The following is a 72,089-nucleotide window of genomic DNA, read 5'->3' as shown; positions in this document are numbered from 1 at the left end:
GGAGGAGAAGTACATCTGTTGCCATGTCTAAGGTTTCCCCAATTACATCTTGGTTAAATAGTCAGTCATTCAGCAAGTATTAATCTAGCATTCATCCGATATCAGGGGAAGAAGAACGGGCTGGCCTGCGTCCAGCTCTTTCGCAGGGGCTCACTCCGTGAATTCCCTCGCATTGTCAGTCACTGCATTTCCCTCAAGATGGCCAGGTGAGCAATGCTGTCCGGCCAGCCAGCTGCTGCCCTTCCCATGGCCCAGTCTGCTCTGGTTCCTCTAGGTCCAAGTCACAGGACTGTGAAACAAAGGAATCTGCATCCCCCCCAGCATGCAGATGGATTTCCAATGTCGTCGTAGGCTGCAGCAGTAGAACAATTCACCCTCGTGCGAATCTGTGGGTTTGCTTGGGTGTTCTCTAGGTTCGAAACCTCTTGGGTGGTTTACGTTAGTCTCAATGATATGATTTAGAGATCTGTAGTTTTGACTACTTCATATAAATAATATGAATATAATATCATCAAATCAGAAAGAACAGAGAAATGATTGGATATGTTGTTGCTAAGAGATAAAAAACCAGTTAATATTTTAATGCAGGTATTTTTAGGTATTCCCATTCCATAAGAAATGCTTTTGTGAAATACAAGTATATAGAACAGTTGTTCTATATATTCCATTTATATTTCACAAAATATGATGACTCATAATATCTGTATCTGCATAATTTGTCTCTTGTCATCTTCTTAATACTTTCAAATATTATATTCTGTAAAATTAGTTTGTTCTTTAGTTTGTACACTCAGACTTTGGTAATTTACAATCCTGCTTCTGAATTAATACAATATGCTAAGTTTTACTTGTTAGCCATGAAGCTGAATTCTTCTGTTACCATTGGGATAAGAAGTTCTCAAATTCTGTTTTATATGTTTGGCACATATATACAATTTTTACATTAAATATCTTTAGTGTATTTCTTCTTTAGATATCAAAGTATAGACCTGAATTTTCTTTTGAAATTTCCCTTCCTTCCTTCCTTCCTTCCTTCCTTCCTTCCTTCCTTCCTTCCTTCCTTCCTTCCTCCCTTCCTCCCTTTCTTTCTTTCTTTCTTCCTTCCTTTCTTTCTTTCTTTCTTTCTTTCTTTCTTTCTTTCTTTCTTTCTTTCTTTCTTTCTTTCTTTCTTTCTTCTCTCTCTCTCTCTCTCTTTCTCTCTCTCTCTCTCATTAGTATCTAGGGGCTGTGTCTACAATGCAAGTGAAATGTTCCATCTCAGCTTCCCCTTGTGCAAAGTAGTGCCTGCCCCAGGAGGCAGGCAGGATTTTCAGAGTAGCTCTCTTCTGTTGAGATTTCATGTGAAGCAGGTTCACATTGCCCTGGGCTTACGGTTTCTTTTTAATCAGTAGTGAGCATAATAGCTATTCTTTTGCTTTTTAATAAGGCACATTTGTGTTAAATGGGCATGCAATTTAACCTTCACTAACGCCAGTCAGTTCCCAAGGCACTCTCTGCTACAGGACTGAGTAGAAAGTGAGAGAACACATTTTATTTGATCCTAAGGAGCTATTCATATTGAGAGAGTAGACATTCACATTATGGAATTTACCTTTGCTTGTACTAGGATTGGCAAAAACTTTACATAAATAGGAAGGTTTCCCGAACCCAACCTCTGAATCTTCAGATAAATGACAATTCATGTCTTGTTATTGAAAACAATGTGTCATTCCAGTTGTGCTTTTGGCTGAAGTCTACTACTGGCTTTATTTGTTTATTTATTTTTATTCTAGATGTTCCTGGACTCAAATGACATGTAGTAATTACCTTTTAGCAGATATTGTGATGTAAAATTAATCTACAGATAAATCTTTTCATATTTTTGAATGATAAGCATATAATTAAGACCACACTCTTACTATATTAGACATTGTTTGAGGAATTTTGCATACGTGATCCTAATTTGAAATGCATTCATATCCCAATTAGAACACAAAATCCAAGCCCCATAACGGATCATATCATCAAAGCCCAGTAGGATCTGACTTCTGCCTACTTCATTGGTCTAAATTTCTGTCACTCTTTTTGGCTCTTTCCTATTATTATTCCTTTGTTGCAAAAGCTTTCTTTCAGCAATGCTTTAAGTTTTATATGGAATCAAATTTGTGGTACTCAAACATAGAGGCTATAAGGGAATTTTTATGTGCAGTACTATGTTACATATGAGGAATTTAAGACTTAGTAGGTTTGCAGGGCTAAAAATTAGTGTAATGGATTCCAAAGAATGAATTATTTTGCCATATTGGGGATTGAACTCAGATTATTGTATTTGCTGGACACTTCCTTCCAAAGAATAAATTCTTTTTTTAACATTATTTTAAATTACTTTATTTTTTATTGTCAAAGTGATGTACAGAGAGGCTTCAGTTTCATATGTAAGGCAGTGAATACATTTCTTATCCAACTTGTTACCACCTTCCTCATTTTTCTCTCACCTTCCTCCCTCCCCAGCTCCCATCCCTCTGCATGGTACAGTCGCTTTACAGCATACTGTCTTGTAGGTATTGCTGTTGCATTGGTTCGCCTTTTACCCTTTGTCTCACCATTTTGATGTTTCCCTTTCCTTCCCTAGTTCTGATAAATGTATATAGAATACCCAAGGTACCAATATTGGATATAGTGACATCAGGGGTAAAACCATAGGGAAGAAAAACAAATTAAAAAAGGCATAATTTCACATAGTATGTTGAAAATAACAATGATAAACCACTTATTTCCATAACTTGGAGTTCATTTCACTTAGCATTATCCTCTATGTTCATATTCACATAGCTATTCAACTATTGGGATCTTCTGCTAGGCCTATCCTAAACATATACTAATTATTCCCAATGAGGAAAACCTTAGAGTCTATGTTTTCTTGGGTGTGACTCACCTCACTTAGTATGATATTTTCCCCCAAGTCTTTCCATTTCTTTAGGAATGGAGCAATGTCATTATTTCTGATATAAGCATAGAATCCAATTGTGTATATGTAACATAGTTTCTTTTTTCTTTTTGGCCAATCCTGGGCCTTGAACTCAGGGCCTGAGCACTGTACCTGGCTTCTTTTTGCTCAAGGCTAGCACTCTGCCACTTGAGCCACAGAGCCACTTCTGGCCATTTTCTGTATATGTGGTGCTGGGGAATCGAACCCAGGGCCTCATGTATACAAGGCAAGCACTCTTGCCACTAGGCCATATCCCCAGCCCCGTAACATAGTTTCTTGATCCATTCGTCTACTAAGGAGCATCTGGGTTGATTCCATGCTTTAATGATGGTCAGTTGTGCTGCGATGAATATGGTTGTGCTGGTAGGCTTAGTATGGTATCTTGAAGATAACAACAATGATAAACCACTTGTTTCCCACAACTTGGAGTTCATTTCGCTTAGCATCATCTTACGTGTTCATATAGACATAGCTATTCAGTTATTGTGATCTCCTGTTAGGATTAACTTAGATGTGTACTACTTATTCCCAATGAGCAAGACCACAGAGTATATGTTGCTTTGGGTCTGCCTCACTTCACTTACTATGATTTTTTCCCAGTCCTTCCATTTCCTTAAAGATGGGGCAATGTCATTCTTTCTGGTAGAGACATTGAGTTCCATTGTGCTCTTAACCACACACTATAGAAGTTAGGGGTTGACTTGGATGTGACTGTCTTTCCACTGACATTGGTAAAAGGGGATGAAATGACCTTCATTCTTTCCTTCCTTGTTCACCATTCCCTATTCACCATCCATTTCACAAATAAAGACTTTGAAGATTGACTACTTGAACAGCATAACTTATGATGACCGTGGATTCTTTACTCAGTTACTATTAGACAAGGGTAAAGCTAAGCAAACATTCGGAACATCAAGCAAGGCTTGTGCAGGAAAATAATCAATCAATCAATAAATTAAAAATAAAAATTAAAAATTCTTTAGAAATACAGTTAACTTAAAATGGTACATTACAGGGTTGTCACTGTGGGCAATTCCAAACATGGTATTTATTCATGGGAAATGAGTGTGCATATGAGATACTGTAAAATATCCAGTAGCTGTAGCTTCTGAAGCCACGGTCATACTGTCTCCAAACAAAGGGTACCTCAGATGGAGAGGTATTGGAAAGAGAAAAAGTAAGAAAGACTCTCTGTTAAAAAACAACAACAAGGGCTGGGGATATAGCCTAGTGGCAAGAGTGCCTGCCTCGGATACACGAGGCCCTAGGTTTGATTCCCCAGCACCACATATACAGAAAAAACGGCCAGAAGTGGCGCTGTGGCTCAAGTGGCAGAGTGCTAGCCTTGAGCGGGAAGAAGCCAGGGACAGTGCTTAGGCCCTGAGTCCAAGGCCCAGGACTGGCCAAAAAAAAAAAAAAAACACCTGGGAATGGCAGTCTTGTCCCTAAGGAAACAGGATTTTGTTAAGAAATTTATTGATTGCAACAGGATGCAGAGAAAGGCACTATCTGATATTTTTTCTGCAATTATGATGACCATATATATGACAGAAATTGCTCCATCCCATTTGTGAAACATTCTACTTATGTTAACATCACATTTAGTTCAAAATAATTTAGGTGGACTATTTAGATTTAAATGAATTTAAGATAGTTGTTAGAACAAATGTATTAAGTTAAAGACACTTGGGAGGTCTTCATGAGAGAAAAGCATTTATCAAATAGGTCAAGAAAATCTATTTTATGCAGAATATAACAGGACAATAGCATCCATCTATTTTTATTAATAATGAGTAGACTTGAAATAATTTCTGGGCTGGGATAATATAGTTCAGAAACTAAATAAACAAATGTAATTTTTCAGTATCCTTCCTGAAAATCCCTCAGTCTGTTTCAAATTGACAAGGGCTTTCTGGGGTATTGCATGTTTAAAATTTTCACTACTTTTGGCTACAATATTAGTACAAAGTCATATTTAAAACACTTGCAAGGGAGAGAAAGACATTTAGGATTAAAAGTTAATTCTCCACCCATGTAAATCTATCTTGTGCTAATAATATATTTGAACATGATTTTTTTTTGTTACAGAAAACTGACACCATAGTATATGCCCAATTTTATTTCTTTTTGGGGGGTCATTATGTCACCAAATATTCTTATGTTATTGTAAGGGCTACAGTGTATGGTTTTTGTGTTTTATATTTATTTTGGAGAGCTTTAGTTAGATATCTGGCTTTCAAAAATTTACAAATAATTCTATTAAGTATTTTTACAGGAAACCTCTGTAGCCCTAAATGGTTACTTCTGACTAACAGTTTGGCTGTATCTAAAATTGTAGGCATTTTTAAAGGCTTTTGTATCTCAATACTTAGGCATATTCTTTAAGCATAATTTTTTCTATAGCTAAGAATAGAATTTTAGAGAATACCACAAAGCTTAAACCTGAATGTAAAGAAACCAAAGTTTTGTTAGGTGCACTGACTTTCTTAGTATTTGTTCTGATAAAAACCCTTGCTATTCCCCAAGTACCTTCCATGATCCAAGAAATCTGCTAAGTGTTCCAAGTATAACATCTTATTTGGTTCCTACAAATGTGACGTAAGTAATTCTTTTGTACAGATGTGATTTTTGAGGTTAGCTGACTTATTTAATGTTGCTTAGCCAGGCTTTGAACCCAATTATACTTGATCAGAAAGTATATAATCTTAGCCAGCATGCCCAATTACTCTCTTGACTATTGAATACAAACTTGAGTAGTGTAGACAGCTTATAGTGCTATGCATCAATTGGGCCATTGAGTTTGTAAAAGGGGACAAATTGGACACTGAGATACTGGAGCTATCGACAATATAGCTTTTCTTAGGGTAATCCTGAACTCATTAATTCAGATACATTCTTCAAACCCTGAATTCATAATTCATCAACTCAGTAGCTCAGTACTTAATTTTGTTGCACTGACGATTGTGTCTGTGCAGAATGGTAGAGGCTTTAAAATCAGTAAGCAAATGACAGGCTGTGCACTGATCCTGAATTTATATCTTGATGTAAATGGAATGCATATTTTGATGGCCCAGAAGAGACACTTATGCTTGTATGTTCTGCAAGTCTTCTCTGAGGTGATGATTAGAATGTGTCACTTAGCTAAAGAAGTATCTCTTCCAACTGCTTAGATAGTCGGGGGTTATTGGCAGTAGAAATGAATTCTTATCATACTTTGTCTCATTATTATAACTAATGAGTGTTCGAGTCTAGGAATTCCACCACAGTTTTCTCCATCTTTTTTTTTTCTCATCCCTACTCCTACTTCTATCTCTGTATGATATATTAGATTCTTTGGAGAACTGCTTATGCTGCTTAGACCAAAAGACAAAGTCTTGGATTTCCATAGGGTAAAATAAATATCCAGCTGTAAGTATACACCTTAGACTGAGTGGAAACTTGGCAGGTAATGAATGTTTTACCCAAGAATACATCATGTATCCTTATCTGCCGCTACTTAATATGCTTTGAAAATATAAACCAGACACTGAACATGAAAAATTGCATGACTCTAAAATTTGCTTTGGACACTACTAACAGAAGATAATCAGTGCTCATTTACTTTAAAATACTTAAACTGTAGTTTGAAGTGTACTATTAGTTTTGGTCATCTGCCAGTCATCAAGTGCTTTAGTGGCCAATGTTTTCAAAGTCTTTGAAACTTCCTTTTTACTTTCCTTTTTACATCATTTGATGGCAGCAACCTTATAAAGAAAAGTATTTGTAAATAGAAGAGAGCTTAGTATGCAGTTTATCTCAGTGACTAAAGTTGTGTGGGGACAAAACATGCTCTTAGGGAAATTGGTCTTTTCATGTGGTTTGTCCTCTGATGTTTTCATAAATAACAAATATGCTGATGATTTCAGTTGAGACAGGGCCTTACTGTGTAGCCTTACACACTTACTATTGGCTATGAACTTACAATCTTCCTGTCCTAACTTCACAAGTTCGGAGAGATTATAGGTGTGAGCCACTATGCCTTGATTCTTTAACAATGAATTATATCAAATTTCATGATCCTTTTCCTCCAGCCATTACTGTGGGACTGCGTTTGCCTAAGGAGGGTATCATCGCTCTTGAAATTAGTAGAATTCATTTACTTAACAGAAGAGAGCTTATTATGTACTTGAGGTCTCCAATTTTTTTAATGGCAGTAGGAGGCTCAGCAGTGTGTGTGGAGAAGGGCATTCTATTTTAAATGTTGGTGTAATTGTATTAAATATGTTTGTAGTTATATTTTCAATTTTTTTATAATTAATTATACATGTTCTCTTAACAGAATGTTCAATTTTAATGTCTTCCAATTCTTTCTCTCTCTTTTTCTCTCTTTTTTTGGTAGCATTATGGCTTGAACTTAGGACCTGATGTTTGTTAAACAGGCATTCCTCACTTGAGCCTGTCATGTAGTAGCTTTTCAGGTTGGTTATTTTATGCCCGGGAGAGCCTGAACTCTAATCCTCCTCTTTATGCCATTCTTTGTTACTAGAATCACAGGTATGTGTCACTGTCATTTGGTGCCTCCCTTATATCTTGGAGGAAAAAGACATGTACTGCTTCATTCAGCCACTGGTGGAAATCGAATCTCAAAAACTTTTATGATAGAGAGGACTGTTGTCGGTCTTGTATTTCTCCAACCACTGTCTTCAAAATATCTAAGGGTACACTGGCTGAACCGCCATGCCTGGTTTCTTCCCAAGAAGTTTTAAGAACTTCTAAACGGGGCGCTGGTAGATTACACCAATAATCTTAGGGGCTCGGGAGGCTGAGACCTGTCATAGTTTGAAGCCAACCCTTGAAGAAAAGTCTGTGAGACTCTTATTTCAAATTAATCAGCAAAAATAGGGTAGTGGAGGACCACTATTCCAGGCTATTGAGGCCTATTTGCATTCGATATTTTCTCCTTTTGCAGTAGCTTAGTGACAGCTTGAATGGTATTATGTAAGTAGGATCTTGTGGGAAAGTGTATCTCTTTATACAATTCTACCAAAAAATTCAGAACAATACTCTATATAAAAATCTCACTTTTTGTTTAATGTCTATATCTGGTCACTTATTCTGTCTCTCTTCTTCCTTGTTAACATCTTTCTCTCTCACCTAATCATTTTCAGCATATATATTGTACTCCTCTTTAAGTCACCCTGTAATGAGCAATCTCATATTTAGCAATCCTCTAAATTTTTAGATCTTAATAAATTTTATGGTGATTGGTGCCTTTATTTTACCTCTCTTTTATTTTTATATAAGTTTGAGCCTATATTTATGTTAAGAAAAATAAGGTCTCAAATATGAGAGAGAATATGCGGTATTTATCTGTCTAAGTCTGGCTTATTTCATTTATCATGATGCTCTTTGGTCCCATTATTTTTACTGTAACGGGCACACCTTTTTTTCTTCCTGGCAGAGTGAAACTGCATTATACATCTATACCACATTTCCTTTGTCTGTTATAGATATCTTCTGGGCTTTCTGCTATTGAGTCTTAGGGTTCCAAGAGCAAGAGGCTTCCTCATACTCCTTCCCCCTGTGCTTTTATTATCATTTCCACACCCAGGAATGAAAGGTTATGTACCTGTTAATAGTAACTGTTAATGCCACTTCCTGTGTGCATAGGGTAGAAGAGACTCTAGGAGTGATAATACATGATAAAACCTATGGGAAGTTCCATACACTTCCTTAGGACAAACAGGGACTTGAGAGAACTTTCCCACTGTCCTGATAGCAGCTCATCTTAAGGACTCAGATGAAAACCTCCAGCCCTATTTGTTCTGTTGTCTCAATGGTGTCAAAAACAGTAGAAATTTTATAACTGGGTGATTGAAAGTGGACACTGTCAAAGAATTATCAGTTGATCAAAGGTACTTGGGGAGTTTGTAAGAAACAAGAAACACTTGGCCTGTACACTAGAATTGAATTTTATGTAGATTTCACTTGTTTCCTGCATTGAAGACTAACGTGGCTAAACACAAACAGATCTCTTAAAAAATCACTTTGGCTATATTGTATATACATTGTTCCACGTCCTTCTTTATGCCTGATATTTCGGGACTGATTTATTTAGTGTTCCATCTTCAAGAAAAGTGTTTTCTACTGTTGTTTTAAGCACAGCATGCTCATTTTGCTGAGGACTCATCAGGATTAAAGAAAAATAAAATGCAACATAGCCCAAGTAATATGAAAGAAGCGATTGTAGTTACTACTCTGTTTCATTCTAGAATTGAATGTGTTATTCCAAAGGTCAATGGATGTGTCCAATACATTTCCTAATGTTCTGAAGAATCATAATGAAACTGGCAAGAAACCAACTCGAATACTCACTGGTGCCATTTAATCAAAGAAACTAAGATAAGGTAACACTTTGTGTAACGGGTAGGCAAAACATTTCATATTAAAAATTCATTATCTGTCCAAATTAGCCAAATGTCTTCATCCATGCTTTTTAAACATCAATTTAACATTAAAAATATCCTATACTAATCCTCCTCCCAGAAAAGTGAATCTTGAGCTTTCTCATTAGCTTATTGAGAGCTGACTTTGAAGTTATTCCTCCAAGAATCTTTGTGCACGAAACAGTTTACAAAGTAACACCATTCATATTTGCTAAAATTTCCTCTGAAAGCAGTTGATGCATTATAGAATAATTGTTTCTAATAGGTGTTTGACCTTATATTTGGAATGGAATGAATTGTGAAAGTGTAATTATCCCAGCATAAGCCTACATATTTTTCTGTGCTACAAGTTCTCTAGAACATGTGCTTTAATGCATATTTGTTGTGGACTTACTACCTAGAAGTCTCTGTTCTTTAATACGCTTCACAAAACCCCCTTTCTGACAAGAGAACGCTACTTACAATGAGGATACAAAGAATGTTCTGAAAGTTTATTTCATTCTTAAAAGATTCTACTTTAGTTTCAGAAAAGAAAGTAAAAATCAGTTTCTAAAAATGTTTGATGTGCTGTAGACATATAGTCACAAAACATTCATATGTCATTGTCTCATTTTTGGTGGCCAGATAATTTTATGGGAATTCATTGGACAATGGCTATTGTTACAACATTATCTAATTTCCTAATGAATGGTAGAGTATGAGCATCAGTTTTATGTGGCTGCCTAATTAGTGGTTTGGTAAGATGAAGTTGTAATGAATTGTAATATTGACACTGAAATAATTGGAACCCCTAAGATACATTTAATCACTCATTAACAAGCTCACAATTCTGCTGTACTTAGAAAACAGTAAATCAAATTGTGATCCTCCACCTGAAGTCTTAAAAAGACATTGCAGTAAATACATAAATTCAGATGATTTTTAGAAATGTTGTTTGAAATTGGACTCTCACCTATAAATCAAGCTACTCAGGAGGCATGGTCAAGAATTGTGTGTGAGAGTCCATCTCTGATCAACCAACAAATGCTGGATTGAATCCGTGGCTCAAGAGGTCGAGTGCCAACCGTGAGCAAGAAAGCAAGTGAGACAACCAGGCCCTGAATTTAAACTTGGGGACTTGTTAAAAACAAGACAAAATACCAAGATAAAAGCCACGAAAAACAAATGTTGTTTTAAAAAGCTTGGCTACTACCAGAATAGGAAGATTCTCAACTCAATATCATCAGTAGTAAAACTTGGAAAGATACAAATCCTAATTTCTTAATGTTTATACACAATTTAATATTTCAGTATGTTTGCACCATATTTTTTCTTAGTTTTTTTCTTACTCTTTTGCTGTACCGTGGAATAATGTATAATACCATCAAAATCAATTTTGTCATTACTTTATTATTGTTTTGCCCAACTTATAATTATCATGCTTTAGAATTTACTCCTAGATTTTTAAAAGTTAGGATTCTGAAAACTGTATAATATGTAAAATTGTATAAGGCTTATGTGTTTTTTTTTTACTTAATTCACACTTATGGTTTATATTTTCTGTCCCTGTAACAGGGAGAGAACTCTGAAGACTAAAGATTGTCACTCTGTCACACTGAATGCTTTCTGCCTGCTCCGTCAAATTCCTCTTCTCCGTCTTTAACTGAAAAGTAGGCAAATACTCCCCGCTTCGTTTCCCAGTCGCTAGGTGGCGAGTTTCCCCATGCTGCGTCTGCTGAATTGAGAGGGCATCTTCTAGTACTCTGCCTCCTGACCTTTGGAATTCCTGAAATATCTGTAAAGCAATCATTCTGGCCCCTGCCTAGACCTAGACAGTGTTGTTAGGAAGACCTACTTAGGTGAGAAGAAAGTAAGTGACATCAGTGCCAATAAGTCTGTGAAAAGAATTCTGCGTAATTACTATCTTAAACATAATATTTATAATATTAATGGAAGAAAGCTGCATGCTTTTAGAATGCTGAGGACGAAATCTATGGCTTCCTCATGGTACTCTACCACGGAAATGTGGCCCTGGTAAGGAACTCATAGTTTATTTCAATCTTACATTTCTATTTTTTGTGTGTGTGACAAGAGTAACACATTAATTTAATTAAAAAATCTTTAAGTAGATGTACAAAGGAGTTTCATTTCAACATGCCAGTTTATGAGCGCAGTGCATGTTAGTCAATGTCAGCCCTTCCATCAAAACTCATGACAGCTCTCGTTTCAATCCTAGGTTTTTGAGGCAATTTCCTTCCCATAATTCCTGCAGACTAGTAGACATTAAGTAATGAATTAAACAAATAATTGTCCTCCTGACGGTTGTTGTTTTGAAGAATGTAAGTTTTTGTGTGAGTATTGAGTAGTGTGATTTATTATGAGTATAACTCATGTGATTATTCATAGTTTATGATATCTAAAATTATATGTCTTTATGAACATCTACAAAGTATACACACCCATAGTTAGTGAAATTATCACAAACATTTTAATACTGGAAGATTTTCTGGTATTTATGTATTTTGATTCCAATTAATTGTCCTCTTACTTTTTTGTGCAATGTTTTTATCACCTATCGAAATATTCAACTACAAAAATACTTTCCTATAATTTGTTTTAATAAAAACAAGAGGCAAGAAACATGTCCTACTAAGAGATACATTGGAAAGACAAGATACAGCCATAAAACTACTGACATGTCAAAACATATTCAAATCAATAACTTTAACCATGGAGGAAAGTTGTGAGAGATTTCAGTTGGTATTTACAGTGGCTAGAATTGCCATAGCATTATTTCTTTTCACATTTACTTTGTTCACATGTAATTCAGGGAAGTTTGCTATTTTACATTTTGTTGTATATTATTCCCATTTTAAAAGTCAAATGCTGTATGAAACTGTAACCTCTGTGTACATCAGTTTGATAATAAAAATTTGAAAAATAAATAAATAAAAGTCAAATGCTTGTGTTTCCTTATCGTTTATACTGTTAGTTGTTGGCATGTGACCAGACTTTTCTAGGTGACAGTCACAGTTGGCAATAAAAACAAAATATTACAGTAGTCTTCTTGCTTAGGAAAGGATATTAGTTCTACAAACTCTTTGTTGTCTGCCTGCTTTAATATAAATGGCATAAACTCAGTAAATAATGTGAACTACTCACCAAACACTTTTTGACATTGCTTCTCTTCAAAAAATTTATCAGTAACGATAGGCTAAAGTAAGTGTGATAGATCTTAAAGGTTTTGGTTCTATGAAACAAACGATGCCAAGATGAGAAAGTGTTAATTTTTAAATGGATTCAAATTGAAAGCAGATGTCAGACTAATCATGTGAATTCAAATCTAGTGTCTGGATAATAAAGAATGCACAAGAATAAAGCAGCAATGAGGCAAAATTGGAGGAGGTGTTTGGGGGCTGTCCTATAAGATGGCACTGGTGCACTCATTTTGAACATTTATCATTTAGTAATGATTCAAGAAAGAAACTGTGAATAGAACATTGGGAAACTTGACAGATTGTGCTAAATTGGGAGGTGTTGCCAGCAACAGTTAATAAGAAATATAGCTGACCTAACAAAAACATCACAACTGTAGGAGTTTTATTGTTGTTATAAATATATAGACAGATAGATAGCGTTTAATGTTCCTAAGGCAAGGACTGTGTTGTGGCTATGGGATCTTGCTCCTTGATCACTTGCTTGACTTCCTCATGCTCTTGGTAGTGTTTCTTTTTTAAATCTCAAAATAGCCCTCATATCACCTATCTGCTTCTATTTGTCTTTTTCCTTTAAGTGTTTTGTATTTATGGATTTGCATGCATTCATAATATGATGGGATTTCACTGTGATAATTCCATAGGTCCATAGGTGTTAATAACCTCTTCCATACCCTTCTTGGCTCCCCTTTTTTTTTTTTAACAAACACTCGAAAGAGGACTAGCACACTGAAATTTTTCTTTAGCCATCTGCAGCACAGTGGTTATGAGCACCAACTCTGGAGTGGGATTGTATGTTTGATGTATAGCTTCCCACTTCGTTTTGTATTCTTGGTCAGCTACTGTGCTCCTCAATTGCCCGTGTCCAGTGACATACCAATGCCATCGTTGTGAAGATACCTGAGGTGCCTAACACAATACGTTATATGATAACTCATATTACTGCTACTATTCATTGCATAATTACTTTATGTTTGCCTTCCTGATATTGAACAAATAGCATTTGTCAAGAGTTCATGTCTAAAGACAAATGATGTGACAGATACTAATTTTTGAGTCTTTGAATTTCCTCTTAGTGAGAGGATCTCCTGGGTACAGAGCCTCTTCAGAGATATGTTAAATGATATGAATAAGTGCCTCTGGTTGAATTAAAATTCATTTTAAAATCAGAATCTATAAAGACCATTATGTAAGTGAGTGCAGGGTCATGCTGTCAGGCTAGGAGATAGTCATGAAGAAAGTTCGTAGCAAACCTAGACATAGCAAAGAATAATTTAATGTGCACTCAGTTAGACAGGTAGATGCTCTGACTCCATGGGTGTCAGACACACGAGTAAAGGGACGGTGATCATTCTGATAAGAGGTAGGAACAAAATAAAAGACTATTGTCACTGACAAAAATGTAGTTAAGTGAAACGCTGAAATAAAATCAAAGCTAAAGATTATAAAAGGTTTGTATGTCTTTATCTGATACTAATGCAATTCATGTCAGATAACAGCATGAAGAATGTTACAGATGATTAAAACCTACCACTTATTTAGATAGGAATGTTCATGCTGTTATCTTAAGTACAACTGGAAACTTCCATGAAGTGCCTAAAAAATTGTAATGGAGGAAACACTAACCTTTCTTTTCCTTATGATGAGAAAAGATCTTTTCACCTGGCCATCCACATCCACAAAGATATAAATTCACTAGTCATGAGATGTACAACTAGAGTTGATAAACTAGTTCAGAGATGTATAAAAAAAAGATGACTTAATATGCCAGTGGCTTAAGCCTGTGATCCTAGCTACATGGCTGGGATCTGAAGAATACAGTTCTCAGCTAACCCAGGGAAGGAAAGCCTATGAGACTCTTAGTGCCATTTAACCTGAAAAAATACAATGCATCACAGCAAAACAAAAGAGGAGCTGTGGCTCAAGTAGTAGAACATCAGCCTTGAACACAAAAGCTGAAGGATGATAGCACCTAGGCCTGAGTTCAAGCCGCAGTACTGTTTTCTTCTCCCTGTCCCATCTATATATATGTATATGATATACATATTCTACATATATGCATATATAAATGCACACATATATACATATATACACATATACATATAGATACACATATACACACATATATAATTTACACACAGAGAGCTTGGCAAAATATGGATAATAAGCAATATACGAACAGGTTAGGTAGTTTAACATAACATGAATATTAGAATAGAACAGAATCATTTAGTTTTTACAGTGATAGATAAATTTAAAACCATGAAGCATGGTTATAAAGAACAATTTCCTGATAGAACCATTTGTAAAAAAATGTACATTGGAATACCTCTTGGGTATGAGACCTATTCTACAAATGAAATTTCTCCTCTCAATATACAGTAATACTTGCAAGGTGAGTCCCAGGGAAATGGAAGACTGTAACAAGCATTCATTCTTATGTTGGAAGGGAGAGGAGTCTTTCACTTTTGGTTTTTGTTGACAGTACTTAGGCAAAGTGGTGGAAAGATGCACTAGGAAATGAAGTATGTGTCCAGTCTGTTGCAGCAGCAATTCAGTTTTTGTTGGCTTCTTTATTCTATGCTGCAAATACTACCTTACCCACTCACCTACTTGGGAAATATTAACATTTATAGTGGCAATAAATCATAGGAATCAGAATAAGAAAGAAAAGAAATATTCAATATTCTACTTAAAATTACTTTTCTTAAAAATGCTTTCAATAATTGTGTCCTTCTTTCAAAAATTATTTTTTTAATTAGTATGCTTTTACAGTAGGAGGAGGATTTCATTGGGACATTTCCATGCCCAGGGCTCTTGAACAAGTTTATCTTCTCAAGCCATGTTCCCATTCCTTCTTTCTCTCCTCCCACGTTTTTATTTCAAAAAGCATTTGGTGAGCTTCATTATGTAGAAAGCAGTTTTTTCAGTGTCAGTTGGATAAACTCAAATAAAAACCATTTCCCATCCTCCTTCAGTGCTAGGTTTAGATACGCTGTTGTTTTCTCTCCATCCCTTTCCCACTAATTGGAAGAAGGTCAGGATGGTGTGGACAGGATCAGCCTTCGAGCCCTAGGAGTTGAAAACCCTAGTTCGAAGATGACAAAGTAACAAGACAGACGGAAGGTGATCCTTTCAGAGATTTGTGGAAGGGAACTGCTTCCAATTGTACTTCACAGGGAGAGATGAGCTTTGATCCTGCTAGTTTGGCATCTCATTTACAATAATCAAAGTGACATCATAAACATCCCTCTATAAAATTCCATTCTGTGAGTTCCTTCCATTGTGAAACAAGGATGATAACATTCCTTACCTAGGGCTGTTGTAAATATTAAATGAAGTAATGTCCTTAAGATGTTCATCACTGCATCTATCATAATTAATCATTCAGGAAATGTTCTTATATGTTTGATCCTAAACTTTTGTACCAGCATCTTCAATATTTATCTTTCTTTAATTGTGTATTTACTCTGCCAACTCGTAACTTTGAGTCCATTAATCTACCTTCATGACACTCCAATATGTGTACGAAAATTATATATGTAAGCAGAACAGACAGCTCAGCCTTTTCTGACTCTCCAAGGCCTGGATAAATGTTAGCTTTTCCACCTGTTCCTAGTCTTCTTTCCATTTTACTCAGAAAGACTCCAAGGTCTAAGTGCTGTCATTAAACCCCTTAGATGACCACCTGTCCTTCAAAGTTGGCATGCCATGACAAATTTCTACCATTCCTAACCTTATCCCCATCCCTAGATAAATCTGAACTCACTTGAATCTTTTCTGTTATTGTGTTTTGGAGGCAAGGGTCTCACTATGCAACCCACACTAGCCTGGACCTCTTCACGTTTGCAAAAATGGCTGCATATTTACAATCTACCCTTCTACTAGGAAATAATCGCATAATAGCCTACTCCAACCTACTACAGCAGTCGTTTTTAAACATTTCTTTATATTTTTATCACTGTCCTATCCTACCTGTCCAAGTATTTGGAGGTAGTTCAGGTTGATGTATGTTCTTCATATAGATTTTAAGAAACATATCTTAAGAATCTTTCTGCACAGGATTCATTATGTTTTCTTAATTTTCTCCACTCTACTTACACCATCGTGTCTCTCTCTCCTTTACAACCAAGCTATCTTTACTCCATTGCTTCCAATTCACTTTTTAACCACCTGTAACCTGATTTCTGTTTTTACCTCTCTAATGGCACTTTGCTTGTACAAGTTTACTAGGCAAATACAATGGTTCTTTGAAAAGTCTTTAGGTACAATGAATCTTCAAGTTTTCTTTCAGGAAAAATATTTTTGCTTTGATAACCAAGGAATCAGTTATGTGGGTTTTCCCTCTCTAATTTCTTTAGAATCATTTCAAAGTCCTTTACTTCCTCTTTCTTCTCAGGTCTTTTACACATTGAAATCCTTTTGATTTTTGTCCTCACCTATCTTCTTTCTCTTCATTTACTTTCTTGCTTCTCTAATGCCATATGTTATCTTTTACAGATATTCACCACAGCTTCCTTAAACATCAATTTTAACTTCATGCTTCCTTGTGACAGATTGATTTACTCAACACCATTCCAGACCCCATTTTAGGAGGCTCTATTTTGAGGTTGAAAAGATTAAATCTATATTTCCCAGACACCTTTGCAACCCTTGGCATTTTCTCTGGCTTCTGTGAAGCAAATGTTCCAAGTGAAAGTTTCGAGGATGATGTGAGAATTTACATGGATCTTCTATCATGTGGTACTTCTTTGTCTTTGATTCTCATGGTAGGCATATTCAGTTTTGGCCCTTTTCTTTGCTGATGTCAAAAGGAAAATCAAAGAGCACCAACTCTGAAATAATTTCTCAAAAATGTCATGGTTCTGAATCATTCAGATGTGATGGCAGATTTCAGATTCTATTGCTTCCTAATCTTAGCAGATGAAGCAACAGCATTGCTTCTTTTTCTCATTCCATGTTTCCATCAATTATTTCTGTAGTGTATGTCTTAGGGAAAATGTATAATATTCAGAAGGGTATATTTTTCTTCTTGTTTTTTCTAGAAGTTCAGAGCTTAGGCTCTCCATGTCTTCACTAATTCTGTATGTGCTTCACAGCGAGCTGTAACTCTTTTCCTATATAGATGGAGTGGATTTGGTATTTTTCATGAATCTTTTTTGTAAAACATAGGTGGTCTTCCTTCCTTCCTTCCTTCCTTCCTTCCTTCCTTTCTTTCATTCTTTCTTTCGTTCTTTTGTTCTTTCTTTCGTTCTTTCTTTGTTCTTTCTTGCTCTCTATATGTATGTATGTATGTATGTATGTATGTATGTATGTATGTATGTATGTATGGCCATTCCTGGGGCTTGGACTCAGGGCCTGAGCACTGTCCGTGGCTTCTTTTTGCTCAAGTCCAGCACTCTACCATTTGAGCCACAGCACTACTTCTTGCTTTTTCTGTTCATGTGGTGCTGAGGAATCGAACCCAGGGCTTCATGCATGCTAGGTAAGCACTCTATCACTAAGCCACATTCCCAGCCCCTCATGAAAGAATCTTGATCCATCTCCCTCAGAACTGACATCTTTACCCTACTGTTACTATATTTAAACTCTTTGCCCTTTAGGTATTACTGATTACTGGATAATTCATCTTGTAGTATTTTCAGTATAGCAAATATAGCACTCTAAATATTAAGTATTGTTACCTATAACCCACTAACTTATGCCTTTATCTAAATTAACAGTATTTGACACTAGTTTCTACATACTAATCCCATGCATAAATCTGAGACATCCCTCTTCCTACATGTCAATATTTACCTTAATCTTATTAATTGGCCACATATGCAAACCCTTGTCTTTATTTTCACTATTGTTTTCACTTAAATTCTTATCCTTTTGGTAGAAATGATTGCTATAACTTTTTATGTTGCCCTTGTCTCTATTTTTGCTCTACTCTAATATAGCTCACTTGATTTGGGCAGATACCAAGACATAGGTTAGAAGATGATACTCAATTGTTTATAAATGCTTCCCTGGTGGGCACTGGTAGCTCATGCCTATTATACTAACTGCTCAGGAGGCTGTGGTCTGAGGATCACAGTTTAAAGCCAGTCCCAACAGGAAAGTTTGTGCGACACATCACTAATTAGCCATCGGAAAACCAGAAGTGGCACTGTGGCTCAAAGTGGTACAGTATTAGCCTTGAGCACAAGAGCTTGGGAACAGCACCCAGGCCCTGAGTTCAAGCCTCAAGACCATAAACACACAAACAACACAAAACATTTACCTGGCTTACAAAGTAGCCAATCATATCCCTAGCTTTCTTTGTCTTACTACTGATGTCTAAGACTTCAAACCCTAGCTATTGTGAATGGTTACAGCTTCTTGAGAGATCAAACTCCTTATATTACTATATTCGTCATTTTTAGGCATCATAATGCTCAAGGTAGGAGGTAACGCTCTGAGGAATGGGCAGCAGGAGGAAGGTACAGATGAATGAAAGTCCTTGGATCTGGGCTTCATGGTTTAAGTATTTCTGTCTTCCTTGAAGTGCTTTTCTAAGTCTTTCAAAGAAACAAGTTGGATAATTTCCACCTTTAACTTGGGGGATAGACAAAAATAATATTAATGATTGCTTTTTTTAGCATAGTCAAAATAAATTGTTAGCTATACCTTACAGATCCCTTTCCTATCCCCAATATAAAAGGAACAATATGTTACTAAAATACATTATCTTCAAACTTTTTTTTTATAATACCAGCTGATGTTTTAATTCAAGGACAGATTAACAGATGACTATTCTCATTGTTTCTTTGGCAGAGATGGAGAAATTGAGGGAGAGAGAAGTGAAAGGATTTGCTCAAGGTTATCGAAGTACACTAGACAGTAAAATTACTCTTCTTCAAGAACACTTGTTATTTGTCTCGATTTTTTTTTTAAAAAAAAGTGAAATCAACAGCCTCACATCAACCACTGATCAGGTAGCAGATGGCAAAACTTTCAGTTGCTACCACCTAGGGCTATAGTGAAACCAATGAAAGGCCTGTATCTCATTATTGGTCCCCTGAGCTCTTCATTCTCCCACATGGCACTGTCTTTTTCAAGTAGAAAAGTGACATTATTTTTAAAAACTGCCCTTGTTTTAGCTAACCAAAAGATTTCAATAATTTAAACAGTTTTGTCCTTTATTTTATTTTTTCACTTTGCATGACCTTATTAGTTTGTATTTAATGCTATTGTAACAAAAATTGACCAAAAACATGAATCAAACTAGATGTGACACCCCAAAATCTTGCTTCAACTTACAAGAATTATGTGATTGAAATTTAAAGTATAAAATTAGAACATTCAAGTTAGTATATATTTAGTATAACATCACCCAAGGATTGAAAGAAATATACCTGTATTCAAAGGTTACTCTTCTTTTATCTGAGATTCAGCTAATTTAAAGTCCTATATTTTATCTGACCTTTGTATAAGTAAAATATTGATAGTTCAAATTATGTTATTGAGTAGAAAATGCAAGGATATATAAGTTGCACATAAAAGTATGTTATGAAGCTCACTAAGTAACTTCATATTCTATGGGAATAGAATACTGAATATTGACAAAGAAAATATCAAGAAAAGAAAGGCTTCTATTTGGGCTTACAATAAGATTATATTTTGCTTGTGAAAATAAAAGAATGTAACAAAGTAAAAAAGTTTGTGTTGTCCAATATACTCAGATAAGATTACAGAGATAGTGTAGATACAACCACAGGAAGGTGATACAAGAACAACATCAATAGTAGAAGCTACAGATACACATGGGACATTGAAAGTACTTACAACTGTGATATAACAATTGTTTCCATAACATGGAGTTCATTTCACTTAGCATCATCTTATGTAATCATAAGGGTTTACCTATTGGGCTCTTGTGATCCTCTGCTGTGACTTGCCTAAACCTGTGATAATTATTCCCAATAAGGGAGACCATATTGGAAATCGTTTATACTGGTATTAGAACTAGGAAATTGAAAGGGAATACCAAAATCGAGAGGCACAGGGTAAAAAAAGTCAAACAACTACAAAAGCAATACTTGCAAAACTTTTTGGTGTAAGTCAACTGAACACCTCATGGGGGGAAAGGGAAAGGGGGAGGCGGGAGGGGGGAATGAGGGACAAGGTAACAAACAGTACAAGAAATGTATCCAATGCCTAACTTATGAAAATGTAACCTCTCTGTACAGCAGTTTGATAATAAAAATTTGAAAAAAAATTCAATCAGGAAATGCAATGAACTTTTGTTAGGGAATTTATACATGAATAGGGACTACTGTACAAAATGTTGATCTTTGACAAAATTAAACCATTAAAAATGAAAAAAGAGGTTTGTGTTGTTTGAGTCCCTGCTATAGAAAAACACCCAAGAAATTATTCAGCAGTTGTTCCTTTTCTTTTTTTTTTTCTTTTCTTTTCCAATAAGGAAACATGCTACTCCTCATTGGAGAACTACTAGGTAAGTTTTAGGTTGAACAACCTTACTCACTGAATAACAAACTCGTGTTTAGCTCGTGTTTATTCTCTCTGTCAGGTAAGTCTTCAGTGTTAGAGATATTGCTTTGAGAATGCAATAGTGTTTGTGTATAAAAGCTAGATATGGATAAATGAAAAAGATAGATAAAGTTTCACCTAATTATATTTTCCTACTTAATATGTAATTTTGTTTTCATATTTCAAAAGGAATGAAATGAAATGACACCTTTTACTTCACTTTCTAATGTCTGTGTGTGTGTGTGAACTCAAGTCACATAACCTTGGTAACAAAGATGTTAATGGTAAATATAAAGAGCGCACTAAATTTTCTTTCTGGTATACAATCTTATCTTGATCCATAGAGATTTATACATCTAACATCCTTTAACGCTGATGAATATAAATCTCAGTCACGGAGGAAAGAGTATAAATCCTTGTAATTCAATATGTAAGTATGCCTAGCTCTAAGGATTAGCTTTATGAAAACCAACAAAAGCAATGAAATGAAAGGTTCAGGGAGCTGACATTATGCTCTTAAGATAATTTAATAGAGGTAGCCGAAGGCTTTTGAATTGTAAGCTATGTGTTAGGATACTTGCTACGTGAGTATGGATCTTCTGTACTGTGCCATAACCATAGTCAATATTTTAGCAGCTATTATTTGAAAAGTGAAGCTGCTTTGTTGAGCATTTTATCTTTTTTTGAAAGTGCTAAAGAAAATAAAGCTATCTTGAGTATGCAGCCAGCCATTTTGTCTCCTGAAAATTCATGACAGATAAATACTTTGAGTGAGAACTCTTTTATTATTAATAAATACTTGATAACTTGAAAAGCCTCAGTAAAAGAAAAAGTAATAGAAAAGAGATTCTTAGTGCTTGCATGATAAAGTACCTCTGTAGGTTTATAGATTTCTGAATTCGTGCTTTAAGTTGGTTAATTGTGTACAACTAGATAGTTGGACTCGTACAGTGAGTTCATGCTGATCACAAATATTCATATCAAGTGAAGGTATTTTGTTTCTCCAAAATGATAGTTTGGGAATACAGTGCTGTATGGAAAGAGATGATAGGAAGTAGGAAAGTCATTGCCTTCTAAAAGAGGAAGAGTTTTTCTATTGCTTAAATGTGTCCCCTCAAAGAATGTTTTGGAAAGTTAATAACCAATTAAAGAATGCTCGAGTTGAAATTTAATTAGCTCCTCTGATGAACAGATTAATGCTGAAAATTGAATGATTTGGGACTGTGAGTTCAATCTGTCGGTCTCTTCCTTGTTCTTCTATTTTCTACCTTCCCCTTCCTCTACCTTCTATTCCTTCTACCATTGGATGGCCCACCAAGAAACCTCTCTGTCCCCACACACACTAAATGCCAGTCTCTCAGTCTTGGACTATTCAGCCTTCTGAAAGAACTTTGAGAAAGAAATCTGTCTTCTTTATAAACTAATCTCTGCTAGCCTAGTGTAGCAGTACCAAGCGGACTGAGACACCATCAAATCCCAATCACATTGACATGGGGCTGAAGCCCAGAAGAGTCCGTGTGGCAGGAGTTTCATGCACACTTCAAAATCATGAAAAACAGCTATTGAAAAAATGTCATGTACTTGCAACTCGCTCTACATGCTGCTTCTAATCTTATTTGTACAAGTACAGGCAAAAATCCACTAACAACAGAGATCGTCTCTTTCCTTTGTTACAATTTAGTATTGATCGCTGTGTGGGGAGGTTGACATGAATCCCAGAATGGGTTTAATTACAAGTATACACAGGAAAGTAATTGACGGAATAAATAAGGGGTTAGTTAGCAGGTTTCTTTTTTTACAGAACCACAATATTCTACTTGATGAACAGTAGTGAGTAGCAATAAAGAATTTAATTTTTTTTTTAAAAAGAACTCCCAGTCTAGTTTGGAATTCATTTTTTTTCTCTTTTATCCAATTTCCAAGAAAGCCTATCAATGCCATCTTGATTATCTTGGTACACATATATCTGCTGAATCAATTAATTCCAAACTGGAGAAGTAAACCAGAATGAATCATGACAGACAGAATGGGTAGTTAAACAGTATGAGGAGGCCGACTCCCAAAATGTATTTAAGTATGTTATGAAGGATAGCATAGCAACAGATGTCATTATCTTTGCATTTTTGGTAGCCTTTCTAATATCTTTGAAAATCTGGCTCTGTTATATCTTCTCTACTTAGAGCTCCTATATTGAAAATACAATACATTCCAGAGTTTGTATCTTCATTTCTTGATGTTTCTATACTCATTGGTTGATATTTCTCCTGTCTCATTTTGTTCTGGGGAAACAAATTGGTTACATTGGCCATGTTCTTATTAATATTATTTTTTTAAAAAATAATGGTATTGAGCACGAAGGTCAGTTGAGAAAGCAGACAAAATGAAAATGATAATTCTTGGTGTGAAAATCACAAAAATGGAATAAAAAACAATAGTACTCTTTTCCTCCTTTGAATTGTCTAGATCTGTTGGACTTATTAATGGCATAATATAGCAGAAGTGAGGCTGGCCAATGCATTGCTGTTTCTGTGAATGGTTCATTAGAAACTAGGCTAGGCAGGCAAGAAATACTTCATGGATTTTTTTTTAAGCTGAGTAGTTTATTCCCACTATAAAATTATTTTCCTAATAAACCAATGCAAAATTTTTATATAAAATTGATTGTGATGTTTCTCTCTTGGAGTGAACTACTTACTTATGTGCGAAGGCTTTTTTTTGTGAGCTTAACAAGTAGAAAATAGTCAAATTTCGGATAAATAAAAATGATGATAATCTCCACTTTGTAAAACTAATGTAATTTGCATAGTCTTTTAAAGGGGGAAGATCGGTCTTTTAATTAGCCATTAATTATCAGTCTTGATCACTGTTGGAAATTTAGAAGGCATTCCTCTAACACTAGGGATTGGCCACGGATAAAGATGCCCAAGTTAGATCTAAATTATAAGTACACACGTGAACATATGCAGAAATAAACACATGTATACACAAACATATTAATCGAAGTATTAATATTAATCGAATCTTGCCAGCAAGTTTCCAAGGTATAACTTCTTTGAGCATCTATCTCAATACTTTAGCGATGAGTACTAGGAAGCTGGAAAATACTGTGAGGATGGTGAGGTCAAGAAGAGAGGAACAGGCCAAAAGAGAGAGGCATGATGGGAGAATGCAGTTCTAGCATTCAATGCGTATCAGTGAAAGTGGAGGAGATGGGTGGGGTTTGGAGAGATGGAGGAAAATGATGAATGGGCTGACATTGATCAATATGCAATGTACCACAGACTGGCATGCTCAATTAAAACCCCTTTGTTCAAATACTAAAAGATAATGGGAAAAAAAGTTAAAATCCTGAAGCGAGTAATGCTTTGGATTTCATCTCTCTTGCTAAAATTTTATAACAGAACATAATAAGTATTTTTTTCTAGGTTATTTTCTTATATTGTATATATATATATCACAGTGATTTTATTAGGATGTATAAGTAGTATAAATATTGGGTTTCATTGTAATAATTGTATACATGTACATAATATACCTTAATCATATTCAAATTCCATTCTCCTCATATGTCCTCACTCACTTCCCCAATCCATTCATTTTCTCTAATAATTTCACATTTTCCCTAGACCTCTACATGAGAGGAAACAAGCAGCATTCACCATTCTTACATGGTGTATGATTTTTTTTGAAAAATTGCTGGAAATGAATGTAAAGAAATGTAAATGATGACATAATGAGATTTGGGCAAAAAATGAAAATGGTCATTTTAAGTATCTCAAATCTCCATGTGGTTTGATACCTCTGGATATGATTAGCAAAATTTCATTCAAATAATTGTTAGAGCTGTATTGGTGCATTTTGAAATCCATGCATATTCACATGAAAGAAGCCAAATTACATTTACCCATATGACTCAAACCAGTGAAGTATTGCATTATAGCATTAAATGCTATAATGCTCAGCAATTAATGAGCATATGTTGTATCTTGTTTAAGGAAACATAGACTTTGAACAAGACAATTCATCTGGGGAAGAATGGAATTTATATTCCAGAGGAAAATATAAAGGACTTTATGCTTCTTTATTTTTAAAAGTGGCAAATTACCACAAATCAAGATCACTTTGTATAAAATAAATGAGATAAAATTAGGTCTTCTACAAAATCTTACCTTAAATGCCTTCGTTATTAACTAGAGGGACAGGGAGAGAGAGAGAAAGAGAGGGAGAGAGAGAGAGAAAGAGAAGGAGAGAGAGAGGACACAGAGAGAGACACAAACACACAGACAACAAATAATGAGACAAAAGATATTTTTAAAAAATTAACAAATCTGAGAAAATTCTTAATTAAAAAAAATTCCTGGTGGGTTCTCCTGGCTCATACCTGTAATCCTACCAATTCAGTAGGATGAGCTTTGAGGCTCCCAGTTCAAAGCCAGTCTTGACATGAAAGTCCATGAGACCATCTCCAACCAACTACCCCAAAATGAAGCTCATAGTGCAGCTATGGTTCAAGTAGTAGCACGGTATGCTTGAGCAAAAAAGTTTAGGAACAGTGCCCAGGCACAGAGTTTGAACCCCAGAGTTTAACCCCCTCAGACCCTCCCTGACACACACATACACACACATTCCCCAGACCCCCCCGACAAACACATACACACACACACACATCCCCAGAGCATTTGAAAATAATTATTTCACATGACCTACAACTGGAATAGAAATTTCTGGTGGCATTTTAAGACTCATTATGTAGAGTTTAAACTCTAATCTATAACATTTTTAAGCTAGACAAAGTAAATTTTGAAATTGGAATAGCTAAACTACAACTTTTTATAGGACAATATTTTTGTAGTAGTTCATTATTCACATTTGAAAGTAAAGGAGCTGAGAAAATGTAACCATTTCTTTGTCTTAGATGTCTATGGACTTTTATGAGGACTAGTCCTCATGATTCACCAACATGTCATCAAAACATTTGAGAAAGGTAATTTACTGTTATAAAATGATGACATTTGACTAAAAATGCATAGTTTATTATTGGGATAATTGCCATCTTTGTCAAAGTTCTCAATATAAATTTCACAAGTGCACTTAGGCATTACTAATAAATTATTTTATGGTTAGGAGATTTATCTGTAGTAAATATTGTCTTTCTATAGTTTAGAAAAATAATGACATAAATCATATTGGAATGGCTAATGCTGTATTTTCACATAAACCTCTAATTCTGCATCTGATAAATCTGAGGGCAAAGTTGGGCACTGGTAGCTCATACCTGTAACCCTAGCTACCCAGGAGTCTGAGCTCTAAGGATTGTAGTTCAAAGCCAGACCAGGCAGGAAAGTCCCTGGGACTCTCATCTCTAATTAACCACCAGAAAACTGGACATGGTACTGTGGCTCAAAGTGGTAGAGGGCTAATGACCTTGAACAAAATAGTTCAGGGACAGCACCCAGGCCCTGAGTTCAAGTACCACGACACATTAAAAAAAAAACAAACAAAAACTACCGAGGCTAAGATGCTGAAGATTCAGTCATGTTATCTTGGTAAATCAAGGAGATTTCCAATTCTCAACCATTGCTCTTTGTCATGCTTGGAGATTTCATTGTGACTGCCTTGTGTATATATCAACTGGGTCTTTGGAAATACATTCATTGTCATTAAGTAGTTTTACAAAGCAGTTGCCATTCAGCAAAGCAGTTTAGGAATACAGTGTGTCTTGATCAGTGACACCTCTTTCAACCTTCTCCTCTATCCCATCACAACCTACCCTTTTCTTCCCTTTCCTTAATGTTTTAGGATATGTAGTGAACTTTTGTTTTGCCATCTAACACAGAAGTTGATGTACACAATGTCACTTGGATCTTAAGTGTAATAATTATATTTGCTATTTAAATGGGACACACTGAAAGACCCTTATTAATGAAAAGAGCACATATATATATCATAACTATTTTTTTCAGAATGGTAAAAAATACTCTAAAGCAGCCACCAGAGATGAGGCCTATAGTTGTTTCCTATAATTTTCTGTCTCTGTCTCTCTGTCAGTCAATCCCTCTCCTCCCGGACCTGCCTGTCTCCTTTCTTTACTTGGAAGTTCAGAATCTATTTCTGTACATATAAAGAAATTAGATCACATTGACTTTGAAATGCTTTCTACTTGTAACAGCCAGTATGGGTCAAATATTAAGAATTTCCATGAACTGTAACAATAATCTGTTTCTACGCTGGTACACTTAAGTTTCCCTATGAGTAGCTCTAGCATTCTATCTCAACAAAAGGAAACAGTGCTTACAGAACTGGAATCCTTAATAGGGACCAACATAATGGCTCATGTTAACCTATTATATTTACAAATTCATATTTCAAATATTTTCTGCAAAAAGTCTCCAAACTCCTGGCAATCACATTTTAGTTCTGAAATAGAATGTAATAAAATTTATTGCAATACTTAAATATACTAAATGTTGACATAACAGAGTGATATAAAACAAAGAAATATACACAGTGTGTAATACATAACTTCATTAGATACATACATATGAGTTTTTAAGCAGACTTTATTTTTATTTGAATAATGTGCAGAGTTTTTAATGCAGTTAAAAATCAATTCATGTCATATCTTCCTTTCTTATCAGTTTGTAAAGGAATGAACCCTTTTGTGGTAAGGACAACAAATGGTCTTTCTTGGATTTACTTCAAGTAATGGAGTATGATTCTGTATGTTCTCTTATTTTGTGTCGTTGAGTTGAGGATACTTAAAAATTCTTTGAATGATGCAATGTAACTTTTCTATAGGTCATTTCTATCACTTATTTCTATTTTCCATTTTCATGTTTATTTTTAAGGGAATACTGTAAAACTTGTGTGTACAAAGCTCTCTCTCTCTCTCTCTCTCTCTGTGTGTGTGTGTGTGTGTGTGTGTGTGTGTGTGTGTGTTGTGTGTTTTAGTCCCAGGGCTTGAACTCACCTGAGCCACAGTTCCACATCTGGCTTTTTTAGTGGTTAATTGGAGATAAGAGGTCTCACAGGCTTTCATGCCTGGTTGGCTTCAAACCACAATCCTCAAAGCTCAACCTCTTGACTAGCTAGGATTACAGGTACATGCCACAGGTATCTGGCAAACTTTTTCAGTTATTCACATTGAGGCTATGATAGTTACTTGAAACTAGCATGGAATAAATTAAATATGTAAAGACAACCTTGCTGACCAATATATGATACTACCTTTTACTTTATCTTTCATTCTCAGCACAGTTTTATGTATAGCAGTTTTATGGCTGCATCTAGGACATAAGGAATATCTAGATCATTCAATTCACAATGCTTTTTTGGAAAATAAATACAAGTATGTCCTACTCTGGGGACAATAAAATATTAGATTTATATTGGAGGACAAAAATCTCCATTTTAAGAATTGTACATAAGCAACATATGGATTTTTTAGAACTTGTAAAGTCTGAAAGGACAGATATAAAACTGTAATCACTCTTCTCATTTTCCTAAGTGTAACACACACACATGCATATGCAAACACACACAATGTATATGCATCTTAAGTGAATGGAAGGCTTTTGTCCAGAAATAACTCCAGAGCCATAGTAATTCAATACATAATCTGGAAAACATATTTTGAAACATCACAGAAAAATGACTAGATTGTAAGAGTGGTAATTTAGCTAACCTTTTTGTTCAAATGACTTCTAATCTGTTTCTTTAGCTAATAAGACATTTGTGTCTATTTATGTCGACTAGATAGGGAAAATTATTGGTGATTGCATTTGGGATTATTGATTATGTAGAGGCATAGTGAGAGTTGTTTAAAAAGAGATTGAATCAGGGGAATTGACCTGAATTCTCTGCTCTCACCATCTTTCCTCCTTCCACGGAAACTTCAAGATTATTCACATTTACTCTCAGATGATTTGGGAAAGTGACTGGATCATGAGATTAGTGTTGATTCTCAGATATTTATAGGAGCATGTGTTAAGTTTGTCTTAATTCTTTAACTATTGGGAGTAAGAAAAACAGAAATCTCAAAGCTCTTCCTATGCTTTTGTTCCCCATTTAGGATGGGTTTCATTCCTGGCCTTAATAGACTATAAAGATACTTTTCATTGATTTATTATTATTTTAATTTTTTTTCTTTATGGTCAAAGTGAAGAGCAGAGGGGTTACAGTTTCATATGTAAGGCAAGGAGTACATATCTTGTTCAACTTGTTAGCTCCACCCTCATTTTTCCCTGGCCTCCCGCTCCCCCCCACCCCATGAGTTGTAGAGTTGCTTTACACCACATGGTTTTGTAAGTATTGCTTTTAGAATCATTTGTTTTTTATCCTTTATTTCTCAATTTTGATATTCCCTTTCCCTCTCCTAGTTCTAATACTTGTATATACAGTATCTAGGGTACTCAGATGAGATACAGTGATAGCACGGGTACAACCACAGGAAGTTCCCTTGAGAGAAACAAACAAACAAAAAAGCTACGGTTTCACATGGCATGTTGCAAATAATTACAACAAGGATATAATACTCGTTTCCATAACGTGGAGTTCATTTCAATTAGTATCATCTATGTGTTCATAAGGGTATAGCTATTGGGCTCTTGTGATCCTCTGCTATGACTAGCCGAAACCAGTACTAATTAATCCTTATGAAGGAAACCATAGAGTCCATGTTTCTTTGGGTCTGGCTCACTTCACTTAGTATTTTTTTCAACTCCTTCCATTTCCTTACGAATGGGGCAATGTCATTCTTTCTAATAGAGGCATAAAATTCCATTGTGTATATGTACCATATTTTCCTGATCCATTTGTCTAGTGAGGGGCATCTGGGTTGATTCCATATTCTAGCTATGACAAATTGTGCTGCGATGAACATTGTTGTGCTGGTGGCTTTAATGTGTTCTTGCTTGTAATCTTTTGGGTAGATGCCCAAAAGTGGGGCTGCTGGGTCATAGGGGAGCTCTATGCTTAGCCTTCTCAGGAACCTCCATACCGTTTTCCAGAGTGGCTGAACCAGTTTACATTCCCACCTACATTTCCACCAACCCTTTTGGCCACATCCCCTCCAACATTTGTCATTGTTAGTTTTCTTGATAAAGGACATTCTTACTGGAGTGAGGTAGAATCTCAAGGTTGTTTTGATTTGCATTTCTTTTATGGCCAGTGATGTAGAGCACTTTTTCATATGTCTCTTGGCCATTCTCATTTCCTCTTCAGAAAAGTCTCTTTTTAGGTCTTTAGCCCAGTTGTTGAGGAAGCTGTTGGTTCTTTGAGGATTTGTTTGGGAGGATTTTAATTTTTTTAGTTCTGCATATATTTTAGATATGAGGCCTTTGTCCGTTGTATGGTCAGTAAATATCTCCCAATCTGTGGGCTTTCTGTTTATCTTGCAAGCTCTGTCCTTTGTCCTGCAGAAGTTCTGCAGTTTGATGCAGTCTCATTTATCCAACCTTTCTTTGATTTGTGCATGTCTGGGCCTTTATTAAGGAATTTTTGTCCCATGCCAGGGAGCCCAAGCGTTTCTTCTCCTCCTTCTTTTAGTGTTTTCAGGGTATCTGTTTTGATTTTGAGGTCTTTGATCCATTTGGAATTGATTTTGGTGCAGGGTGATATATAAGGATCTAGTTTTAATTTGTTACATGTGTTGAACCAGTTTTGCCAGCACCATTTGATGAAGAGGCTGTCTTTCTTCCATCCTACTTTTTTAGCTCCTTTATCAAAGATAAGGTAGCCATAGTTTTGTGGGTTTCTTTCTGGGTTGTCAGTTCTGTTCCATTGGTCCTCAGGCCTGTTCTTGTGCCAATAACAAGCTGTTTTTATTACTATAGCTTTGTAATACAGCTTGAAGTTTGCTATTGAAATTCCTTTAGCACTGTTCTTTCTACTTAGGATTGCTTTTGCTATTCTGGGTCATTTATTGTTCCATATGAAGTTCTGGATTGCTTCCGCTGTTTCATTAAAGAATGAAGTTGGGATATTGATGGGTATTGCATTGGATTTGTAGATAGTCTGGCAATATTGCTATTTTGACAATATTAATCTTTCCAATCCAGGAGCTTGTGAGGTTTTTCCATTTCCTTAGTTCTGCTTTAATTTCCTTTTTCAGGTTTTTAAAGTTCTCATCATAGAAATCTTTCACGTCTTTGGTTAATGTTATTTCTTAGTATTTTATGTTTTTTGAGGCTATTGAAAAAGGAGTTGCTTTCCTAATTTCATCCTCCCTCTTTGCATTGTTGACATACAGAAAAGCCATTGATTTTTGAGGATATATTTTATATCCTGCTACTTGCCAAAGTTTTGGACCAGTTCAAGTAATTTGGGAGTAGAGTCTATGGGGTTCTTTAGATACAGGATCATGTCATCTGTAAAGAGAAAGAGTTTGACTTCATCTTTTCCTATTTGGATTCCTTTTATGTCTTCCTCTTGCCTTATTACTTTGGCTAGGAATTCTAGTACTATGTTGAAGAGGAGAGGGGAGAGCAGACAACCTTGTCTTGCTCCTGATTTTAGAGGAAATGGCTGTATACACGCATCATAGAATGTGTTTGGTAGCAAACTTTCACTTTCGATTTCATTGAAGAGTTTGAGAAATATTGGTGTGAGTTCTGTTTTGAAGGCCTTCTAGAATTTTCCTGTGAATCTATCTGGACCTAGGCTTTTCTTGGATGGGAGATCTCTTATTGCAGGTTCTATTTCATTGCTGGATATGGGTCTGTTTAGTAGGTTTAAATCTTTGTGGTTAAGTTTGGGCATATCAAATTTTGCTAGGAATTCATCCATTTATTCCAGGGTCTCCAAATTTATTAGCATAAAGGTTTGCAAAATATTCCCTTATTATATTCTGAATCTTGGTTGTTTCTGTGGTGATATTTCCTGTTTTGTCTTTGATCTTGTTTATTTGGGTGTGCTATCTTTGTTTTTTGGTCTGATTTGCTAGGGGTCTGTCTAGCTTGTTAATTTTTTCAAAGAAGCAACTCTTAGTTTTGTTGATTCTATGTTTTTTTGACTGTTCTGATTTTTTAGTTTTGACTTAATTTCAATTATTTGCTTCAGTCTATTGGCTTGGGGTTTGACTTGTTGTTCTCTTTCAAGGAGCTTAAGATGCTTCTTTATGTTGTTGAATTGATGTTTCTCCAGTTTGTTGGTGTATGCACTCAGAGATATAAATTTTCCTCTGAGTACTGCCTTTACTGTGACCCAAAGGAGCTGGTACTTTGTGTGCTCTTCTTGGTTTAATTCCGTAAACATTTGAATTTCTGTTCTAATTTTTTCAATGACCCACTGATGGTTCAGCAGTGTGTTGTTTAGTCTCCATGTATTGTAGGATTTTCTGCGGTGGCTGTTTGAGTTGAGCTCTAATTTTATTCCATTGTGGTCTGGGAGAATGCAGGGAATGATTTTGATACTTCTGAATTTGTACAGATTTGCTTTGTTCCCTAAGACGTGATCTATTTTGGAAAATGTTCCATGTGCTGCCGAGGAGAATGTATTTTCTGGTGTTGCTGGATGGAATATTCTGTAGATGTTGGTTAAGTCCAGATGGTCTATGCAATTGTTTAGTTCTGTGGTTTCTTTGTTCAGTTTTTGGCGTGTTGATCTATCCAGAGGTGACAGTGGTGTGTTAAAGTCTCCAACTCTAAATGTGTTTGGATCTATGAGTGTTTTTAGAGTCAGTAGTGTTTGTTTGATGAAGTTGGGTGCTCCTGTATTTGGGGTGTAGGTATTTAGGATGGTTATATCTTCCTGTAGGAGAGATCCCTTTATCAGTATGTAGTAACCTTCTTTGTCTCTTCTTACCATTTTTAATTTGAAGTCAATTTTATCTGATACTAGGATTGCAACTCCAGCCTGCTTATGGGGGCCATTCACTTGGTAGATTTGATTCCAGCCTTTCACTTTTAGAAAATGTTTGCTTTTGCTGGGTAGATGTGTCTCTTGGAGGCAGGAGAAAGATGGATCTTGATTTTTGATCCAGCTTATGAGTCTATGTCATTTGATTGGAGAATTAATTCCATTATTTTTGAGAGTTAGAATTGAGAGATGATTGTTTGTTCCTTTCATTATAGCTATCTTTTTTAAGGCTGTGTCTTCCTAATTCTTGCTCTAAAAACCCGGTTTTCTATTTAGGGTTCATTTCTCTGTATTGTGATCTTGATGATTTTCCATGTATAAGACATCCTTCAGGATTTTCTGTAATGCTGGTTTGGTGGAGATATATTGTTTCAGTTTTTCCTTACTTTGGAAGACTTTTATTTGACCTTTGGCTATGAATGAGAGTTTAGCTGGGTAAGTATTCTTGGTTGGTAGTTTTTTTTGGGGGGGGGGTGTGGCATACCTCATTCCGGGCTCTCCTTGCTTTCATGGTCTCTGCTGAGAAATCTGGAGTAATTCTGATTGGTTTTCCTTTATATGCGATTGTTTTCTTATGAAGATACCTTTAGAGTTTAATTATCTTGTCATTTTATTTCTTCTTCTTCTTCTTCTTCTTCTTCTTCTTCTTCTTCTTCTTCCTCTTCCTCTTCCTCTTCCTCTTCCTCTTCCACCTCTTCCCCCTCCTCCTCTTCCATCTCCTCCTTTTTCTCATTCTCCTCTTCGTACTCCTCTTTCTCCTTCTTCTCCTACTTCTACTCCTCCTCCTCCTGCCTCCTCTTTCTTCTTCCTTTCTCTCCCTCTCTGTTTCTCTCTGTGTGTTTCAAATTCAATTCACATATGTCAAGAACCATCTTGTTGGACATAGTTCTGCGGTGCCTGGTTTACCAGGTTTGTGCTAATTTTCTTTACTTGAATCTACTAACTTGATAAAAAAATCTCCAACCCTGACAGTGTATATAAGGTAAACTCAGGGCACAGAGCAGAAAGTTTCCTCTTCAGTAATCAGGTGATGTGTGCCACTTAGCTCACATACTCTTAAAAGAATGCTCAAGTCTTAAGTATGAGAAGACATTCTAATCATTACTGGAGGATAGAAGTGCTATTTTATTGATAAAGGAGTTCATCTAGAATAATTTGTCAAGCTGAAAGGTAGTGAAGCATGTTTTAAACATGTGAAGCAGCATAAAAATGCTACACATTGTTCCTAATACAAAGGAATGTAGATGCCATTAAATATATGGCAGATAGTCTTTGCAAAATAGAAAAGCCTAACTTGAGACCAGATTCTCATCTTACATAAGTTCATAGGGATACTGTCAAATATTTGGGAAGAAATTTTTAAAATCATTTTTATTTTTAATTTAAAATTACTTTATTTTTAATCAGCATACATAAATGCATTGCTGAAGAGAGTAACAGGAATTTAAACCTGAACCTGGACTCGCCTGTAAATAGTTCAGGTGCAATGGACATTTTGTTTTATTTTCCTTTGGTGTGTGTGGAACTCTGAAAAGTATTTGGATAAAATTTCACATTGTCTGGTAGGTAATGAGTCTATCCTGGATCAAATCTTGTCAGGCTCAGATTAGAGTTGACCTTACCTTTAGGGTCATATTTTCCAATCCACACACCACTTTACAAGCTTCAGTGTGCATGAAATTATAAAATACAGAGAATGAGAAAATATCTCCCAGGTTGTCTGTTTTGTGGCAAGAGAGCCCAGAGAAATAGAGTGATTTTTCAGCTCTTTGAGTTTTGTTACTTTTTGAAGAAAAAAATTTGGTTAGGGTCAGTTTTCAATTTTAACTTTTCAGCAGCCTATAATTGCACTCATTATCACTGAAGGTAACTTTGTGTTAGAGTTTCATTAATAACAATATGCACTTCAGTAACGCTTTCCATTAAGTGGCACTAATTACACTGTAACTGCTGTTCAACAACCAAGCAAGTGTAGCTACAATGCCATTTTGATTGAGCTAGATTTGCTCATAAGAGTAGTTTGGTAATTCTAATGTGAAAAGGAAGTAACAAAGTGTGGTGACCAAATAGTTATTGCTTTAAATCCCACAGACACAAAAACATGATATTGTAAAGTTTCTACTTATAGCAACTTTTGATATGGACTCAGTAAAATGACTTGAAATATACTTAGCATGTATTATTTGCTTGAATCCTTTTAGCACTAAGAAGCCCAGTTGGGTAATTTTAATCATAGGACTTAATGGGAATATTAGACCCACGTCTTCTTTTCCTCAGCCTAGGCAACATTCTGATCTTTCCTGAAATTACTATGTATGTATAATTATGCCGTCAATTTTTTTTTTTTTTTTGGCCAGTCCTGGGCCTTGGACTCAGGGCCTGAGCACTGTCCCTGGCTTATTTTTGCTCAAGGCTAGCACTCTGCCACTTGACCCACAGCATCGCTTCTGGCCATTTTCTGTATATGTGGTGCTGGGGAATTGAACCCAGGGCTTCATGTATACGAGGCAAGCGCTCTTGCCGCTAGGCCATATCCCCAGCCCTTATGCTGTCAATTTTTGTGGCCTTAAGATTAAATGAAATACATAGAGTGTGATGAAACCTAACAGTGCCTAGTCTAAAAAAGGGCTTGCTTCCATCTTATTATTCAGTGGTAAAAATGGGCTGTTGTTTTCTCAGTAAGCTTTTTAAACTAAATAATTACAAATTCTGTACAATTATGCACACAAGTAGGAAGAAAATCCAAGAAAGGATACAAATGGGCCATTCCTGTAGTACAAAGATGAAGGAACTATAGGAAGGAAGGAGAGCACAAGGTGAGATACAATATAAGAAAAAATATATAAGAAATAACTGTGGGCAAAATTTTCAGCAAAATCTCAAGGGAATTAAATAGAGAAAAAAACTGATGTCATTTGGATAGGACAAGTTCCACAAAATAGGGAGCATCTGTTACTTTAAGAGTGATTAGGAATTTCTGTACTACTTAGGTTCTTATGCTAACCATTGGGTGCTGCCACACCAAATGTTGTTGAAGAGAACAGAATTAGACCCCACAGAAAATATCTTTGCACTACTCAGAGAAGGAGACAAATGTTTGAAGGAGTGAGGACTGGTAATGGCTCTGCCCCAGAGACTAGCAGTACAACTTACAGATAATGTGTACAAGACAAGGTAGTGAATGGAGGTAGGTTAACTGAATGAGGATTCTTACATGAAATCAGCAATATTTCATGAGCTGATGAATGTAGCATCACCAAAACTGTATTTCTTTTGTTCTCTTCCTTTTTTACTAAAACCCAAAGTGGCAATTCATAGTCTGGGGCCTGTAGGCCTATGGGCTGGACCTGAACCATCATTTCTCATGGTTCTCAGATGGGAACTGTAACATTGACTCTCCAGCATGTACGAGGACGATTTTGGACGACTTAATCTCCGTAAGTGCCCAAGCCAACTTATAATAAATCATGTGTGCAGATTACATTAGTTGTTTCTTGGGGAACAATGCAGCAGTTAACCCGATAGATTGGAAGAGAAAAAGTAAAGACATTCTCTTCTAACTGTGCTTATATCTTCTACATATGGGATGTGAGGATTATCCAGAGACCCCAGGGAAAAGGTTTGGCTGATTAGGCTTAATCAGCTTTCAGATGGATTTTACAGTTTTTAACATAATTTAATATTTACTATCTCATTCAAACTTTCCAACAGCACTGTTGTGCCAATTCAATATGTATGCCAATTTTTCATAATGGGAAAGAGTTTTGAGAGGACTTTAGTACCGAGGCGCTTTGATACAAGTTCCCTACCAATTACTAACTTTGTTCCAATCCACAAAAAATGATATATTGTGACCCTGTTCTGATTCTCCATTCTGCTGCTGTTATTGCGTCAGTCTCTCCAGGGTTGGAAAAGTCAGTTCCTTAAGCCAAATGTTCAAATGTTGCATTATGGTTATTGAGTTTTCATTTTGCCAATTTCATACCTAATTTTTCAGTAAGTCAGGCTGAGTCGCCTTCGTGTGTGTGTGTGTGTGTGTGTGTTTGTGTGTGTGTGTGTGTGTATTCTCAATCGGTCTACTTCTCTGTATTTTCATATCTTTTAGTTCAAACAAGCTTCATCTCTATGACCTGATTTCCAAAGGAATATGCTATCTAGTCATCCTTACTATTTTTATTCAATGAATCCATTCTCCACTCAGAAGTTTCTGTCTGTCCCTGTCAAAATTAACACTTGCTTTGGGCGCCTCTGTTGGCTCCTCCTTCCCTTTGTTTGACTTCGAATCACACAAATACCAGCTTAAATGTCTCCACTTTAATGTTGGTTTTCCTGGCTACTCAGTATAGAATCGCCACCCAATTCTCAACTCTGAATATGTATGCAGAAAGTATCAAAATGCCAAGTCTTGACTGGAAAAGAGATGGTTGGAGGTGTGACAGATAAATGTTAAGTTAGTTCAGTGGTGCTCAGATTTAAAAAAAGGAAAGCATGCATTTTCTTTTGGAAAAATAAAAACTTTCTTTCTAGAGAATTTTGAACAACAACTAATCTTAAAAAGGGAAGACACTGGAAAAATGTAAGCTCAGAGAGAGAGAACGAAGCAAGTATTATGTATGTAGATTTTTATGAGGATTACTAATGAAGTTCAGAGTCAATCCTTGATTCCAAAATGACTTGTAATTTGACACTTATTTAATGTCTTTATCACTTGCAAAGCTTTGCTATCTACACACTACATTAGCCAGAATAATAAATTGGTAGGCAAAGGATCTGACCATTATTCACAAATGTAACAGTAATAGTAGTCACTTATTTATGAATCAGTTAAAACATTGGGAAGCTTGACCTCCTTTTGGTATTAAAAGGACTTAGAGCATTTACTGTATTCCACTATTAGTGCCTCTCCAGGTATTACTTGCTCTTAAAATGTTTTGTGTAACTGGACTGATTTTCCTTCTGAGTCAAGGTGAGTTGGCAGTAAAGGGATTGAGTTTTCTAAGCAATGCCTCCTGCACTTAGTTCTTTTTTGCTACAGTGTCATGTTAACTAATGCTTATTATGCACACTGTAAAGTAGGTTATTCTAGCATTACATGGTATATTATGTAAGCACCAAAAAGAAGAAACATTGATTTCCAATCAATTTTATGTTTGTATTCTTTATTATCAACATTCCTATTTTGATATATGCATACACACATGCATGGGTTCACAAAATTTATATATAATTACATTTTCCTCATTTGTTTCTAAAAAATTAAATCATTTTTATCCACAGAAAATTTCAGCTTGAAATAGAACAGTTCTGTTTATACAGAATTTATTTCCAATGCAATCTGCATAGTAAGTAGCGGTTGAAAAGTGTATGTTGAAAGAATGAGTGGCATAGGCCTCAAGATATATGCAAAGCTTCACATTTCTAAGCAGGTGAATGTGCAAGTCTATCACAGACAAAACAGAGAATATGTAATTAAGTGTATCTATTCCACTTACACGGATAATTCCAAATCCCAAACAAAGTATTTGTATTTAGTTTAGTCATTTTTCCCCAACATATTTTATTGTGCATAGGCTTATTTCCATTAATAGAATATTTATCATGCATTTCCATGTATCAGATATGATGCTTTACTAGACAATAGAAGTAAAATGACCCATAAATGATAGTCCCTTGTTCTAAATTATTTCATTTTTTTCATGTAGTCTGAACACAGAGTAACCACTGTAGGACAAATGTTTCAATGAAATACATGAGAGACGATTACTCCACGTTAGATACTGTGAGTTAGAGACTCAAAGAGAGATGAGAGTAATGTTGTGTAATGAAAAGCCAAAACAAGGAACTAACAATCAAAATGAAATGTATGTTTAATTACAGTTTCTATGTCTTTTTTTTTAAATAGGGAAGCTCATTATCAATATTGAAAAACAAAGTGAAAATCACAAAGCAGATGTCAGTCCCTAGAATGGGCGTGCAAGGCCCTCATCATTTGAGAAGTGTTTGTCTTATTTGAATTTTAAAAAAAAAACACCACACAAGGCATATTTGGGAAGACATGAACTCTTACCTGTCTGCAAGCATTACTCTGCAAGCATTGCAGAGACGTCATTCCTTGACGTACACTTCCTCCGGCTATGCCCTCTTCGGATGCTCTCTTCCGATGCTTCTCATGCTCTTGTTGCCACAGTTGTGCATTCATCTGGTTGTGCAATCATGTGACTGTGCATTCATCTACTTGCTCTTGTCAGTGATGGCTGGGCCAGCAATTTGATTCTGAAACCAAGAAAATACGGTCTAAGAGCACTGTGATCGACTGGACACATTGTGGCTCTTGGGAGTGTTAGGATGTAAGACATAAATATGATGGTAACAACCGGGAAGAGATGTGTGCTAGAGAAGTTGAGAGTCGTAGGCCAAGAAGAATGCCGAAGTCACACACAAGTGCCATGCATGTGACTAGAAGATTGGTAGAAGTCCCAGAGACAAGGAGGTTACACTTTGGAGGCACAGCAAGAAACAGAGGCAAAGACAAAGAACAACGGATTCACCTTATCCTGGAACTCTGGAGTAGCGAGCAGTGAATGCCTGCTTCCAAGGGGAAAACCTCAGTTGACCAAAAATCAGTGAAACATGTTGGTGAGAACTTTACGAAATAATCATGTTTCGTGGATCAATGAAGGAGAGTAAAGACCTCTGTAGTCCTACTTCCATAATAGGCTCACATACTCAAGAGAAACAAGTCTTTGAATAAAAGGTTTAATGCTTGATAGGCGCTCTTACAAATGAACAGAATGTTTTAAATGTCTTTGTCTTTAGAAACAGTGAACTTTGGTAATTCAGACATGGATCCTCGGATTTAATTCCTTTTTCATACTGAGGAAAGGTTTGAGAATCTCTAGGCTTTTTGTTTGTTTGCTTCATCTTGGGAGTATGTGTATTTCAGCAGAAAGATGTATAAAGCAAATTCTTTTTTTTTTTTCGTGATAAAATTAGTATTTGACTGAAAGAAGAAAGGAACGAAGGAAGAAGTTCTGCATCATGGACACAATGTTCCTGACTGCCAACAGGAGTGAAGAAAGATACTCTTGTGGTAGACTATGCTTGTGATGGTTAAACCCCAGAGACCATGCTGAAATAGAGAACAATGTCTTTCAAAGGATTTTATTGAATACTATTCATTTCTCTCATACTTTTTATCCATGCATGGCTCTTCATAAAGCTGGGTTGTGCTCCTTTATTATGTGTTTATTTACACTTTATGGTAAAGGTGATTACAGGAGTTACAGTTTCATGATTCAGGTTACTGGTACATTTCCTGTTGAATAGTGTCCTCTTCTCTCCCAGTTTCTCCTCTGTCGATTACCCTCCCTCTAAAGTTGTGTAGCTCATTTTCAACATATCTAGTGGATTTCATTGCTGAATTAGTTCACCCATTGTCCCACCGTTTCTACGCTTCCCCTTCTCTTCCTCAAATCAGATAGACTTATGTACAAGAAATATATACAAGGATACAGAAATCAAAAGAAAAAAAACCACAACAGTGACAGAAGGGAATTAACCAAAGGAAAAAGGAGAGAAGAAATGAAAATAGAACCGAACACCGTATAATAAATAAACCCTCTCTTACTTCTATCTCTTGGAGCTCATGTTGATAAGCGTCACTTTATATGATCCTAGGCACACAGCTATTGAGCCCTGCGCTCCTCTCCTAAGAATATCTTTCTTTGTTCCCACTGTGTGAATGTTTAGATTGCAGTTGAATTAATCATGTCCAGTGGTCTTCTTTCACTGTCTGTGGGTTTACTTGTAGATTTATAGGCACGTCTAGTTATTGCATGAGGTAATGAGTCCCCGCATTCTCTCGACGAGGGTTTCAAGATTGGGATGGAGAAGCAGAGCTCCTACTTGAGTTTAAATAGTGTCTTCCCCCTGCCCCCCCCGCCCCGCCCTTTGTGATGCTCAGCACAGGACTGCTGCAATTGTTGCTTCTTTCTGTTACTTTCCTTGAGTTTTCCATGAGACATCCAGTAACTCGCAGCCATCGATTTTCTTTTATTTAACAATCCGAGAGACTAAGAAAAATGATGAATATTTTAAAACGTTTTAGGGTGTGGAGGAAGACTACTAATGATAGGCTGCTTTCATTCTTTAAGTAATGTAGGAGGCAATGTTAACCACACAGATTGGGAAAGAAATGGGTAATAAAGTTTGGAATTGCTCCTGTGAAAATATGGCAGGGGATCAAGTAGAGATGAATAAGAAAATTGCAATAAGGCTCCAGAGCTGATTGATAGCTTGCTTTATTACAGTGATTTGCAGGGTTTCCCCCATTCCTTAAGTCCTGACCATGTGTCCTTTGGCAAAAGTCCAGTTATGAGTATGGGAAAATTTACATCTTTATTTCAGTAACCTTGAACCAAAATTTACATTTCTTCCAGTTGTGAATGTGAGCCCCAGCCACATTAATATTCGTAGTTTTTAAGACATTCACCCAATTTAAATATTAGGTACTTTATATTATATTATAGTTATAGAATCTAAGAATATCAGCTGTTACATACCATTTAATAACTTAATAAAGAAGTACATGTATTGCTGTATGACAATTTCAAGCATGTGTTGGATAATTTCATTTCAATCGAATAATATATTTTCTTTATATTTTGTCAATTTTTTTTGTTCTAGTCTTGAGGCTTGGACTCAGCATCTAGGCACTGGCCCTGAGCTGTTTTGTTGAAGGCAAGCACTCCACTTTTGGCTTTTGGTAGTTAATTAGAATTGAGAGTTTCATGGACTTGGCTGGTGGGGCTTAGATCCTTTGACCTCAGCCTCATAAGTATCTAGGATTACAGTTGTGAACCACTGGCTCCAAGTTTCCTTTTGAATTTAGAATATTTTGCCGTTTCCATGCTGTTTCAATATTTATCATACATTATATAATGGTTAAGAATGTGAAGAACGCAAAACAATGGAATGAAATATCATTATTAACATGGGTAGAAAAATATAAGCAATTCCCTAGGCTTATCAGGTAAAATGAGATGCTTCTTTTTGTCATTTCACATTTTTAATATTGTGATTTAAATTGTATTTTTCTTATACAAATGCCCAGGACTTTCTGTTACAGTCAATTAAACCTGTCTCATTAATTCTCTCTAACGTTCAGTCAGCATGCACACATAATGTAGCATTTATATTTTAACATTGTACAGCCAACAGCAAGATTTAAGACCAGTGAGGAGTTTTCTGTATGGGTACTTCATTGGCTGAGTATCGAGGGAACGAGGCCTGTGGTTGCTTGCACAGGAATTTTTGCAGGTAAATATTGATAGTAGAGCCGTTGATTTGTTGTTTTACTGATTGATAAACCAGTGCCAAAAGCAGGTGATTGAGGAAGTCTTGTAGGTTAGCATCAAAGAAAGAATTATAATACTATAATGGCTGACTGTCCTGTTTTTTTTTCCTGTGCTTTTCATGCACATATCCATTTCCAGCCTTTACTTCTGCAGACAATCGATTTACATATTGGTTTTTTTTTGTACTATCAAGGCATTCAACCTTTACTCTTAATTCCTGAATCGTTTAGATGAGTCTGGCACTTTCCTCAGCTTCTCTGTCAGCTCCTCATGCAGAAAAATCAGAATATTTTGTTCTGTTTTCCACAGTGATTGTCCAACTAATCTAGGCAAATGTGACTCATTTTGAGGGACATTTATTGGAGTGACCTGAAAAGAGTGGGTGTTGCTGAGATATTCTGTGACACCAGAACCTTCCACGGCCATCTTCCCTTCCTCTGTGACAGGAGAGCCTGCTAGATAATTAAAGCTGTGGAAGAAAATGGTCCTCAGGCAGGACAAGAGCCATAATGAATGTGTGGTCTACTTAGGGACTTGGATTCTGCTGTGCCTGTAGTGGGCATGTAGATTTTAAGTTCTATGTACCTACACACGTGAACTCAGTGTATATCAAGTCACTTTGATATCAAGCTACTTAGGACAAAATGAGTCTCTGTGAACACAGACACCTTTCCCAAACTCTGGATTAGAATTAGTCTGGAAAATTGTAATTATCCATGAAATACTTATTAGTGATGCATGAAATGGTCAAAATAAGAATAGCAACCAAAGAAAATTATTTCATACTTTTGAAAAATCTTGCTTTAAATTAAACTGTGACTAAGTATGAGAGGAAGAAAAAGGCTACATATTTAAACAATCATATATATATGAGTAAATTATATATATATGGTATATGAGTAAATTATTTGAGTGGATTGAATTGATTGTTCATCTATCCTGCAGGTGGTTCTCATTTCTGAAATGTGTAATTTTTGCACACTTTGGAGTTAGAGAGTCTCATCAATCTTCCTTGTGGCTTTATGTTCATGTAGAAATGAGGGACTGTTTGAGGATAGCCAATGTTGCCTGGCCTATTGTACTAAAGAATAAATGAATAAGAGTCTTGATTACCTTACAAATAAATCTGGTTAACAGTTACATTAATTAAAATGCCTGGTTCTGCGGCTATTCTGAACTATTTATACGTGATTTAATTCATATCAGCAGCTAATTTGTATTTAATGCAAACTAATGGGTTTTATGTAAATGGAGCATGTGGCAGTCTATTTAAAAACAAATTATCTCTAGTTTCATTTCAGTTATTTTAATTAAATTTAGAGAGTGTGTGTATATGTGTGTGTGCCTGTGTGTGTGTGTGTGTGTGTGTGTGTGTGTGTGTATTTAGGAGGACGAAGGAGAAAGAGATGTGCTATATATTATGAAATGATTAAAATCTATTTAAGGTTAAAACGATAAATAAGCCTGGTGCCCATGATTCATTCCTGTAACCCTAGCTACACACGAGGCTAAGATCTGAGGAGCATGGTTGGAAGGCAGCCTGGGCAGGAAAGTTCGTGTGATTCATCTCTCTCTCTCAAGGCCAGAAGTAGATCTGTGAAGCTCAGGAGTACAAGCTAAGCTCGGCGGCAATGAGCAGGCCTTGAGCTCAAGACCCACGACCCACAAAAATCAGTTCCTCAACAGATACATAGACCATTTCATAAAGTTTGGAGAAGTAAAGAGAGAGTCATTATCACCTGCTGTGACTGTATTTGATTTCAGTACCCTGGGTATTGTGCATACATTTATCTGAATTAGGGAAGGGAATGGAAACATCAAAATGGTGAGATAAAGGATAAAGGGCGAACCAACGCAAGAACAACACTAGCAGCCAATATTTTGGAAATTAACTGTACCCCGGGAGGGGGTGACTGGAAGGAAGGGAATGTGGGAGAAAAAGGAGGGAAAGGGTAACAAATATAACAAGAAATGTACTCACTTCCTTACATATGTAATTGTAACTTCTTTGTACATCACCTTGACAATAAAATAAAGTTAAAAAGTAAATAAAAAGATGTTTTGCCAGTTATAGAGCATAATATTCCCCAACTGATGTGGTTTTTAACATCAACTGTAAGCTCAAACAACTGCTTGAGTAATAGATTTGTAAAGTTATTTTTTAATTTGGCTAGAAATGATATTATTATGTAAATGTTTGTTATGTATGGTTTTCTTTGGGACTTTGTGTAGTATTGAATAGTTCAGTCCACTCTTTTTTCTTTGCTTAGCTCCACTGCTTTAACCTATAAAATTAAAACTTTCACAATAGTAAGACTATTTCTTACCCCTAGTTTATACTTCTGTAAATCACCTTTAGTTTTTCCTTTAAATTTTTGCAGGCTTGTATTTTCATTAAAGAACATTTGATTTTTATTTCCATAAACTATATTATTTGGTATCTGACTTGTAGCTAGAAAAGATTTTGGCACATTCTTTCTTAGTTTTTTAAATTTATTTTTCTACTTAGTCCTTGGGTAGAACCTTTTTCTTTTAACTGCTTAGATAACTTCAAAGTTGGTGAAATTTCCATTTTTTTCCTATTTCTATTCCCAGCTAGATCATAAATTCCATAAGGACAAGACCTAATTTATTCAGTTCTACAATCCATGTGATGTTGTGGCAAGTAGAAAATATATATATATTTTTTTTGGCCAGTCCTGGGCCTTGGACTCAGGGCCTGAGCACTGTCCCTGGCTTCTTCCAGCTCAAGGCTAGCACTCTGCCACTTGAGCCACAGCGCCGCTTCTGGCCGTTTTCTGTATATGTGGTGCTGGGGAATCGAACCTAGGGCCTCGTGTATCCGAGGCAGGCACTCTTGCCACTAGGCTATATCCCCAGCCCAAGTAGAAACTATTAAATGCATGCTTATTGAGTGGCATCTCTTAAAAATGATTCAAACAACTTAATAGCTAGCAAAATCCTTATTCGTTCTGAAGAAAATATGAAACATTTTTCTTCTCTCTCGTAAATTACCAGGTATGGGACAGAAGTTGAGCTGAAAAAATTACTAATCTGGTTTCCTACACATAAGATCCAATATTATCTTAAAATCTACATACTAATGTATCTTGTAAGTATGTTTTAGGAACTAGAATTTACAATATCTTGTGGTAAGTTTGTACAGGAAAAGACAATCATTTGTAATGTTTCATGTTTCTTTATCACAGAAATCACAAAGGCTAACAAGTATTGGTGGATGTGAATTCTGATCAGATTGATCAGCTGATGGCTTCTCCAGCGCTGGTCCTTCAGCAAGCATTGACTCTCCTCCACAGTAGACTCTATGACCTCTGCTTCAATTCAGTGCCTGTCAATTTAGAGTCCTATACTCCAACTCAACTCCTCCAAAGAAATGTTAACAGATAAAATTAGCCATAGTTAAAAGAAAAGAACAGGGGCTGGGGATATGGCCCAGTGGCAAGAGTGCTTGCCTCGTATACATGAGGCCCTGGGTTCGATTCCCCAGCACCACATATACAGAAAACGGCCAGAAGTGGCGCTGTGGCTCAAGTAGCAGAGTGCTAGCCTTGAGCAAAAAGAAGCCAGGGACAGTGCTCAGGCCCTGAGTCCAAGCCCAGAACTGGCAAAAAAAGAAAAAGAAAAAAGAAAAGAACATTCACTCACTAACAACAATTGAAAAAAAAATCACTTTTAAGCAATGGAGTCCTGTTTCAAGAAGTTGTTTAATTGAGCCATAATTCATTTTAGGAACATTGCAAGGCTGGTGTAATAAATGCTTTGTTCTGTACGATGGGTAACAGATGCACTCAAATAGGGTCATCCTTCTTCAAAAACAGACTATGGGAAGCTGGAATGGCAGAGAAGAGCCCACAAGTAAGCTTACTCAAGTAAGTCCATTGTATGTGCAAATTGCAGTTAATAACCCAGAAATCTCAGAGGATAGAGTTCAAGGAAGAAGTGAGAGAAAAAGAATGCACTCTTGGGAGCCCACTGCCATGTCTATTTTCTGAAGCAAAGCATGAGTTAGTGATGTAATGTTATTATTGTAGTTGCCAAATTTCTCCTCTCTCATCACCTTCCTTTTCTGGCCCTCCCTCCAACCCCCTCCACTTGCAACGTTTGACGCACATTGATTAAATTGGCAGGTAATTTATCAGCCTAGCATTTCATTTTCTCAACAAGACAAAGCCTGTTCCAGTCGTAGTTGCATGGTGGGGGGGCGGGGGGCAATTGGTTATTCCTCTGACATTACAAGGACACCAGACTGATAAAAATTTGCTCCTGCATTGAACTTGATGTGGAGGTGGAGTGCTTTAATTTTTAAAAGTCTTCTCTGTAACTCTCAGAATAACTGATGACCCTCATTGATATTCACATTTCAAGTGCAGATAAATGTTCTCAGGTCTTTTTCATTTGATTCTAGGTCCCAAACTCTCCGTTTCCAATAAATCCATACTCTGTTATGACAAAGTCTCTTCACCTGCTGAGTCACTCCATCCAGCTCCATCTATCTATCTATCTATCCACAGGCAGTGGGATGAAAAAAGACTGTGATTTAAACCCAAATCACCTGTCTTCACTTCCATGTGCTAGAAGATGGAATGATTTGTAACAGAGAAGACAGAGAGAGGACTCTTTGTTTAGAGAAGTTTTCCTACAGGAGAGTTAAGCCAAGTAGAAGCTAATACCTAAGGAGTTGAGAAAAACCCACAGTTTTCAAAGTCCCTCCGGGAAGTACGGGAGGGAGCATCAAAAGCCCAATTTATACAAGATGGAGTTGTGCAGCAGCACGGTGCTTGGAATCAAGGACTCTTAGGTACATGTGGAAATAGAATAATGAAACCCAGTAAGAACCATACAATCTCTATAGTACAATGAATATACACTGATTATGTTTTTATGATACTAGGTTTTGAAATCAGACCCTCATATTTTCTAGGCAAGTACTCTACCACCTGAGCCAAACTATTCTTCAGCTTTAGTTTTTTTTTTTTGAATAGACTCGCACAGGGCTGACCTTGTACAGAGATCTTTCCCACTGTCTCATATGCAGCTGGGGTCACATATGTGTACCCTAGGCCTAGCTTATTTATTGAAATGGCTATATAACTGTTTTCCTAGTCTGGCCTTGAATTTTCGTCCTCCTGATCTTAGCCATTCCCCCCAAAACATTTAAAGATAAACACATAAACAAACCTCACGCTTGCTTCCATGATGTGCTGTCCCCGTCTCTGATATCTCAACACTTTGAAAACAAGATACTGAAACATTCATACTGTACTAGCCATTTCGAATTATTTTGTTAGCCCTGGATAACAACCCTCCTCACATTTAGCCACGCTGTTGAGAGTTAAGTTGTGATAAAATCTTACCAAATTCCTTTGGATTACTTTAACGTATGAATCAAAGCCTGAAGAAGCCATATCCCCTAGACTTCTGTAGTTGCTGCAGATCCCGGGCTGCTCTAGTTCACACACAGAATTTAGCATTGACTTCATTAGACTGAGACTCTAACTTTTATTTTAAATAGATGTGTTCTGCGTTCATTTTTCCTAAGAAATTGATTTTCATCATGAGAGTTGCCAGGGAACTGGCATGACCAGTCATGCTGAGAGTTCTTCCTTATCCTGAGGACAGTGAGGGAAGGTTTGAGTAACTGTGTTGGAGACAACATTTTGGAAGACACCTGTTCATACTTACAATTTTCAGCATGAGAAGACCAGTCCTTGAATGTACAATTTAATCCCATGTATTCTTTCACCAGACTCTGCAGTAACACTCTAAGATGTGGATAATGAGAACGGAGTGATTGGTGCTGTTGAGAACCAGGAGGAAAAGTTTCCTTTGAGGACAACTCATTCACATTGCCCACTGTTACATAATGGTTGGATGAGCAGTGTATCTCGAGGCTACAGCATCCATTGTAGGAGCAGAATGGGGCCAATTGTTACCCATTGGGATGAAGGAACCAGGAATTCTGGGAGTGAGATCAGGCATTCTGTATTATAGCAAGTCCTCTTGGTAAATCTGAAGGAATATTTAAGTTTAGGAACTATCGCTTTCCTTTATATTTTACCAACAGTTACATTCATTATATTCAAACAAAACAGGCAATTAGAGAAGATTGGCATATATTAAAATTATGATTTTAAATTGTATATTTATTTACTTTTATGTGTCAACAACCCACATTATTTCAGCATGTAGAAATAATTGATTGTAGTATTTATTTAGCAAAATTATTTTATTAAGAATTTTTCTCTTTGTTCAGAATACTCACCTGTGAGATTCATCATTATTAAATACGAATTTGATTTAACTTTGTATTATTTGTCTCAGATTCAAACATGCTACATTTTTACTGCAATCTGGAGAATTATTTATCTGAGTGAAAACACTAGGATAAAGAGTAAGAGGAATTATATCCATGTTATAAAATTTGATATAATCAACCTCTGTAAATCAATAAACCCACTATAGGATATATAGACAACATTCCTTAATTAAATTTAAATAGTTGTCTATCATTTCCTAGTAGCTCCTAGTATTACTGAGGAACTATGGGTGTTCTGATTTTGGCTTCCTTTACTATAAATGTAAGCCGACCTTTCTGTATAAAAATTACCCACTGATTTCTTTGCCTGTAGAAATCTTCAAAGTAGTAGCATGTTCTTTCCAGATACTTTCATGATGTAAAATGTGACTAGGAATAAGCACTAAAATCTTTTTGTAAATCCAAAATTAAGTAAGAAATCTCCAATACTAATACAATATGCAAGTAACTACTGTATGGCCCATTCTGGTTGTCAGGACTTTATAATAAATACACCAGGGTGTTATCTGGGGAAGAGAATAAAAGTGACAAATTGGACAGAAGAGGACAGTAAAGACTCTAACTATTCTTATATATTGTCAGCACATGCCTATGTATTTAAATATTGTGCTATACTAGATACAAGTAGCACTTGTATCATGTAGGGTTTTTGTTTTTATTTTATTTATTTATTTATTTTGTGTATGTACTGGTTTGGGGACATGAACTCATGGCCTCGACACTGTACCTGAGCTCTTGTGCTCAAGGCTAGTGTTCTATCATTGGATCCACAACTCCACTTTCAGATTTTTGGTGGTTAATTGAAGAGTCTCACAGATTTTCTTGCCCAGTCTGGCTTCAAACCAGGATCCTCAGATCTCAATGAGAGATAGGAAGAAACAGTACACTTTTTAAATTGAAAATTAAGTAAGAAATCTTTAATACAAGTACAACATGTGTATAAATATATTCTTCAGTAGTAGGACTTCAGGAGTGAACCAACTGTGTCTGGCCTGCTTCATGTGTTTTTTTTTTTTTTTGTAAAATTTTATTGTCATACGAAGGTGTTATACAGAGGAGATACAGTTCCATAAGTCAGGTAAAGCATTCAAATCTTTTTGGACGATGTCACCTCGGCAGCAGTAGTTTTAAGCACATGAATTTGACAATTTACGTGAGAAGTTAAAATGCTCTTAGACAGAAATTGCAGTTGTTATCATATATGATATAAATTCAGTCAACTAGTGAAGCTGGTTGTGACCATGGGAATGTTATCAACTTTTTTCAAGACACAATTAAGTATAGTCCATGACGAGACCAATAGGAGGTGGCAAATATATTAAGAAGTGATCAAGTTTATTTGGATAGTGTATTTTATTACAACTTGAAAAACCGTAACCATACTCTATCTGTGAATGTTAGCTTATCTTAGTTACAGCTATCGTGATTAACTATTAGTTCATGCCCTATACTCATGTATGCACACATACGCGCATCTCTTTCTAGATACTCCTAAAGTTTTATTTAGCTCCTTATTATACTGCAATTTAATTTTAAGTGATTAAAGGTATTGACAAATAAAGTCTGTAGGCATTTGACACATTAGTGCCAGAATTCCTTGTTTTTCCTTAACTAGCCCAGCAGGTATCTCTGTCCAGCTTGCTTTTCAATCACCAATTCCCTTTTACTTCTTCCATGTTCTGCCTGCCTCTGCTGTATGAAAGGAATGCTATTTCTACAGTAAGCCCAGCTCTACTATGAGTTTTAGACTGCACCGTCTCAAACTAATCTCAGCCCATGAGTTATTTTACCTTTTCAAACCCTCATAATGAGCATTGGTATGTTATAGCTTTTTAAGTTCTTTGAGGGCAGAATTCATTATCCAATTTATTTTCTGTTGTCCTTTTGTGATCTATCTATCTATCTATCTATCTATCTATCTATCTATCTATCTATCTATCTATCTATCTATCTATCTATCTATCTATCTATCTATCTATCATTCCAAGGAAATGTGTCAGAAGGAAGTAAAGAGAAGCATCATCTATATGAAGAAAAAAAGTAGTTCTTCACCTTTCCTGTCTGAAGTTTCATGCTGGCAGAGAGGTACCCAGTGATTCAAATTAATTCCTTTAATCATCTCATTTTGAAAGTCTACTTCTTTTGACACTACATTTCATGACTAGAGTAAGCTTAAAACATCACCAGACTGCTGTCTTTCTGTCATATAGTGACATGTGAAATATTACTTCATTCATCAGTCCATCCCCACAAGACACAAAGGAGTGAACTACAACAAACAAGGAAAGGGGCAGAGATTTTTGTTCCTTCATGCCTGGCTAGCAGTCCCTGCTCCATTGTTTACACCTCCTGCCCATGCCATTGTTCCCCAAATGTTTTCTTTTCATTGTTTTAATCTTCATAAAATAATTATATGAATTTCAACAAATATGTATCTGGAACTTAGCATCATTCCTGCACATAATGAATTTCCTATGTGTACTTGTTATTGTTAATATTTCTCCATTTTATGTTTCCTTAAGATGTAAATACATTGATATAATATACTTATCTTTATTGATGTAATCTGAGCTAATCAATTAGCATTGGTACAATTGCCTTGAGGTTTACCCATGTCTTCTTAATTTTATGATTTGATTTTTTTTTCTCAGCTTCTCTGATGAAGAACTTATCATCACAGTTATTGGCTTTACAGCTTAAGTTTACTATAATAGTCATGACTATTTGATATTGGAAAGTGAGAGAGTATTTATAGTTGCAAATAATAGAAGATATGGTCAAAAGATAATAGTAGAAATAAGGGACTTATTTATGTGAACTTATGTGAAGTTCCTCTGATGGGATATTAACCTTCACATTATTTTTCTACTCTTTGTCTGGTAAAATAATCAAAACACAAGCTTGCACAAAGGTACATCTTTGTGAAATGTCACCAACCAGAACTAAAGGGACATTGCTAAACAATTCAAAGGAACTAGAAAAAAGGCTGGTTACACGAGATAAGAAATCAGAAATTCTTTCAGAAATTCTTTCATCTCTCAATGCTTACTCATATCCTGGAAGTCCATGAAACATGCTCTAATATTCTAAGAGAAGGTGGTTTTTACCCTGTAATGCTATGATCAGTTGTTGAGAAACAAAATAAAAAAAATCTTAAATAGGTTTACAGGTTTACCTCTCATGAAATCTTCCACTAGAAAATTAAACTAAGAGGAATCAATTATGACCTTCTCCTAGACATAGAAAAATGATAATAGTGAGAAGAAAGTTTTTTCAATACAAGACGATGAAGAAGCAACTGTCCAGGGTAATCAGCAGAATTTCAACCCCAGAAAAAAAAAGTAATCTTTTATACCAGAGCTGGTGATTAGAGCTATGTGTAGAAGAGATTCAGTTTTCTGAAGTATTTAAATGTTTTGGAAAATTATTAGTACATATATGGATGCTTTGATGGATGAGATGTTTGGGAAAATAGCAATGATGAATAGTTGGGACAAAAAGGAAGAAAAGTACTCTAAGGAATGATAGTGTATGTTTAAAAGAATATAAACTGCGTGCCACAGTACTCAAGAAGCAAGAATTACAAGGCCATAATTATATAAAACTGAGTCAAATATGACAATAGAGGCGGTGGAATGAGTTGAATTTGAGTGATGGTAGTGGAATAAGAGCTTTACCTCAACTGCTAATTAACTAGAAGTAAATTGATTCGACCAAAAAGCGTAGACATGCAACGTATTTTAAGGTATTTTATTTAGAAAAATGATGAACATTAAGAGAAATAGGCAAATAAGTTTTAGAATCAGGGAAATGAATTAAAAGACTTTGACTCTGTAGTTAATAATCTGCCTTTATCATCCCACACCTCCTCTGTTCCAAAACCCAAGCTTTCATGACTTCCCGAGAGCATCAAGCATTTCCATACGCCTGAGGATTTTGTGTGTGCGGTTTCTGTGTGATGTCTGCTGTTCTGCTGAGGTTTTGTAATATCATTGCGTGGTTGTCTTCTCCTTGAGCCAGTGATCTGGGAGAGTGTGGTTAAAGACTGGGAACGAGGCTAGGTGTTGGGCTAGACTGAGTTGAGGAGGATGGGAAGCAAGAAGAACCTAGAAAACACTTTGCTTAACCTGGACCCAACGATTAGTATGACAACCAGTTGTATAACTACATCAGGAATCCTAGCTCCCAGTAGAACTGAGAAATAGTTGAGCAATGAACTGAGGCTCTCCTGCCAAAGAAGCTGTGAGACTGAAGGGAGACTGAAAACAAAATAAGAGTTTAGAACAGACTTGGGGAACATTAAGGTAGAGGTGATCTATGGATAACATCTTACTTTTCATCACTTATAGTCCTGCAATAGTTCCATTCTGTGTGGTATGTCATTGAAGAGGTAGAATCCTAATTAATCTGGCATGGAAAATCAACCACTCCTTGTAAGGAACCAGAAAGACTGGATGATGTGTGTAAAACTCTTAGATATATCTCCAAAGATACAGACTGTTATGGAGATGATTGGAAATCAGAATTTATCATTTTTCCTATCTAATAATTTAAAAAATATTATTAAGATGTTTTATAAAGGAGTTTCCATTTTGTAAGTTAGGTAATGGATGCATTTCCCTTTTTTAGACATTGTTACCTTTCCTTTGCTTTCTACCAGTTCATTTAATGAAATTTAAAGGCATCATAGAGAATAATTCTTGGAACTTATAAATATGATGTGTGATTTTTTTCAACAATTTTTTTTATGATTGCTGAGGCAGGGCAGTGTCTTATTTGTTAATTTTTGTCAGTCCTGTGGCTTGGACTCAGGGCCTGAGCACCGTCCCTGGCTTCATTATGTTCAAGGCTAGCACTCTACCACTTGAGCCACAGCGCCACTTGCAGCCTTTTCTGCTTATGTGGTGCTGAGGAATCGAACCCAGGACTTCATGCATACAAGGCAAGCACTCTACCGCTAAGCAATATTCCCAGCCCAGGGCAGTGTCTTTAAAGGAGAGTAGCTGAAGGAATAACAGAAGACACAGGTGACTCTGCGCTTGGCTGCTGAAAGCTTGTGAGCTAGGTGGGTGTCAGGGTCTGGCTACACTATAAAAGAAGAAGAAATGTCGTTTTCTTACACACCTGCAAGAAACTGGGGGTGTCTCATCGGAAAACGAATCATTTTTAACCATCAACACCTGAGGCAAGAGCAAGCGTTCTAACTAAAAATCAAACGATCAGAAATCTCAAAAACAATGCAGTGAGTAATGTGTAGTGAAGTGATCTAAAGATACAGCTATGCTCCATAACCTGGGGTTTCACGTTTTCATGGCTTCATTTACCATTGGTCAAACATATTAAATGAGAAATTCAGAAACACCGTCTCTAGGTTTTCTCTACTGTTCTCCACTTGGAGTAAGATGATAGAAATCTCAAATAACCACGCTGTTATGTCTGCGACTTGAGTAGTTCCCTCCTCCACCATCCGTGCTGAATGGGCTGGTGCTCGTGGGCACCTGAGCCACCATGGCTGTTAGCAGGTGGACTGTAATGGGGTTGCAGAGCTCGAGAATAGGTGCTGATACGACCCACTGTTAAGGAATCTACTGTGGATTAGGGAACATGGGGTTTGTGGATAGGGAACTACTGCAAATACCAATCTAGAAGAAGAATTCAATAATTAAGAATACACTTACTGGGAATTTGTAAGGCAGATGATAAGATTTTGTGAAATCAAGGGAATATTTTGAGTATATCTAACCCAGAAAATCCTATCACTTGGTAGTTGATGGGGAGGAAAGTGATAAAAATGTTCCAAAAGTTTCATTCTTCATGCTGAGAAAAAAAGAGACTCATTTGAGGAGGAAGGTAGGAATGCGAGAGGGAAGGAAGGGGGGAGGGAGGAAAAGAGAGAGAGAGAGGGAGAGAAATAGGGAGAGAGAGAGACTCCTGGGAATAGGATAGTATGGCAAAAGAAAGAGTAGTTTTAGTGAGAGAATACTTGGCTTACAAATAGTAATAAAATTTTATTTATGCCTGAGAAAGTTGATGAGAGTCATGATGACCACAGAAAGGAAATATTCAAACTCTTCAATCTCATTGGAAGAAACCAATGGGATTCAAGATAATGGATCAGCGGTAATAGTCTAAAGTGAAATCTAAAATATCAAAAAAAAGTGAGCTGGAGGAATACAATAGGATATATCACTAACTACATATAACCAATTTTACTAAATCATGTCGAATATACTAACTGTGAATAGATTACAAATCTGCAAGAAAAGATGGGCACAGAATAATGTGTACTATAAAAATAAAACATATACTATTTCCAGGAAACAGATTTTAAATAATAAGGGACTACCAAAAGGATACACACAGGAATAGCAAACATTTGATATAAAAAGAAAATAATATGGTACAGTTTTTGTTCAACAAAATGGGATTTAAAATTAAAAGCACAAAAGAAGATTTAAAGTGAGAACTTACATTAAAAGTACAAATGATGAAGATTTTACACAGAGAAGTGGACATTAATGGACAAAGAAAATTAAATATATGTGAATATGTACAATAGAGTGTTATTTGCCCATGAAGAATGAAATTATGTTACATCTCTAGAACAAGAGATCATCATGTTAAGCAAAATACACGGTTCAAAATAAACCATGTTCTCACTCATATGCAAAGTCAGCTCCTTAAAAGTGTAGAGCAGTAATGTAAACAAGGTACTCTTGAGAATGTGTACCAGATTAAAGTCCGATGATATGATACTGAGTATTGGGGTAGGTATGAAGGGGAGAATGTGAGAGAAGTAGTTTATATTCATGTGAGAACAGAACACGGTATCTGTTGAAATTGTTCCAAGAGTAGGGAGGGAAGTGAGGAAGAATTAAGGAAGGAATGGCTTTGATCTGAAACTATATTCAAATGTGGAAATATCACAGTAAAACTCCTGTGTGCAACTCATATATGCTAATAAAAATGATGAAAACAAAAACAAATAGAGGACAGTTAAAGCTAAAAATAAAAGAATTAGGAGTTAAGAGTCAGCACAGTATAAACGGAAAAAGTAAAAATACACTTGCAATTTTTTTTTGGATCTATTCTTTTTTCCCCCTTTATTGTCAACGTGAAGTACAAAGGGGTTACAGTTTCATATGTAAGGCAGTGAGTACATTCCTGGTTCAACTTGTCACTTTCTCCCTCATTCCGCCCCCCTCGCCTCACCCCTCCCCCTTTTCTTCTTCCCTCCATAAGTTGTACAGTTTGGTTTACACCAATTGGTTTTGTAAGTATTGCTTTTGGAATCGTTTGTCTTTTTATCCTTTGTCTCTCGATTTTGTATTCCCTTCTAGTTCTAATACACACACACACACACACACACACACACACACACACACACACACGGTATCCAGGGTACTAAGATGAGATACAGTGATTGTGGGGGTAAAACCACAGGAAGGGAATACAGGAGGAAAAAAAAGGATATGGTTTCACATGGCATGTTGAAAATAATTACAAAAAATGATATAACCCTTGTTTCCATAATGTGGAGTTCATCTTAGCATTATCTAATGCATTAATAGGGGCATAGCTATTGGGCTCTTGTGATCCTCTGCTATGACTAGCCTAAACCTGTACTAATTATTCCTTATGAGGGAAACCATAGAGTCCATGTTTCTTGGGTCTGGCTCACTTCACATAGTATAATTTTTTCCAAGTCCTTCCATTTCCTTACAAATGGGGCAATGTCATTCTTTCTGATAGAGGCATACAATTCCATTGTGTATATGTACCACATTTTCCTGATCCACTCATCTACTGAGGGGTGTTAGCTACTCTTAACATTACCCAGAAGCACAAGGCACGATTGCCAGAGACTGCCTTTTCTCTGGACGAATATGCTTTGTGAAGTGAGACTGGGAACACCAAGAAGACACAACTTTTAGGTGCTCTTTAATTTTTTTTTAAATCAAATTAGAGTCAGATAGTCACAAACATTAATCTGAAATTATGTCTTCAAAATAATAATTTCTTAAAGTGCAGGGAGAAACATGAGACCATTAGTTATGATAATGAGTTATGCTTTCCAAAGAGAAGAAAGAGAATTGAAGTTGATGCTATCTTGTTTCTTTCTGAGTAGATTAACATTGTTTACATAGTCTTCTTCCTTGATAACTATCTATCTATCTATCTATCTATCTATCTATCTATTTAGATATAGGTATACACAGAGACACACATATGAAAGTTTGAAAGCAAATTCAGTCATGGACATTTCAAAAAAATTGTATTTTTATTTCAAAACGAGAGAGAGAGAGAGAGAGAGAGAGAGAGGAGAGAGAGAGAGAGAGAGAGAGAGATTGAAAACCAGGCAATTAGGCAATAATTTTAAAGAAAACCCACATTTCCTAAGGAAACATTTTTTTTCTTGATAAAGTAATACAAAATCTGTTCAATTAATTTTATTCTAGGCTTAAATTTCCATTTATACCAGCAGGTTCTTAATCGCTGTATACTGTGATACAACTCTGGCTGTTTCTTCTTGCTGCACACTATTTCAGATTGCTTCTCTTTAACATTAACATTTCCTAGAAGCAAAACAACTGCTATCAAATACATGAATTGAAAGATCTAGAACATGTTTTGGTCTGTTACCCAGGCTCATTTTAATTATAAGCTTTAAATACATTACTTTGTGAGTTAGACGAATTATTGGGACTCTAATTTGATCCTTATCTCCCTTTATGACATTTCTTTTTCAAAATTCTTCTGTTTTACATAATCATGTTAAAATGCAACTTTTTAAATTCAAGCTGATTTAATGAGGATTTTAATTGGAATTATGTTAAATGGGAGGAAATTAACATATTCATAACGCTCATACTTTCCATCCAGAATTTTTTTATATCTTTCTATACAGTAAAATCTTGTTTCATATTTCTGAGCACATTTTAGTACTTTTCTCTGTGTTATCTACATATTAGGTTTATTTTATATTTTTGTCTTCTTTTTATATGTTGTGTGTTGTTATTTCTAGTTTAATAAATATATTTTTTAATTTGTCATGTTCAATTTTTAGTCAACTAGATAAACTGACATTTTAAATCTAATTTTTAGTTTTGAATGTTTTCCTAACTTTTCTAGATAGACTGTCTTCAGCAGTCATAAGTTAATTTTGACTTTCAAAATGTACATCTTTTATGTATTTCTTGTCTTATTGCAATGGCTTCAAAAAGTTTAATATTAACTAGTATAGCAATCCTTGCTTTATAAAACAGACCTACTGGAATGTTGCTGATTTATGTAAGTTGTGTATTCTAGAACATTTTCAGGAATATTCAACCAAACCTATTTAAAAAATTATTATACGATTTTTATTTAATTAAATAGTTTTAAAGTCCAAAAGATAATTAGATTATGAGTTACATAATAGATGATAATGGCTTTTACTCAGATCACATAAAGTTCATTATCTTGTAGTTACACTCAGGAAATCAAACAATTTTAACACATATTTGAAATGGTGTACAAAGGTTGCAAGAATTTGTCTGTATTGCTGTGCAGGAAACATTCAAAAGAAGATGTCCACTTTGTTGAGACCTATTATAAGCAATAAAATTGTGTATAGTGCAAACAACACACATCAGTGTCACACTCAAGTTGTTTACTCCACTGGTGATTGTGTAGAGGGTATTTGTTTTTCAACTTTGGGTCTAAACTAGTAACTCTTATTTAATATTTTTATTCTTAGTTACTATTTTTTCTGCTTTTTATTTATTGTCAAAGTGCAGTACAGAGGGGTTACAGATTCATTTGAAAGGCAGGGAGTACATTTCTTTTTGTACTTGTTACCTCCTTCTTCATTTTCTCCCCCTCCCTCTTCTCCCCTCCCCTCTCTCCCCAGGAGTTGTGCAGTTGATTTACACCAAATGGTTTTGTAACTGTTGCTTTTGGAATTGTTTGTCTTTTTGTTCTTTGTCTGTCGATTTTGGTATTCCTTCTCCCTTCCCCAGTTCTAATACCCGTATAAACTGTATCCAGGATACTCAAATGAGATACCGTAGTAGCCAGGGTACAACCACAGGAAGGGAATATAAGAGAAACAAAACTTAAAAAAAAAATCAACCAAGCAAACAAATAGACAAGGAAAAGGAAAACAAAAGTACGAGTTCACATGGCATATTGAAAATAATTACAACAGTGGTATAACTCTTGTTTCCATAACATTGAGTTCATTTCACTTGGCATCATCTTATGTGATCATATGGGTGTAGCATGACTGGCCTAATCATGTACTAGCTATTCCCTATGAGGGACACCATAGGGTTCATGTTTCTTTGGGTCTGGGTCACTTCACTTAGTATGATCACCAAAATCAATTCCAAATGGATCAAAGACCTGGAAATAAAATCAGATACCCTGAAAACACTACAAGAAGGAATAGGACAAACTTTAGGACTCCTTGGCTCTGGAAGAAACTTTCTCAACAAAGGTCCAAAAATGCAACAAATCAGAGAAAGGCTGGACAAGTGGAACGGTATCAAACTACAGAGCTTCTGCACCACAAAGGACACAGCTTGCAAGATAAACAGAAAGCTCAGAGATGGGAGAAGATCTTTACCAGCCATACAATGGACAAAGGCCTCATATCTAAAATATACACAGAGGGCTGGGAATATGGCCTAGTGGCAAGAGTGCTTGACTCGTATACATGAAGCCCTGGGTTCGATTCCCCAGCACCACATATATAGAAAATGGCCAGAACTGGCTCTGTGGCTCAAGTGGCAGAGTGCTAGCCTTGAGCAAAGAGAAGCCAGTGACAGTGCTCAGGCCCTGAGTCCAAGGCCCAGGACTGGCAAAAAAAATAAAAAATAAATAAAATATACACAAAACTAAAAAAGTTAAATTCCTCCAAAACAAATCATCAAAGAAATAACGGCCCCCTCAACAAATGGGCCAAAGATGTAAAAAGTGACTTTTCTGAAGAGGAAATGAGAATGGCAAGAGTCACATGAAAAAGTGCTCTACATCACTGGCCAAAAAAGAAATACAAATCAAAATAACATTGAGATTCCACCTCACCCCAGGAAAACTAATAATAACAAATGTTGGAGGGGATGTGGCCAAAAGGGAACCCTACTACATTGTTGGTGGGAGTGTAAACTTGTTCAAACATTCTGGAAAGCAGTGTGGAGGTTCCTAAGAAAGCTAAACATAGAGCTCCCCTATGACCAAGCAGTCCCACTTTGGGGCATCTACCCAAAAGATCACAAGCAAGAACACACTAAAGCCAACAGCACAACTATGTTCATTGCAGCACAACTCGTCATTGCTAAAACATGGAACCAACCCAGATGCCCCTCAGTAGACGAGTGGATCAGGAAAATGTGGCACATATACACAATGGAATTCTGTGCCTCCATCAGAAGGAATGACACTGCCCCATTTGTAAGGATATGAAAGGACCTGGAAAACATCATATGAAACTATTTTTTGTTAAAATTTATTTATGCATTTTGCAAGTTTCATTAAAAAATTATGTCTAAGCTGGGGGAATATGGGTTAGTAGTAGAGTGCTTGCCTAGCATGCATAAAGCCCTGAGTTTGATTCCTCAGTACCACATGGCGCAAGTCGTATAGTGCTAGCCTTGAGCACAGAGAAGTTCAGGTATAGTGTCCAGGCCCTGTGTTTTAGCCCCAGGATTGGCAAAAACAAAACGAAACAAGTAAGAGAAATCTATGCATACATTTGATTAGAGACTAATCATAAACATTAAAAAAATTTCTATCTTTGGAGATAACCACCTGACTGTTATCTAACTAATCCATTAATGCTATTATTTGCATATGTTTTGGCATTTCTAAAATAAAACTTATCTGATAGAGTAAATGATATTTTAGTTAAATATATAACTAAATGTATAGTACTTTATTTGCCATTTTACATGTAAAATATAAAAATTACATATTTTATCATGTAAATGTTTCTTTATGATCACTTTGTCTATTATTTTATCATGAAGAATGCCTAACATTTATTCCATCTGAAAGCAATTGTGACTATCCAGAGTTTGATATTTGTATGAATTTATTGGTAACATTGTAATGATTAAGATGGTAATGTAGGGACAATTTTTAGATTATTTTCTTTTATTGCAACAGGTCTGTTTTCATTTTCTAATTCTTAAAATTGTTACTGAAAGTTTAGCTTTCCAAATAATCTCTGTATTACTGAGATAAATTTGAAAATTTCATAAACACTAAAATTTCATAACAGAATGTTTATTTAAAATATTTTAAGAATATATTAAAATATGCATTTATAAATAGCATATCACTATACTACTTACCTTATACTGTTAATAAGTGTCATAAATGGATTGAAAGTTCATTTATATACTAATGACCTCTTGTCCTAATACATTATATATAAAAATGCAGTTAAATGTTTTAAATTTTCTGTTTTCAACAACACTTTTGATTGTGATCATGAAATAACATCTTACTAAGTTTTTTTTTTTTTTTTTTTTTTTTTTGCCAGTCCTAGGCCATGAACTCAGTGCTGGAGCACTGTCTCTGTCTTCTTTGTGCTCAATGATAGCACTCTGCCACTTGAGCCACAGAGCCACTTCTGGCCATTTTCTCTATATATTTGGTGCTGAGGAATCGAACCCAGGGCTTCATGTATACGAGGCAAGCATTTTTGCCACTAGGTCATATTCCCAGCCCCTCTTACTAACATTTTTATAAAGCTGAAACCATATATTCTTTGTTGAATTATATGGTGAAATATTACAAAAACTAAATTCATGTTTGTTTTCTTTGGATTTATTTATTTATTATTATTATTATTTTTTTTGCCAGTCCTGGGCCTTGGACTCAGGGCCTGAGCACTCTCCCTGATTTCTTTTTGCTCAAGGCTAGCACTCTGCCACTTGAGCCACAGCGCCACTTCTGGCCATTTTCTATATATGTGGTGCTGGGGAATTGAATCCAGGGCTTCATGTATACGAGGCAAGTGCTCATGCCACTAGGCCATATTCCCAGCCCCTTCTTTGGATTTTTTATTGTGGATTTTCTCTATAAATTTTCTTCTTTAAATGACATTGTGTGAATTTGAAAATGATACAAGTAAGCTACACTATGGTAGCTCATGCCAACAATTCTAACTACTCAGGAGGCTGAGGTCTGAGAATCACCATTTAGAACAAGTCTGGGAAGACAACTGCACAATTATTTCAATTAACCAACAAAAATCTGGAAGTTGAGCATGGATCAAGTGATAGTGTTCTAGGTGTGAGCACAAAAGCCAGGGAAGAGTACAAAGTTCTGAGTTCAAGCCCCAGGACTAGGGACAAATATGAAACAAGTACTTCTTTTCAATTTTTTTCTGTAAAATTAATATACAATAGATATCCTATAAGGTATATTAAAATTTCTTATTTCCTAGAAATAAGAAATGCAGTAGAAAATTGAAGCTAAAAATAAAATAGAAATATGGAGGTAGATAATGGTTGGAAAAATTTAGCAAGCCAAAGAAACTGTAGTTAATACCATCAATGTTAAAATTAGAATAGGATAACTTCAATCTGCTGATATGTGCAGAGATGAGGAATAATTAGAAACATGTTTAGAATATAAAAGAGAAGAATTAATATTTATTTGCTCTATTCCTGCTTATTCCTTAAGAACAATTAATAAAAAATAATGTGTGTATTTTGGACTTGAAAAATATCAAGACTTCAGATTAAAATGTAAAAATTAAATCCTTAAACCACATTTGAGGGATTGTTTTAACATTTTAGCTTTTACTCACATGTTATGGCCAATATTTTCTTTTTTTTCATATTCCAATGAAAATCTTTTTTAAATTTCTTTATTCTCAAAGTGAGGTACAGAGGGGTTACAGTTTCATATATAAGGCAGTAGGTACATTTCTTATCCAAATTGTTACCTCCTCCCTCCTTTTTCCCCCTGCCTCCCCCCTCCTTACTTCCCTTCCCCACGCATGAGTTGTACAGTTGGTTTACACCATATAGTTTTGTAAATATTGCTGTTGTATTGCTTTCTCTTTTTACCCTTTGTCTCTCGATTTTGTTATTTCCTTTCCCTTCCCTAGTTCCAATACATGTATATACAATATCCAGGGTACTAAAATTAGTTACAGTGACATCAGGGATCAAACCATGGGAAAGAAATACCCAAAAAAAGGGCATAATTTCACATGTTATGTTGAAAATAACAACGATATACTACATGTTTCCATAATTTGGAATTCATTTCGCTTAGCATCATCTTGTGTGTTCATATGGACATAGCTATTGAGCTATTGTGATCTTTTGCTAGGACTATCCTAGATGCATATTAACTATTCCCAATGAGGGAACCCTAGAGTCCATGTTTCTTTGGGTCTGGCTCACTTAACTTAGTATGATTTTTTTCCCCAAGTCCTTCCATTTCCTTGCAAATGGGACAGTATCATTCTTTCTGATAGAAGCATAGAATTCCATTGTGTATATGTACCACATTTTCTTGATCCACTCATCTACTGCAGAACATCTGGGTTTGGTCCATATTTTAGCAATGACAAATTGTGCTGCAATGAACATAGTTGTGCAGGTGGCTTTAGTGTGTTCTTGCTTGTAATCTTTTGGGTAGATGCCCCAAATGGCCAAGAGACACATGGAGAGCAGTGCTCTACATCACTGACCATAAAAGAAATGCAAATCAAAACAACATTGAGATTCCACCTCACCCAAGTAAGAATGTCCATTATCAAGAAAACTAATAATAACAAATTCTGGAGGGGATGTGGCCACAAGGGAACCGTACTACATTGTTGGTGGGAATGTAACCTTGTTCAACCACTTTTTAAAGCAGTATGGACATTCCTCAAAAGGCTAAACATAGAGCTCCCCTATGACTTTTGGGCATGACTAATATTTTATAACTGAGAATTACAAACAATTTTCAAATCATTTAAAGGATATTTTGGGGAAGAAAGATTATGTTGAAAATAAGGACTTGTCTATTCAGTTTATATCCTTACAGAAGCAATATTTCATTTTGATCTCTACCTCCAAGCTAAAAGACTTTCTTTTTGGTTTTGTTTTTCTCTCTTATGAACAATTTTTTTTCTGGCTCCCAATAACACTAAAATTTTTTGTTGATGTTTGATTCAGTTGTGCCCCTAAGTCAAAATTTGCTTATTTTGGTTACATTTTTTGTTGACCAAACATTCTTTTGAAAGTGATTCACAGATCTGTCTTAATTTGCCTTGATAACACACACTCACTCACAGACACACACACACACAGAGTATTTTTTTTTTTTATGTAGAATCTATCTGGCTCAATCTGTAATGGATCTCTAATAAAGTTATCAGAAATCAACTACCTTTCTCATTTCTTCTTAGGCATTCAAAAACTAAATATTCTAATACTTTGCAATTAGTTGAGGCCACAGAGGTAATTTTAGCCATTCATCTATGTGCTGTTCTATTGTCAGGTCACTGAAGTTAAAAGTTACTTAGTGATTAATTAGTGTGTTTCTTCATTCTGGATGTGAATACTATATACTTAGATGTCAGAACCACAGTAGTGAAACTTACTGGATTTCTCCACCACCACATGGAGGATAGTTATTCTCAAATGTGGTTTGTTCACTTATGGAGGAATAATATGGCACAGCACAGAGTAATAAACTATTTCGTTAAATATCAGAGATATTTATACTCATTACTGCTTGCATAGTCACTTTTGATCAATATACCATAAGTCAGTCAATTTCTGGCTTTTATTCACCAGTAGAGAAGTTCTGAGTGAGTACATTATTCTTGAGTAATTTGACCCTATTAATGCAGTTTAACAATTTTCCTTCCATATATATCTGATGATTTAAGAATGATTTAAGTATTTACTTAAAATTAATATTGTTTTTAATCCTTTTCACTATTTTCAAATACATAAGTATGTGGTGGCAATTATATCTGACCCAGAAATGTTGAACTCATCCATTTTATTTGTAACACTTGTCTTAGGACATGATTGATTATGTGAAATGTGCTCCACCCGTTGAATTTTGTTGTTATATTTTGTACTTGTCACATAGAATGCTTAACATGAAATATTTATGTCTCCCGAGGAGTCTTAAATATGCTTCTCAGCATCTGAAGTAGACAATGGTGGTAGTAAATATTTATTAATTGTAAAGCATGACACTAAAATTTATGAGATGGACTGCACGCTTATGGAATTTCCATCCAGAATGCCAATGTAGACATTGTTGTGTAATGGATAATAGCCTGACATCTCTGGAAATGACTGTGTGCTCTTTTGAGGAAAGGATCTATAAACACGTTGAAATAAAATACTTAGTCTTTTTCTTTCTTTGCTTTTGTTTTTCTTCAAACTTTTTCTTTATTTTATTTTTCTCACAATCTGGGTAAACAGGAAATGTGAACCTTTCTTCCTTTGTGTGTCTGTTTGCTTGCACCTATGGAATTTTCACCATGACATTTAATAACTCTTTTTTTTTTGAGAATTTACTGCTGTCAGTGTTGAGACAGAGCACTTAAAGGCAAATGCTCTCACAGCACTAATATTTTAATATTCTTGCTCTAACAGAACTCATATTTGGTAAGAGGTAGATTATCATCAGTATAAATACATGAAAAGATTTTATGGAGTGATTACTATGAAGTTGATGTAGTACAAGCAATGATCAAAGATCTATTAGGAGTGGTCATACTTACTTTGAGACCGGAGTGATAAAAAATGATAATGTTTATTTTGGAACCCATGGAGATGTATTACATAAAGCTGTACATAGCTATGACCAGATATTTCTACCTTAAATCCTCCATTTGAAGTTAGTGCTTTAAACTAAATATTTCTTTATTTTCCGGATTAAGGATGAAAAATATGCACATTTGGTGCTAATTTCCAATTTGGGATATGGGATCGATCAAATCTGTTTATAAGATCTATTTATGTTTGGGGTAGTATGCTCTTTATTATTATAAGTATATTATAGTGAAAGGCTTAAATCTTGTTCAATTATATATGCTAAGTTTGCAGTATTATCCATTTTTTATCTTTTGGGACAATACAGTACTTTCCAAATTATTGCCTATACCCACTATCTTCATTTCAATTCCTTTCTTACAGTACAGCTCAGTTGAAACCTTTTACAATCTTATTACCACCATTAACCTTCATAGTCATATATCTTGAGTTTTACTACTTGTTTCTCTCTCTCTCTTTCTTTCTTCCTCCCTCCCTCACTCACTCTTTATTTCCTCCCTCCCTGTTCCTTCCTTCCCTCCCTCCAACCCTCCCTCCCTCCCTCCCTCTCTCCTTCTTTCTTTCTTTCTTTCTTTCTTTCTTTCTTCCTTCCTTCCTTCCTTCCTTCCTTCCTTCCTTCCTTCCTTCCTTCCTTCCTTTCTTTCTTTCTTTCTTTCTTTCTTTCTTTCTTTCTTTCTTTCTTTCTTTCTTTCTTTCTTTCTTTCCTTCTCTTCCTCTCATTCTCTCTTTAATAAGCCAATACTGCCTCCTTTTCCATAGCCCTTCCTGAGCATTCCCATCACATGCCTGCCTTCTTTGCAATCTCTACTCTAAAACACTGGGTAGATTAAAGTTCTTGTATGTGACTTGTTTCATCCTGCCATAAACTTACTTCTGGCATACTTTATGCTTTTTACTTCCCAAATTCTGAATCAGTTTAAATGAAAGGAAATGTAAGTAGAATATCTTACAAATATTATAATTTATATAGTGTATATCAAAATATTTTTTACTGTTTCAGAACTTTTTAAAGCATTGAAGAGACAATGGAAGCATTGAAAGTCCCTCATCTGTTATGATATTATCTTTTCTACTAACTGGAAACAAACCACTATTTTGAGTCTGATATGCTACTAGCAATGACTTAATGATAAAATTTCCCTATATAATTTTAATCTCTATTTGAGTCTGGAATGTGAGAGCATGAATATAAGTTTATGGATCAAAGAAGAGCCAATTATCTGAATTGATCTGGTCTCTAAACTTTCAATAGCAAATAGAGTTGGAACAGAGAAATATATCTACTTCCTTTTTTGTTAAGTTTGACTGACAAAAGTTTGCATACTTTGACATCACTAATTATGTGTGATTTATTTGAAATTCATATAAGTTGATTCATATAGTTTATGTATTTTTGATAGTTTAGCAATGTTATGTTTTTGTAGATTTCTGTAGGCTATAGACTTCTTAAAACAGACTTTTTTCAGGCCTATGACTCTTTAAAATAATTTTTTATTGTCAAACTGATATACAGAGTGGTTACAGTTTCATATGTCAGGCATTGGATAAATTTCTTGTACTGTTTGTTACCTCCTCCCTCATTCCCCCCCTCCCCCCTCCCTCTTTCCCTTTCCCCCCATGCGTTGTTCAGTAGATTTACACTAAACAGTTTTGCAAGGATTGCTTTTGTAATCGTTTGTCTTTTTTTACCCTGTGTCTCTCAATTTTGGTATTCCCTTTCAATTTCCTAGTTCCAATACCAGTATACACGGTTTCCAATATACTCAGATAAGATTACAGAGATAGTGTAGGTACAACCACAGGAAGGTGATACAAGAACATCATCAATAGTAGATGTAGCTTCTATTGTTGATGATCCTCTTGTGTGTGTCTCTCGATTTTGGTATTCCCTTTCAGATTCCTAGTTCTAATACCTGTATACACGGTTTCCAATGTACTCAGATAAGATACAGAGATAGTGCAGGTACAAGCACAGAAAAGGGATACAAGAGGATCATCAACAATAGAAGCTACATCTACTATTGATGATGTTCTTGTATCACCTTCCTGTGGTTGTACCTACACTATCTCTGTAATCTTATCTGAGTATATTGGAAACCGTGTATACTGGTATTGGAACTAGGAAATTGAAAGGGAATACCAAAATTAAGAGACACAGGGTAAAAAAAGACAAACAACTACAATAGCAATACTTGCAAAACTGTTTGGTGTAAGTGAACTGAACACCTCAGGGGGGGAAAGGGTAAGGGGGAGGGGGGAGGGGGGTATGAGGGACAAGGTAACAAACAGTACAAGAAATGTATCCAATGCCTAACGTATGACACTGTAACCTCTCTATACATCAGTTTGATAATAAAAATTTGAAAAAAAAAACCCCACAAAAACAATAGAAGCTACGGTTTCACAGCGCATGTTGAAAGTAATTATATCAGCGATATAACAGTCATTTCCATAACATGGAGTTCATTTCACTTAGTATTATCTTATGTGTTCATAAGGATATAGCTATTGGGCTCCTGTGATCCTCTGCTGTGACTTGCCTAAACCTGTGCTAATTATTCCCAATAAGGGAGACCATAGAGTCCATGTTTCTTTGGGTCTGGCTCACTTCGCTTAGTATAATTTTTTTCCAAGTCCTTCCATTTCCTTATAAATGGGGCAATATCCTTCGTTCTGATAGAGGCATAAAATGCCCTTGTGTATATGTACTATATTTTTCTGATCCATTCGTCTACTGAGGGGCATCTGGGTTGGCTCCAAATTCTAGCTATGACAAATTGTGCTGTGATGAACATTGTTGTGCTGGTGGCTTTAGTGTGTTCTTGTTTGTGGTCTTTTGGGTAGATGCCCCAAAGTGGGGCTGCTGGGTCATAGGGGAGTTCTATGCTTAGCCTTCTGAGGAATCTCCATACTGCTTTCCAGAGTGGCTGAACCAGTTTACATTCCCACCAACAATGAAGTAGAGTTCCCTTTTGGCCACATCCCCTCCAACATTTGTCATTGTTAGTTTTCTTGATATAGGACATTCTTACTGGGGTGAGATGGAATCTCAGTGTTGTAAAACAAACTTTTGTTAAGTGTTGTTGACCTATTTTGTTCCATTGGATTGCTATATATTACTACATGACTATTTTAAAATTAAGTAATATAAAGAGTGGATACTCTATGTTTTTCTTTACAATTTTTAGTATGTTTAATGTTTTTAATATGTTTGATATCTTTTTTCTATATTTTTAATATGCTTATTTGCAAGAATTTTTCTAGGTTTTGTACTAGGAGGAAAATTTTTAGAAAAGTGTATTAATATTATTCTTTTATAGTATATTGCAAAATTGGTCTCATATACTTTTAACAACTTAACCTTCACCCACAATGTTAGGTTTCATTTCTTTCTGGCTTACTAAACTTTGGCTAGTCAGTATGTGCTATGTGTCTTCTTTTGCATTTTTCTAATTAGTAACTATTAAATTTCAATATTTTTCATGTTTTACTTTTTGTGAACTGAATATTTATTTTATTCAACTTTTTGTGAGGCCATTTGTTTTGCTACTTCTATTTTTTTTTTTTTTTTACCAGTTTTGGAGCGTAAACTCAGGGCCTGGATCTGTCCCCCAAGTTCTTTTGCTCATAACTAGAACTTCACCCCTTTGAGCCACTGTTCCACTTCTGGTTTTCTGGTTGCTTATCTGAGGTTAGAGTCTCATGGACTTTCCTGTCTGGGCTGGCTTTGAAATGTGGTCCTCAGATCTCAGCTTCCTCAGAAGCTGGGATTGTAGGTATGAGCCACCAACACCTGGCTGATCTTTCTAATTTGTAGTAATGTTTTGTATCTGGATATAAAAACATTGATCCTTATTAAGTACGTGATTTTAGAACTCATCTCATTTCCTCTATGTATTTACTAGCATTGGACTTCTCTATTTCACATTCTTGCCACAAATCCTATTTGTTTCTGTTTTTATGATTACTTCATTCAAATATATTTCTTCCACTAGACTTTGTGTTCTAGGATTATGTCAGTTTATACTTATCTTCATATCATCTAAAAAAGACTTTAATGTCAGTGTTTTACATATAGCAGAAACCTAGCTAGTATTCTTTGAGGTGATGATGAAAATAAATGAAAGAATGAGTGTATGCATGATGCATGACTTGACGGAGGAGTGGATGGATGAAACAATGAATTAATTGTACATTTTTGAAGCCAATTATTTATGTTTAGATCTCAGAGTACGAGGAAGATTAAAGGAATCATCTCTTCAGACATAGTTTTTCACTTAATACTCTGGATAAATTAACAAGCCTAGTGGTCTTTAAAAGATTGAAAGTGATCATCATCTGCAACTTAATATTATATGTCCCACTAGCTCTTGTCTACTGATCATAATAACACTCTTCAAATAATACATGGAATGAAGAATCACTGAGAATAGGAGAACAGTGAAATTGCATTTCATTTTAACTGTCTTTTAATGGTAGAATGCTGTGGATCACTTATGTAAATCTGTTAGAATAACAGATGAAGCTGTCCTGATCAAAACTAATAAAAGGAAGCCTCAATGAATTAACTGTATACAAAGTATGGCTCTTTACAATGAAGTAATTTTTAACTGGGTTGCAGTTTGATGAACTATAAAGAAAATAATTTAAATTTTATTGTATAGTAGTATATTAAGTAAAATTTTAATAACTCCTTTTCTAAAGTGAATTATCTATGAGGAAGGGCAGAGTCACTGTCAACAAGAAAGTTTTTAATTATTTTTTTTATCTGTAGCTTTTCCAAGAAGGAGGGAACTTACAGATATGTTTCTCATGAAATTTTTCGTTTCTTTCTCCCTTACTTTTTTCTTGTGTTGTTGTTCAATCTTTTTTTTAACTCATGGCCTCGTAATGCTGGTATTCTATCAATTGAGCCATGTTTCTATTCTGACATTTTGCCAGTTAATTGGGGGTGGAGTCTCTCAGTTTTTTTATTTTTTTTGTCCCTGCTGGTTTTGAATGGTGGTTTTCTAGGTCTCAGTCTCCTGAGTAGCTAGGATTATAGGCATGAGCCACTAGTTAGTGCCAAGCTACAATCAATTTTGTGTTGTTTTAGTGTCGGGGGTTAGAACTCAGGACTTTAGGCTCTCTTGGCTTGCTGGCAAATTGACACTCTACCATTTGAGCCATGCCTCCAGTTCTAATTGTTTTAATAGCATAAACTTAAATATTTGAAAGAGATTATATTAATTAACTTGACCATAATTCTTGGGTCATTTATATAATTTTTCTTGTTGTTCTAGCTCTTAGATGACTCTTAGGTGTTTTGGAAATGCCAAAAAATTAACTCTCAATACCCACCGAATCCCAGATTCTTATTCTATAGACTGTGAATGGTTAACGTCATTTTAAGGAAATATTTCATTATAAACCATAGCACTCCTTCACTCAGATAGATAGATACATACATACATGCACACATACATAGATTCTACAAATTATATACACACACACACACACATATATAAAATATATAGAAAGAGTAGATAGAATAGGATAGAATAGAATTATAATTTGTAGTAGTGTTTTGTATATAGTTATGAAAATGTTGATTCTTATTAGGGGTGTGATTTTTAGAACTTATCTCATTTCCTCCATTTATTCACTAGCATTGGACATCACTATTTCATATTCTCACTACAACGCTATTTGCTTCTGTTTTTATGATAACTTCATTAAAATCTGTCTCGTCTACTAAACTTTGCGCTCTAGGAGTCTATCCATTCATCCACTCCTACATCAATTCTTGCATGCACGCATTGACTCTTTCATTCATTTAATCACCTCAAACAGTACTAGGTAGGTTTCTGCCATATGTAAAACACTGACATTACAGTCTTTCTTAGACTATGTTAATATAAGTAGTAGAAGTGTGATTTCTTTTTTTTTTTAATTCATCAAGGCTTTCATGACATTATATTTGAGAGCATAGTATATATAGCACTTGGGAGCCAGCTGGTTGCTTATTCACTCAGTTTGAGCATTTTCCCTATACTTCTAGTACTTGTTTCTTCTTTCGCCTATTGGTATTGATTAAGTAAGGATGTAGTATGTTATTAGGTTTAGGAAAAAGTTTCAAATGAGCCCTAAAATATGAACGCTAATTATAAAAATCCTGCTCAGTGTTTATTGAGAATGAGTTGTTAGATGTTTCTTGAGTAGCAGCAACATTGAGACACTGGCTTGCTTTCTCAGAAATGAACCCTATGCACAATTATTAATTTACTCATTTTGTAAAACTATAATAATTGCAATATTTCTGTTACCTCTTTGCGAAAATGTTAGTGATTAAATCATCTTCAAAGGTGACACTGTCCATATGGAAGAAAATTTTAATTTTAAAACATCTGATGAAGGCCCTGTTGCAACTGATCTCAGCTTTGCTGTGCTCTGGTATTTTTATTGCTCTAAACAAGGTTGCTCCTAACTTGTATGACATTACTGAATCACAGGTAACTCCAACATGAACTAGTATTATTTTATTTTAGTATTTTACATAGATAAGAGTTTTTACTTTTTTCCTTCCTTCAAAAATATGAAAAGTGGATATTTATAAATGATTGTTCTTTATGCAGGTGAATTACTGAAAAACAAGACTGCA

The sequence above is a fragment of the Perognathus longimembris genome, chromosome 22, assembly GCF_023159225.1.
Source record: "Perognathus longimembris pacificus isolate PPM17 chromosome 22, ASM2315922v1, whole genome shotgun sequence".
Lineage (NCBI taxonomy): Eukaryota > Metazoa > Chordata > Mammalia > Rodentia > Heteromyidae > Perognathus > Perognathus longimembris.
This window is presented reverse-complemented; position numbering follows the sequence as displayed.